Source organism: Mauremys mutica, unplaced genomic scaffold (genome assembly GCF_020497125.1).
Source record: "Mauremys mutica isolate MM-2020 ecotype Southern unplaced genomic scaffold, ASM2049712v1 Super-Scaffold_100434, whole genome shotgun sequence".
Lineage (NCBI taxonomy): Eukaryota > Metazoa > Chordata > Testudines > Geoemydidae > Mauremys > Mauremys mutica.
In genome coordinates this window covers 223,499-293,754 of record NW_025423340.1, presented here as the reverse complement: position 1 = coordinate 293,754, position 70,256 = coordinate 223,499, and the positions used below count along the sequence as shown (strand labels likewise).

General features: G+C 51.4%; 10 non-coding genes across 10 annotated transcripts; 3 read left to right on the top strand and 7 right to left on the bottom strand.

Moving 5' to 3' along the window:
* Positions 1–647: 647 nt before the first annotated feature.
* TRNAF-GAA lies at positions 648–720 on the bottom strand. Its single transcript has one exon. It is a non-coding gene; the product is annotated as a tRNA-Phe (tRNA).
* Positions 721–6,955: 6,235 nt separating this feature from the next.
* On the bottom strand, positions 6,956–7,028 carry TRNAF-GAA. The gene has a single exon. It is a non-coding gene; the product is annotated as a tRNA-Phe (tRNA).
* Positions 7,029–8,235: 1,207 nt separating this feature from the next.
* Positions 8,236–8,317, bottom strand: TRNAL-UAA. The gene has a single exon. It is a non-coding gene; the product is annotated as a tRNA-Leu (tRNA).
* A 13,791-nt stretch (positions 8,318–22,108) lies between these two features.
* Positions 22,109–22,181, bottom strand: TRNAK-UUU. Its single transcript has one exon. It is a non-coding gene; the product is annotated as a tRNA-Lys (tRNA).
* Positions 22,182–26,571: 4,390 nt separating this feature from the next.
* TRNAA-UGC lies at positions 26,572–26,643 on the bottom strand. The gene has a single exon. It is a non-coding gene; the product is annotated as a tRNA-Ala (tRNA).
* A 2,438-nt stretch (positions 26,644–29,081) lies between these two features.
* TRNAT-CGU lies at positions 29,082–29,155 on the bottom strand. The gene has a single exon. It is a non-coding gene; the product is annotated as a tRNA-Thr (tRNA).
* A 4,775-nt stretch (positions 29,156–33,930) lies between these two features.
* TRNAT-AGU lies at positions 33,931–34,004 on the top strand. Its single transcript has one exon. It is a non-coding gene; the product is annotated as a tRNA-Thr (tRNA).
* Positions 34,005–52,506: 18,502 nt separating this feature from the next.
* Positions 52,507–52,578, top strand: TRNAC-GCA. Its single transcript has one exon. It is a non-coding gene; the product is annotated as a tRNA-Cys (tRNA).
* An 8,730-nt stretch (positions 52,579–61,308) lies between these two features.
* TRNAS-GCU lies at positions 61,309–61,390 on the bottom strand. Its single transcript has one exon. It is a non-coding gene; the product is annotated as a tRNA-Ser (tRNA).
* Positions 61,391–69,264: 7,874 nt separating this feature from the next.
* On the top strand, positions 69,265–69,337 carry TRNAR-CCG. The gene has a single exon. It is a non-coding gene; the product is annotated as a tRNA-Arg (tRNA).
* Positions 69,338–70,256: the final 919 nt, after the last annotated feature.

The window sequence follows — 70,256 nt, the reverse complement described above, 5'->3', positions numbered from 1 at the left end:
ACAAGCATTCAAAAGGCGACTGGCCTAATTCCTCGAGCTTCCCCAGGCTGACGCCAAGGTACTTTGTCCACTGATGTCCCCACCCTCCATCGTGCGGGGGTTGGGGTTATCCCAGGGACAGGCCTGTGGCAGAAGGAGGAGCGCCTTGCTGGACAGCATGGGGAGCTGGGAAAAGGAAGCCAGCATGTTGCTGCCCAGTTTTGGGCTGAGGCCCTTCTGCATGTCAGGCAAACGTGAGAACCACTACACTACAGAAACTCCATCACCGTGCGCTGCCCTGCCCCGCCCCGCCCTCAAATTCCCTGCACTTTGGTGGTGCTCACCCTGGCACACACCGAGGGGCGAACCTGGAGAACATGGCCGCAGCTCTTCAATGGGTCAGCTGGAAGAGCAGAGGACTGGAGCCGGGGCTCAGGAAGTCGTCCTTACGTCACCCTTGTGACTCCAGCTTGAGGGAGAGCTTCTTTTTCTTCCCTTGCTGAGAAAGAGCAAGAGAAGAAAGAACAGTCAGGTGGGCCAACTGGGTGCAGAAGCCAATGCTGCCTTTTCCTGCAGCTAAACCTGAAATGAGGGACTTGCATTGGGTAAAGGAACTGCTGTGTTTCCAGGAAACAGCCCACTGCTGCAGAAAGAGGGATGAAAGAGTCCACTAAAGCCTGGAATTGAACCAGGGACCTTTAGATCTTCAGTCTAACGCTCTCCCAACTGAACTACTTCAGCACCTGCAGGGGCCCTTTTTGGGCTGCTGCTTCTCACCTTGAAGCTTATTCTCAATAAACCATCACTCCAGTCAATAATGGCCAATGCAAGACGGACATCGCTTGCTATTTTAGCACTCGGAAATGTCATTAACTAGTCTTTGGATCTCCCGAATGCTGCGCTTCAGTTCATGGGGGAAAGGCGAGAGAAGCGACCTTTGAACAAAAGGCCTGGGGTTAACATCCTAACGCTGTCTCCGACTGTAACACTATTTAATAGCGGCCCACCCTGTGCTGGTGACAGTTCCATTGCTAGGTGTTAGTACATTTCAGTTACTGTTAAAATTAAAAGTTTCTATGTGCTTAAAGGAAATGATTTTTTTTATTTGCTTATATATGGCATGAATAAATACAGGTTTACACATCCTAGCATGAAAATGTATTTTATATGACAGAGAAAATCATGCATCCAAACTGTGCATCAAAATCATGCGATGAGCTACAAATGCAATAAGAAATAAGGTATTCAATGGTTTAACATATGGAGCGGGGGTGGGGGGGCACCGAAGACACTTCTTGCCTGGGACGTCACTTGGTCTAGGGGAGGCCCTGTCAGGGAGAGCAGGAGTTAGTCTCACACGCCTATTTCCAGGCTGTTATCTGTGGGCGCCCTGCTCTGGGGGAGGGATCGCGGCAGCCCAGACTCAGGGCTGGAACAGACCCTGGATTGAGGGGGTGGCTGCAGGGTTTGCAGCGCTCTGATGTCTCAGACAATGTGTCTCCCCAAAGCCTCGGATCTGCGTCCCCAGACGGCTCCTGCGCTGCCTCCGCTCCTCTCACAGTCTATAGCAAGGAGCAGCAGCAAGGGTCAGGGATGAGCCTTAGGGCACTAGGTGGGGGGCAGAGGCTTCAGGACTAAACCCAGCACCCAGAGCAGACGGGGATATGAGGCTTTTTCTCTCTCCTTAGCCATGTGCTATAGCTCCGAGAGCTCTGTGAAATGCCTCCCCGCCCACAGCCTGGGGAAGGGGAAGGAGTCTCAGGTTCTAGCTTGATTTGGATGAGGGTCGCTGGACCCTAGAACCATTCACTGCCCTTTCCCGGAGAAACCTGTGATGCACAGAATGGGGCTGAGATAAATGCTGACAGGAGCCAGGAATTGCTCCCCTGGAATAGCAGCAGGATTGGGCAGCTGGAAATCTCCCCAAAGGAGCTGAAGCCTTGGTGGGTCAGACACAGATGCCCCAGGTGCTGCATGGGAGGTTTAGGTTTGTTTCTGGACAATAGCAGTGAGAGTTTTATTGCCTCAACATTTCAGCAGAAAAATTCAGACCCAAACTGTGTGTGGCGGGGAGGTCGATAGCGGTTTCTTTGGGTTTGATTTAGTTTGTTTTCTCCTTCTCATTGTAAAAGACTTTGATGATTTTGATGGGAACAATGTTGGCACAAGGCCAAGGAAAAATAAGAAAAGTTAAAAATCTGCATTGGGGTGAGGGGGTCTGTGTGTGCCAGGGCAGGGGTGGAGATTTTCATGGGGAGGGGGTTAAGGGATGAATGAGAGGCTTTTGTGGGAACACAGGGGGATGTTTTGCAGTTTAATTTTTCCAAAGGGAAACCTCCCCCCTTTCCCTGTGCTGCTGCCCAGCTCAGACCCCACTGACACCCCTGTGACGAAGTGGGAATTTTCGGAATGTTTTGCATATTGTCTATGCCTCAGTTTCCCCTAGTTGTTGCATGATTATCTAGGTCAGAGGTTCAAAACGCAGGGTGCATCCCACCAGGTGGAATGAAGTAACATTCAGGGGAATGGACCTGGGGCCCAGGCCAGCCCCCAGAATGTGTGGGGAGGGAGCACCCTCCAGCTCCGCTCCTGGCTGTAGCCCCAGCTGCTGGCCCTGGCTGCTGGCCTGGCTCCCAGGGCTCCACTCCCAGCCCTACACCTGTGGCTCTGCTGCTGGTCTCTGCCCCCACCCCCAGCTCTGGCCCCTGCCTCAGCCCCCTGACCCCTGGCTGCGTCCCTTCCCCCACAGCTGTGGCCCCATTCCCAGGTGTGGCTCATGGGGGCACGGAGAAGGGTAAGGGGGGGCGTGACCCTCAAAAAGTTTTGGGACAACTGATCTCGGTGCTGGGACAAGGGTGTTTACTCTGCGGAGACCCCCAAAGGGCAGGTGTGGCTGCTGTCTGGCTGCCTGGGCCCAGACAATGGCCACTAATTCTGTCTCCTAGCAACCGCTGGCCGGGGCGCACCTGCTGCAAGACACCAGCTGGCTGGGACGAGTTGGAGAACAAAGAACGCGGTGGAGGCCAGGTGAGCAAGTTGCCAGGGAAACAGAACAAAGGACAGAAGAGGGGCAAATGGGCCTGGCTGAGCTGGGCTGTTGGGAGCAAGGAGTCTGCTGGGTTGGGGACTCGAGGGGAGAGCCCAGGCTCTGAGTTCGGGGTCTCCCCAAGATGGACGTTGCTGAATCTTCCTGCTTCCTGTGCGAACACAGAACTTTCCCAGGCTGGATCCCAGACCCCTAATAAACCTTCTGTTGTACAGCGCTGGCTGAGAGTCACTGGTGACTGTGGAAGTTGGGGGTGCAGGACTCCCCTTCGGGGGGGGGGGGTTAGGGCTTTCCCAGGTGTCCTATTCAGATGGACTCACGACAGGAAGGTTTTGGGGTGGGACAGGGGGGCTGAAAGGTCCAAGGTCGGTCTGAGGACTTGCTGAAGCCGAGGAGGCTTCCCCCAGTGACAGCATGTGGGAGGAAAGACTTGGACCTGCCAACTTTGTGACCCTGTGAATGTGAAGTGACCAAGTGGTGAGTTAACAATGATACTGTTGCACAGGATCTGACTGGAACTAGGAAACAAAAAGCCCTTACAGTGGAACTCTTGGGTGACTAGAAAGATCTGATTTGTGTTCAACCTTGGAAGGCAATAGATTGTTACATCGGTCAGAACAGCCTGGTTTGGTTTGGTTGGTTGGTTCATGGGTTGGCTGCTTTCCCTGGTAAATTGCAGAGGGTTCAGAGAAGAGCCACGGGAATGATTAAAGGCTTGAGCAGGAAAAGGAGTTTAAAAAAATCCTGCAGCCCAGGAGAACCTCCCACTGCTGGCAATGGGAATTGAGCCTTTTTAACTAGCTGCTGGTACCTGCGGTCTCAGCTATGGATTAAACTGGTGGCAAACACAGCTTCAGCCAAAGAAGTGAAGGATGTAAGTGAAAGAGCAAAGCCGGCCATCCGGGGAGCTGCTGCAGTCCCATCACCACAGCTGGAAGGGAGAAAAGGAAAAACTCCCTGAAGTGCTGGGAGCAGCACCGAGAAAAGGAAGTTTGGCCATGAGATCAGTAGCAATAACTATGAAATGAAGGAGTGCTTTCTCCTCTGTGCCGACAGGTTTGAATTGTGTCACTTTACTACAGGACAAAACTTTAAAATATCCTGCTCTAATTTCAGGATGGGTCTGTAAACATAATCGGTCTCTGTGGGAAGTGGGACATTCAAAATTCCCAAGGAATTTAAGGGGTGGGGTTCACGGTTGGTCACCTGAGGGCAGTGCAGTTCAAACTGATGACCAGAGAGGAGAGAGCAGGGATTGTGGGACACCTACCCGAGGCCAGTTGCAGCGCTGTAATCGACCAGGGTGTCTACACTGGTACCGCGGCGCTGTAGCCCCGGTGCAGAAAGCTGTACACCTCTCGTCAGGGTGTTTTTTTTTACAGCGCTGCAACTGTGCAGTTTCTGTGCATTAAGTGGCTTAGCAGTGTGCACACCTCAGGAGTTACACCGCAGAAAGCTGCTTTACTGTGCAGAAACTTGCCAGTGTAGACAAGGCCGTAGATGGCTTAACTAAGAACCCAAGACTGGTCATACTGGGTCAGACCAATGGTCAATCCAGCCCAGTGTGCTGCTGAGAGTGACCAGTGCCAGATGCTTCAGAGGGAATGAACAGAACAGGCTTGTTGACCAGCAAGATGAGGGTTTTTCACCATTACCTTTAACTTCATTGTTGTTGATTCCTACTTATCCTATCTCACCACACCTCCCCCGAGGCCTCTGGGCAAATCAGGTGTGAACCACTCCTGTGATACAGGCCTGTCCCAATCCAGCTGAATTGAGACAGACTTTCGGCCAATGTCCGTTTGGAAAAGGCCCACTTAACCCAGCGGGTTTCTCAAAGTATCTGTTGCTGTGAACAGCATGTGGTGTGGACGTGTGCAGGGGCAGCAGGTTATATGGGCTCGTGGTGCCCGAGCACCAGGAATATTCAAGGCTGGGGGCTGTGCTCCACCAATATTTGGAGCTGGGTTTCTCCCCTGACCCTGCCTGGAGCGGGCCCTGCCAGCACCCCCCCTTCCCCATCCTGGAGCATCCCCCCCCCGCCTCAGAGCTTCCCTGCCCGAAAAAAAACAGCCGGTGCCTCCATCCCTTGCTTGTGCTGCCGGCTGCCTGCTGCTGCTTCTGCCTAAGGCTATAGAGAGCAGTGACCGGCAGACTGTTGGAGCAGCTCAGGAGGCGAAGGGGAAGGGGGAGAGAGGAGTGGGGAGGAGGCACAGAGGTGCTTGGGAGCCCTCTCTCCCGTCCCCAGCACCCACTGGAGGAGACGCCAAGGGCACTTCCGGCCAGGAGATGGACATCTGGAGTGGACCTCACTCACCGGAGCAGCTGCTGGGGCTTTGGTGAGGCTTGACCCTGTGATCCGCCCCCTCCCCCCGCAGCCCCCACTCCTGTCCAATGCTGGGCAAGGGGCAGCCCCATCCCCAGTGAGGCTATGGTGAGGGGCAGCAGCAGGGGAGGGCACATGTGATGGCAACAACCCCCCCCCCCAGCCCCCGGTACCCACCGTAGGGGAGGCGAGTGAGCTTTCTGGACCTAAGAGAGGCCCTAGGAGCATGTGCAGTGAGAGGGGGGGGGTCCTCTCTGGCCCTAGCCCTGGGGTAGCCTGTCTGCACCCCAAGTTCCTTATCCCCAGCCCTTCCCTACCCCAGAGCCTGCGCCCCAGCACCCCAACCCTGAGCACCCTCCTGCACTGTGAACCCCTCATCCCCAGCCCCATCCCAGAGCCCTCACCTGAGGGGAAAACCGTGCAACTTAAATTTGGTGGTCAGTTTGGTGTATCATTGTGTTTAGCACAATACTTGATTATTTTACACCCTTTAAAGTGTATAACTAGTCGTATACAGGTGTTACTAAGTGAGAATGTTCTTAATGTTTTCTCTGAATCCTGTGTGGGAGCCTCAGTTTCCCCTATGCATTTCTCAAGGATCTAGATGGTGGGATAAGAGGGTGTGACTGTTGTAGAGCCCTAGAGGGCCAGTGTGATGCCGTCTGCACAGAGAATGGCCGATACCGTCTCCGGGCAACTGATGGTCTGGGCCGCTCTCCTGCAAGGTGCCAACTGAAGGTGTTGGAGAACAAAGAGATCAGGTGGCCTCCTAATGCCTGGAAAAGAGACAAAGGCCAGAGGAGGGAGTGTCAGTGCCTGTGCGGACTTCCAAGAAGCGCATGGTGTGGAAGGGGACGCTGGGATGCTTTGGAACAACTCCATACAAAGCCAGTCAGGACTCTGGGGGAGCCTCCTCTCTCTGAGCAGACTGTCTCCAGGGCAAGAAGCTTACACCTTCCTGGGTCTGACCTCGGAGCATTCAGCCTTCCACACCGTGCGCTTTCCGCAGCGAGTCTGCCCAGGCAGGTCCTGGGGCAACCAGAGGTCCCTGCACCCCAACTCTGCAGTCAGACGTGACCCTCAGCCAGCCAGTAAAACAGAAAGTTTATTAGACGACAGGAACACAGTCTAAAACAGAGCATGTAGGTACAGAAAACAGGACCCCTCAGTCAGGTCCATCTTCTGGGGGTGGGGAGCCCAGACCCAAGTTCTGGGCCTCTCCCCATTTCCCTATCCAGCTCCTTGTCTCTTTTGGACAAGGAGGCCACCTGATCTCTTTGTCCCCAACACCTTCAGTTGGCACCTTGCAGGGGAAACTGAGGCACCCACACAGTATTCAGAGAAAACATTAAGAACATTCCCACTTTGTCACAACATGTGCAACAAAATTTAATAACGTATATTGAAGCAGGCAAGTGCTGCTTCTGACTTTCCACTTTTAATTGACCCTTGTAATCTTGTGGTGCCGACGTGTTGTAGCTTCATTTTATATCGGCTTCCAGGGCGGGAGTGCGGGGGCACCACCAAAAGTTACACAAACCTGCTGCCTATGGCTGTGCTCCCAGAGAACAAGCCCCCTCCTGCACAAAGGGGATGAAAGGACCTGCCAAAGCCCGGGATTGAACCAGGGACCTTTAGATTTTCAATCTAATGCTCTCCCAACTGAGCTACTTTGGCAGCTGTATGATAGCACTTTGACCTGTTGCTTCTCTGTCTGGGATGTTTTTGTCAGCAGTTGCACACAAAAAGGACAGGAAAACGAACGGCTGCTCCACACCCCCACCGGAGGCACCCGGCGCCCTTAGCTGTGGGGAGTAAGAAGTGGCTGTTGGCTGACAGGGCCTGTCCCCGAGCAGCTGGAACAGCAGCTGCCACCTCCCCCTCGGCTCCAGGCTGTGGGAAATGCTCATTGCCTGGCTGCATGGGCGGATGCTGCTCCCTGCTCTGGAGAGCGTCTGTATTGCTCTGTCAACCCCCCGTCTTCACTGAGCCAGTCTGGTAAGGTCCCAAGTGCCCCCTCCGGCCTGGCAGCTGAGAGTCTGTGCAGACATCAGCCCCCCTGCCAGCCCCACAGGCAGCAGCAGCGCCAGCCCCCCAGCACCACAGGGGCACTCAATGCACTTCCTGTGGGGAAATGGCTCCTTGGCGTCCAGCTGCTAGAGTGAGAGCCAGGAGAGAGCAGTGTCTGGCTCACCGTGGGGGAGAGAAGAGACCTGGTGAGTGCGGATCTCCCTCAGCCTCCCCCGCAAGGCTGGTCAGTTGTATTGTCACTGTGATAGTCGGTGCTTCCCATCAGGGCCACCAGCAACAACTCCTCCCCTTCCTTCCAAGGCCCTGCCCCCACTCCACCCCTTCCCCCAAGCTCCCACCCTCGTCCCCTCCTGCCCCATTCCTCTCCCTCCCCCACCTCTCCCTGTCTCTTGCTCCTCCCTCTCCCCGCCCAGCGCCTCCTGCACCCCACTGAACAGCTGATCACTGGCAGGTGGGAGGGGCTGAAGGGGAAGAGGAGGAGCTTGTCGGCAAGGCCTGTAGTGGGGGGGGGGGGGAAGCTGGCTGCCAGTGGGCCCTGAGCACCTATTTTTCCTCTGTTGGTTCTGCAGCCCCGTAGCGCCTATGGATTTGCTGACTCAGCTCCTTTCGCACCCTAGAGAGAGGAGCAGAACCAGGGCTGTGGCTCATCTATGGGGCACCAGGTGAGTGGCAGAGGCTTCAGGCGCTAAGAGTTTGCTTGACCCCTCAGGGACACAGTGTGAGGTGGTGTCCCAGGGATCTCTAGGAAAGGAGCAGAACAGGATTTACTTGGGTTGGGGAGAGAATTGAGAGTGTCTCAGGGGGTTGTACAGAGGTATTGCCCTGGGTGAGCGACTGGCTAAAACACAGGCCTCGCTGTGAGCAGGATTTGATCCTGTGCAGGGGAACCCTATTAGATTTTAACTCCAACATCTTAACCACTCGGCCATCACAGCTGTGAGCACAAAGCTGCCCCCATGCAAGAGAAACTGGTAAAGAATCCCACTGTCCAGGCTTGAAGTCATCTGAACTACAGAATTCCCACCACAAACCTGGCTCCCAAAGCACAGGGGGGATTTGGGGTTTGTTCTGTTTGCTTAGCCATGTGCAGTAGCTCATGCTCCAATACGTCTGTTAGTCTATAAGGTGCCACAGGACTCTTTGCTGCTTTTACAGATCCAGACTAACACGGCTACGCCTCTGATACTCCTAGTGACACTCTCCGATGGATCCCCATCCTCCAGTCACCGTGAGGTAGGTAGGAGCGGATCATTATTATCCCTACTTGAAAGAGGGAGAAGCTAAGCCTGAGAAAGGAGAATTGACTTGTCTTAGGTCACACAGCCAGCCAGTGGCAGAGTTGGGAATAGGACCCAAGAGCCCTGATTTTCAAACTAACCATCAGAACATGAATTTCACACATTGAATGATCTGAATAAAGTGCTCTCAGATGAGCTCCACACCAACAACAGTGCACAGTAATTATTCAGCAAGAATTTGAGGAGAACTGCAATGTTAGAGAGAATCATGAATTGCTCAGAGACCATTAATGCAGCGAAGCAGCAAAATTTGTCAAACATATAACAGGTTATGACTTATTTCCTTGGTCTTAAAAGAGAACAACAAGGACCTGAGTCTCCTCCCTGTCAATAACCCCCTGCTCAGCCAATCAGGGTAGAGACTGAGGACGGGAGGCTGAGGGTTCTCACCAGAGAGCCCAAAGGATGGCCCAGGTCACTGATGGGGATCACTGCCCGAGCACTATTTCAGCCCCACATTTTTGGGTGGACCTCCCACAGTGGGAGCTGCAGAGCACTCCCCCGCAACACACACACACACACACACACACACACACACACACACACACACACACACACACACACACACACACACACACACACACACACACACACACACACACACACACACACACACAGCTCCTAATAGCCATTCATGGACTTAACCTCCATTCATTTATCTGGTGTTGCGAGGAGAACAGGTGAAAGGACAAAAGAAGCAAGAGACAAAGAGAAAGGAGGAAGGGATGGATGGAGGAAAAGGTGAAACAAAAAGGACAAACCCTAATGACCCCAGTGATTCTAAGGGACAAAATCCCAGGTGCAGAATAAAATTCTGCCTCTTAAGCTAGTGTTTTCCATGCCTAAAATTCAACTGTCACCAGATGGACCAGACTGAACAGGTTTCAAACCTTGAGGAGGCTCTTACCTTCTAAACAGGGATGGTTGTTTTCTAGTAAAATCAGGAAAAGGGAAGGAGGAAAACTCAAAAGAGGTTCCTCCTGGCGCTCACGTCCGTGAACCCGAATACTCTCTCAGTCCTCAAAGAGAGACCTCGAGAAGGAGACTTGCTGAAGCAAAGCCGCAGGGGTCTCTGAGGTTTCCCTGGCCCCTTGCCCCTGTCCTGGCTGCCTGGCTGATGTCAGCATCTCTCTGTGAGGTCACCACCTCCCCACCACCTTTGACCAATAGTCTGAGGTCCTGCAAAAGGCCTTTGTGATGTCACTGCCACACCCCTCCCTTGCTGTGCTAATGTCCTGCCCCTGGCCAGGCACTTTGGAGGTTTGAGCTACTCCCTGTGGATCACCCCATTCAAGGAGCATTCGTTCTAGGAAGCAAGCCGGCTAGACAGGAAAACATCAGATGCTGCTCCCAATGCTACACTCAGTTTTTCAGAAATTAGTCAACTTTATGGCCAGAAGAGACCATTAGAGCATCTAATCTGACCCCCTGCATATCACAGGCCTCCTGTATGACACAAGATCTACTTTTGGGGCAAACACATTCCAGAAAGTCATCTAGTCTTCATTAAATGACATCAGGAGATGATGAATCCACCACTTTCCTTGGTAGCTTCTTCCTGTGGTGAATCATCCTCGCTGTTGAATATTTGCGTCTTATTTGTAATATGAATTTGTCTTTTTTCACCTTCCAGCCACTGGGTCTTGTTATGCCTTTCTCTGCTAGATTCAAGAGCCCTTTCATACCCAATCTTTTCTCTCCATTAAGGCCCTTCAACACTTCAATGAAGTCACCTTTCAATCTTCTTTTGATAAGCTAAACAGGTTGAGCTTGTTCAATAGCTCACTAGAAGGCATTTTTCTCCAGCCCTCAGAACATTTATTGGCTCTTTGGTTATCAGACTCCTGAACTGCAGCTGGATGTGGTTCTTGTTCTTCTGCACAGCACAGCTCCTGGAGAAGAGGGATCTGCAAATGTACATTCATATGATACCTTTGTTTAATTGATGAAAACATAAATTGACACTTAGAGGATTGGAACTGATTTCAGCTGATGAACAGCTTTGCTAGGTTTTTATGCATTTGGACAGTGAAATGTTGAGTGTTTACATACATATCAAGGACCCCAGTATAGCGGAGCTCCTGAACATAATGGAGAATGGAAATGTACCCTTAGAGTCCATCTCTCCTGGGATAAAGATGGCAGCAGGGCTGGCCTGGGTCATCTGACTTGGCCTCATGGAGTTAAAGCTGAGGGGCTAAAAACTGTGGTGCAGATATTTGTGTTCACACTGAAGCCTGGGTTCAGAAACCCTCATGGGGCCTCAGAGGTTGGGTTCAAGCCCATATGTCTGCACTGTAATTTTATAGAGGTTGGGAGGGAGTTTAGTAAGTGGAAATGGTAAAACCGCATTGAGGGAAGTGGACCACTGACCTATCAGCTCTTAACACCCAAACTTTCAGTAACTCTCTTATCAGTGCCTGTGAGTGTAATTTAAACCATAGGTCCATCTAGCTCTGAATCTTGTCTTCTGACAGTAGCCAATACCAGGTGCCCCAAAAGCCACTAACCACAGCACCACTGGGAGCTGAACCCAGAATCTCCTGTTTACAGGACAGGTGTTTTAATTAGCTAAGCCACAATGCTTGTTGTTACTTAAAGCATCGTGTCTGCCCACACCTGACTCTCTGCCAATCCCCACTGGGCCCTGACAAGTGTTTCTCGTGTTTGGATTCTGTAAAGCAGAGGAGCAGGTGACGTTTTGCTCCCCAGGTGTGTGTGTGATTCTTTGGACAGGTCTGTACTACGAAATTAGATTGGAGTAATTACATTACTTAGGCTGACAATGCAGTTATATGAACCTAATCCTGGTGTACATAGCAACTCAGCTGTCAGAACTTTCTGGAGCTATGAAAGGGGAGGGACCCAACCTCTGTAACAGGAATGCAAAGCAGATGAGTTCATGGCAGGCATGGTGGGATACTGGTGGAGGCCCGTTATGGTGATATAATGACCAGCAGCATTTAAACTGACAATTTGTCACTTTAAGTTTGCTGAACAAAGCTCTAGGCCTCTCGTCAAGGTGGTTTTATTTTGTCACCAAAACAGGGCAGTTTTGTCACCAGACATTGCATTGCAGTGTGTGCACCAGCTACAAGCTGCCGACCGAGGGAGCGTTGTGTGTTTTTCACACACCTGAGCAATATAATGATGCTGAAATAACTTTGCAGTGCAGACCTGGCCAAAGATTCTCTCTCTCACACACACACACACACACACACACACACACACACACACACACACACACACACACACACACACACACACACACACACACACACACACACACACACACACACACACACACACACAGCTTGCAAGGAAAACCTCACCTGCTCCTCTGCTTTGCAGAATCCAAACACAAGCAAAGCTTTTCAGGCCCCAGTGGGGATGGCAGGGAGTCAGGTGTGGGCAGACACTGTATTTCAGCCACCCACAGGCACCCTGGCATAGCTGACTAAAGCACCTGCTTTGTAAACAGGAGATCCTGTGTTCAACTCCTCGTGGTGCCTTGTTGAGTAACTGTTGGGGTACCTGGTATTGGCTAATGTGGGAGGACAAAACACAGAGCTAGATGGGCCTTTGGTTCAGCCCAGTGTGGCTGTTTAAATTATACTCACAAGGCACTGATAACAGAATTACTGAAATGTTGAGAATTAAGAGCTGATAGGTCAGTGGCCCAGCCTGTCACAGACGACTCCCCCTCCTCTGTGACAGGGGCAGGTCTGGGCTCTCACACCAAATGGCTCATTGTGGCTGCCAGAACCTGTGGGCAGCTCATCCAGTTTACACGGAGGGTTGAGTTCTGCTTTGTGCACTGTGTGTGAGAATGAAAATCCTAAACCGCCCTTTGAAATAACGAAAACAGCAGGACGTGTTATTGTCCCTGCCCCAAAGCAGACAGACCAATGGAGAAATGCCATTGAGTCCAGGGTAATACTCCACTGCCATTTTACCTTGTTTGCTTGCTAAACTCCCTCCCAACCTTGTGGGGTCCCAGAGCCCGATATTGAACTTGAGCTGAGATGTCTACACTGCAAATTTACCACCCCACGGCCCTAGCCTGGGAGCCTGCACTGGCACGGGACAGCCGTGGGTGTTTCATTGCAGTGTGGACACAGCCTAGCATTATGTCTACACTGCCATTAACACACCCAAGCCACTATTCTCAAACCCTGGGTCAGTTGATTCAGGCTTGTGGGGCTTGTGCTGCAGGGTTATAAAATTACAGTGTAGACACTTGGGCTTGAGCCCAGTCTCCGAGACCCCACGAGGGGTGAGGGGCTCCGAGCCTGGGCTCCAGTCTGAGCCCCAGGAGCCCAAATCAGATCATCCAGGCCAGCCGGGCCACAGGGATTTTGTCACAGTATAGATGCCCCCTCAGGATATGTCTACACTGCAATGTAAGCCCAGGGTTAGCAGAAGTCATGTCAGCAGCCCCAACACATAAACCTAAACCACGAGAGAAAGACCCACCCCCAAATAAGCTGGGCAGTGTCCTTCTCCCTACGGTTCGTAAGTCCAGCAACCAAACGTCCTTTAACATGAGCCATCCCCGCTCTGCACCCCACTCACAGCTGTTGTTCTTAGTCAGTGCAAGCCCAGAGGTGCCTCTGTAGAGTTCACCTGCCAGCTTGGGTGGAAAAGGGGGAAAATAAGAAGGCACCGTACTCACTATGCTGTCTAGGGACTCATTCATCCCTCCACAGCCCCCCTGTCCTAACGTTGGTCTGACACCTAAATTTTAGTGTTGAGACCCAAACCCCAGCCCAGTTGGCTTTGGAACCCCTGTCCCCTGCCTAGCAAGTGCTATTGAATTGAGGGTGAGTCCCTCCATCGGGGTCTGCCAAGCACAGTTGTGCTGCCCTCGATTCACACAGCAAGGATAACAACCCTTTATTTCTCCTGCCCCTATAACATGGAGACTGGGAATCCAACACCAGCCACAAGTGATCACTTCGGCCAGCAACCCAACATATTTCCAACATACTGTAAAATCCACATGCAGACTAACTGTCTTGCCCAGGCTACGCTGCAGGGGCTATTCATAGGCGCGACCCCACTACTGATCAGCACGGGAGTTTTGACCTGCTCCGTTTCCAACCTGGGCTGGTTCACCCCTCCTTAGGCAACCTGGGGACCCCAAGCTTCCCCGGGATCACCATATTGATGCTGAACTTAGTGCAGACACCTGATCAGCACAGCCCCCTGCAGCCCAGAACTCCTGAGCTCAAACGATCTGCCGGCCTCAGCCTCCCCAGGAGCTGGGATCACAGGCTCAGCCATGGGGCCTGGCTGGTTACAGGGTCTCCCGCTTCCAATTTCAGGCTCAGCCTGGGAGCTCTGCGCTCTCATAGAATCATAGAATCATAGAATCTCAGGGTTGGAAGGGACCTCAGGAGGTATCTAGTCCAACCCCCTGCTCTGAGCAGGTAGAAGTGGAGCCTGGAACTGAGCTGATGCACTGAGGGTTATTTGCACTGCGCGCTTCACATGGAGGTGAAAACACGGGGCACAGATCTTTGAGCACAACCCTCGTCCTGAGGAATGGGGGGGGGCTGCATAAAGAGAGACCGGCTCTCCCTGGCGGGGCTGCAGCGGCTCTTCACAGGGGCAGTCCCACTGCCAATTGGTACCAAAGTTTTGCCATCCTCCCTTCCTGGGCTGACCTGGTTCCCCTCTCCCTAGGGGGAACTGGCGACCCCAAACTTCCCAGAAACCATCACTGCGAGGCCATCCTGAGCACAGGCTCCTGCTCAGCACCCCGGGGTGCAGCCCTGAACTCCGGCAATCAGCTACGCTCAGCTGCCACCCAACAAGCGTTACACGCAGGAGCCTTCGTGCCCCGCATGTTCAGGTCCCTCCCAGCGCCAGCTTTAAACTCCGCTGCTCAGTTCTAAGCTTTGGCCACACGGGGGCAGCCTGGAGCTCAGCCAACGCCTCCTGTTGCTGGTTGCGTTTCCCGCTCCTCATGGCAGGTTCACACCTCGCAGGCAGATCTCTGAATCCGAGCCGAACCGTTCCCCAAATCCAGCGCTTTAGCAGCAGCTTTGCTAGGAAAGCGCTGACGTCCCCAAGTAACGTAAGAGCCAGAGCGCTGTGTCCAGGAGCTTCTCTTGGGCCCCTCACCGTGGTGTCTGTCAGGCGCAAGGAGAAACCAGGGAAATGTTTTCATGGCGTTTAAGGGCAGAAGGGGCCATTAGCTCAGCTAGTCTGACCCCCGAATAACACAGAATTACACCATGACACACATTGATCCCACAGACCTTAGACAGATCATAGTGTTTCAGCCCTCAGGAAGGAGGCTAAACTGGGTGCCAGAGGCAGCGAACAAGGGGCCCCCAAGGCAATGGCAGGGAGCTGACGAGGTGAAATATGCCCAGATGATCCCAGCAGGCGACCCACCCCCATGCTGCAGAGGTGGGAGTCCCTGTTCCTCCTGCCCTTAACAATCCCTGGTGGTAAGTGGGTCCCCCCAGTTCCCCAGATAAGAATCCTCCATGTGGTTTCCCTGGCTTCACCTCCAGATAAGAACATTGTGTGGAGTGGGTGGGAGGAAGGTTCTCTGGCAGAGATGTAAAGGGGGACTGTGTCTCCCTGTCTGGCCCAGGCTCCTTGGAGGAAGTGATCTCAGTGTGTCTGACTGTCTCCATTCCTCCCACCCATAAGAATCCCTGGTGTGTGGGTGCACCCTAGACCATTAAGGATCTCTGGTGGGCGGGTGTCTCTCTCCCCTAGTCAGGATCTCTGGGGCGTGCCTATATAAAAAGAGACTTTGACTCACCCAGGCTGGGCTGCCATCATGGAACAGACTGGGTCCTTCTGTGGAGGGTTTGCGTTCCTCCAAGGACGTGATCTCAGTGTGTGTGGGTGTCCCTGTTCCTTCAACCCTTAACAATCCCTGGTGCGTGGGTGCGCTGGGCCCCATTACAATCCCCTCTGTCTTACCCCCCATGAGGGATCCGGTGGCTATGGGGGTTCTCCACACTACTGGGGGTGTCTGGTGCCCCTGTCCCTGCTGGTTAATAGTGGAGTGTGCGGGTGTCCCCCCGCCCGTTAAGGATCCGTGTTGTGCGGATGCCCCCATTCTTCTCATTAAGAATGGTGCAATGGAGCATACGGGTGTGTCTCCCACCCCATGAACTAGCTCCCGTGTGTGGTTCCCCTGCCCCCATCCAGGCTGTGTGGTGTGTGGGTGTCTCTGTTCCTCTTTTCAAGATCCGTGTTGCAGGGGGGGGTCCCTCCCCCCACGTCAGAATCCCCAGTGTGTGGGTGCTCCCATCCCCCCAGCCAGGCTCTGCGGGGGGGGGTGTCTGTATAAAAAGAGACCGTGTCTCACTGTCTTGCCCAGGCTACGCTGCAGGGGCTATTCACAGGTGTGATCCCACTACTGATCGGCACGGGAGATTTGACCTGCTCCGTTTCCGACCTGGGCCGGTTCACCCCTCCTTAGGCAACCTGGGGACCCCAAGCTTCCCCGGGATCACCATATTGATGCCGAGCCCGCCCCCCGAGTATATAGCCTCATTCAAAGATCCAGGGTCACTATATTACTGCACATAGCAGTCAATCAATGCAGTTGTCGATAAATCTCTGCATTATGCATTTTTGTATAACGTTTACATGACTTTGTATTGAACCTTGGTAATATGTTATAGCAGGCCCCTAAGGTAGTATAATTAAGGTAAAAGAAAAATGTCTTTTTGCTAGAAGTAGAATAAGATTTCCCCCCCACTTTGTAATCTGTTGCCCTGTTGAATGAATGAGGTGTGACTGAGGAAGGTGTGGAAGGCAGCACCTCCAGACACCTGCAACCCTTGGAGAGGGGCTGGGAGCCAGACCAAGGAGCTTTGCCCAGGGCTGAGTGGGACGGAGTTTGGGTGCTGGGTGCAGGCTCCGGACTGGGGTGCAGGATAGGTGGAGGGGTGCAGGCTCTGGGAGGGAGTGCGGAGGGCTGGGTGCAGGCTCTGGGACAGAGTTTGGGGGCTGGAGGGTGGTGCTGGGGGGAAGGGACTGCCATGTGGCTTCCTTCCTCCCTTGCTGCCCCTCACCATAGCCTCAGTGGGGGATGGAGCTGCCCCTTGCCCAGTGTTTGCAGGAGTGGTGGCTGGGGGGAAACCCAGTCAAACTCTGGTTTTACTCTTTCGCTGATGGCTCACTTAAACCCCTTACAAACTCCTTCCTGCCTCTCTCACTCCCCTTTTCTATTGGGCTTGTTTGATCTTTTCGGTGAAGCCAGATGAAAACCACAAACCCCAGTGAGAGCATCAGGCTGGAAGACTAGACTGAACCCACCACCCAGCCTAGTCCATCCCAGAGCCCAGGACTGAGGGCAAATGTCCCCCCACCCCCAGGGCACCTGTTTCCACTCCTGGCCTCTCCCAGCACTGCCAGCGATTCTGTGTGGCTGCATCGGGTGGGATTTCAAGTGGACCCCTCAACCGCCCGCTAAATTCACCCCTGTTTTGCAACCACTCTGCACCAAGAGCACCTTCCTTCCCTGCCCTAGAGCTGCTGGATGGCTAGAAAGCTGAGCTGGGCATTTGATTGATCTGGAATATTATCATGCCCCCCCTCAAAAAAACCTTAATATCCACAAAGCTCTGGGGGGGGGGCTATTCCCCCCCCCAAGCCGGTCTATTTCATTCTTGCAGGGCAAATGAAGGAGCCATGGTTTAATGGAAATATTCAGCCCCTACAGCGGTCTTGCAGCAGGGAAAGCAGAGTTGATGGGACGGGAACTGGTTTGGATAGGAGCCCCCATCCTCCTCCTTTGCAAATAATTTGGAGAAGGGAATCTGATCACTCAGTGCCTCAGTTTCCCCTCCTGCCGGGGGGGGGGGGGAGATAAAAGTCTCAGCCTGCCGTGTTGCAGACCTTTTGCATTCTCCCCTCTTGATGTATTTGATTTCCTCCTCCAAACCTCCCTCTCTCTCACCTGGAGTTCACAGCACTAAGTACCAGCTCGGGGCTTTTTTCCTGGGTTACATGATCCCGACTTTAGTTTTGAACCAGACACAGGCAGCCACAAACTCACCCTCAAACAGCAACACCACGAAAACCACAAACCAACCCAATATTACAAACCTGCAGGGAATCACGGGGTCAAACACTCACGGCTGGAAGCCCCAGCAGCTGTCTGAGATTCCTGTCTCCCACCAGACCAGAAGCTCCCTCGGTGTCTCCTCCAGGTGAGTGGGGGGGAGGGGAAGGAAGGCTTCTCCCTCTCCCCACTTCCCCCTCATGACCTGCAAGTACAGCCAGGGCTGCCTCAGCCAGCCAGCGTCTCTCGTTGCCTAGCAACAACAGATGCTGCTTCCGGGATAGGTAGAGTTTGCTTCCAGGAGAGACGCTGCCGGTGCAGGGCCCCATTCCGGGAAATCTGGCAAATCGGCCTAAGGCAGGCCCTGATCAGGGACAGGCCAGTAGGAGCTGGGGAAAGAAAGCCAGCATGTTTCTGTCTGGTTTCAAACCAGGGACCTTTTGCGCGTTAGGCAAACGTGATAACCACTACACTACAGAAACTCTGTTGCAGGGCTGTGCCCCTCCCTTCATAAGAACATAAGAATGGCCATACTGGGTCAGACCAAAGGTCCATCCAACCCCGCATCCTATTTACCATCAGTGGCCAATGCCAGGTGCCCCAGAGGGACTGAACCTAGCAGGTAATGATCAAATGATCTCTCTCCTGCCATCCATCTCCACCCTCTGACAAACAGAGGCTAGGGACACCATTCCTTACCCATCCTGGCTAATAGCCATTAATGGACTTAACCTCCATTCATTTATCTGCAAAAAGAAAGAGGAGTACTTGTGGCACCTTAGAAACTAACAAATTTATTTAAGCATAAGCTTTTGTGGGCTAAAACCCACTTCATTGGATGCACGCAGTGGAAAAAGCAGCAGGAAGATATATATATATACACACAGAGAACATGAAAAAATGGGTGTTGTCATACACACTATAACGAGAGTGAGCAGTTAAGGTGAGCTATTATCAGCAGGAGAAAAAACCTTTTGTAGTGATAATCAGGATGGCCCATTTCCAACAGTTGACAGGAAGGTGTGAGTAACAGTAGGGGGACAAATAAACATGAGGAAATAGTTTGACTTTGTGTAATGACCCATCCACTCCCAGTCTTTATTCAAGCCTAATTTAATGGTGTCCACTTTGCAAATTAATTCCAATTCAGCAGTCTCTTGTGGGAGTCTGTTTTTGAAGGTTATTTGTTGTAATATTGCAACTTTTAGGTCTGTAAATGAGTGACCAGAGAAACTGAAGTGTTCTCCACTGGTTTTTGAATGTTATAATTCTTGACATGTGATTTGTGTCCATTTATTATTTTACATAGAGACTGTCTGGTTTGGCCAATGTACATGGCAGAGGGACATTGATGGCACATAATAGCATATATCACATTGGTAGATATGCAGGTGAATGAGCCTCTGATGGCGTGGCTGATGTGATTAGGTCCTATGATGGTGTCCCCTGAATAGATATGTGGACAGAGTTGGCAATGGGCTTTGTTGCAAGGACAGGTTCCTGGGTTAGTGTTTTTGTTGTGTGGTTGCTGGTAAATATTTGCTTCAGGTTGGGGGGCTGTCTGTAAGCAAGGACTGGCCTGTCTCCCAAGATCTGTGAGAGTGAGGGATAGGTTGTAGATCCTTGATGATGCACTGGAGAGGTTTCATTTGGGGGCTGAAGGTGATGGCTAGTGGGGTTCTGTTACTTTCTTTGTTGGGCTTGTCCTGTAGTAGGTGACTTCTGGGTACTTTTCTGGCTCTGTCAATCTGTTTCTTCACTTCAGCAGGTGGGTATTGTAGTTGTAAGAACACTTGATAGAGATCTTGTAGGTGTTTGTCTCTGTCTGAGCGGTTGGAGCAAATGCAGTTGTATCTTAGAGCTTGGCTGTAGACAATGGATTGTGTGGTGTGCTCTGGTGAAAGCTGGAGGCATGTAGGTAAGTATAATGGTCAGTAGGTTTACGGTATAGGGTGGTGTTTATGTGACCATCGCTTATTAGCACTGTAGTGTCCAGAAAGTGGATTTCTTGTGTGGACTCGTCCAGGCTGAGATTGATGGTGGGATGGAAATTGTTGAAATCATGGTGGAATTCCTCAAGGGCTTCTTTTCCATGGGTCCAGATGATGAAGATGTCATCAGTGTAGCGCAAGTAGAGTAGGGGCATTAGGGGATGAGAGCTGGGGAAGCGTTGTTCTAAGTCAGCCATAAAAATGTTGGCATACTGTGGGGCCATGCGGGTACCCATAGCACTGCCACTGACTTGAAGGTATACATTGTCCCCAAATCTGAAATAGTTATGGGTGAGGACAAAGTCACAAAGTTCAGCCACCAGGTTTGCCGTGACATTATCGGGGATACTGTTCCTGATGGCTTGTAGTCCATCTTTGTGTGGAAAGCTGGTGTAGAGGGCTTTTTTGGCCTGCTGCTTCTCTGTCTGGGAGGTTTTTGTCAGCCCTGGCACACAAAAAGGGCATCATTGCGAGCGCTCAAGAAGGTGAGATTAATTTTTGCCTGCCTTGCTCAGCTTCACTTGCTTCCTCACCCCATTCCTGCCTTAGATCCTGGGTCGCCTGGTGGCTGAAGATGGTCCATTGTCTCAAGTAGTGCCAGAGCCTGACACAGTGCCCTGGGCCGCCTTTGCTCTGCACATGCCGGCCGTGCACATTTGCAAATACTTTAAAACTCCTGTCAGTAGGTTCTGGGGACAGTTGCTCACCTTCAGAGGAAGCTCCCTAAAATTGGCCTGTCTCACCCAGTGGTACATTGACCTCTGTTCAGACTGAGCCAAAGGGGGGGCCTCGCTGCTGTGGCCGCTGCTGCTGTGAGGGTGGCCACTGTTGCGGATGAAGCCATCCTGCAAGCACCTTCCGCCTAGCCACCCACTGAAAATCGTGTAGGGTGTAAGGTGGGGGTAGAAGAACACTAGAGGGGGGGGGGGCTCCCCCTTCTGCCACCATTGGCCATCCCATACCCGGTGCTGCACCCAGTGGGGTAAAAAGAAAATACGGCCATATCGGAAGAGTCTGTTGTGTTCTTTGCGGTTGCCCCACCATTCCCCTCAGGCCTGACCTGCCCTCCAGCTCAGCCACCCTCTGAAAATTGAAACACAAAACAGTAGAGCTGTACAAGGCTTCAAAGCCCACCAGGCCCAACCCCCCTTCTAACACGGCAGAAAAGCCGCACTTCTCCTGACTAGGTAGGGACAGCCTATTGCCCCACAAAAAGTGGAAGGTCATCGTGTTTGGTCTCAGCAGGACTCATGCAGCAGGGGGAAATACATAGAATCATAGAATCATAGAATCTCAGGGTTGGAAGGGACCTCAGGAGATATCTAGTCCAACCCCCTGCTCAAAGCAGGACCAAACCCAACTAAATCATCCCAGCCAGGGCTTTGTCAAGCCTGACCGTAAAAACCTCTAAGGAAGGAGATTCCACCACCTCCCTAGGTAACCCATTCCAGTTCTTCACCACCCTACTAGTGAAAAAGTTTTTCCTAATATCCAGCCTAAACCTCCCCCATGGCTGAGGAAATTCCCCACAGATGGGTCTTGAGCATCACAACCTTGTAGGTAATGACAAGGTCCACTTACGCCACCGGCTGAGCCATTCCTCACAGGCCAGCAACCATTTCTCCCAGTTCGCGTTCCCCACCTCGTCCCCAACCGAACGCTAGAAGGCCCAGCCATCAACCTGCCCACTCTTGGAGCCCTCCTCTTCCGCCCTGACTGATGGGGGGAGTATTGAGCCTCCCTCCCTTAGGCCCTTCAGCATCCGTGGGGAACACCAACACCGCCCAAGTGACTTTGGGCCAGTAGGTCAACCAATAGGGCTGCCTCCTAGGCCACGCTGCAGCCCAGCTTCAGGACTCAGAGAAAATGGAGCTCGCATCCCTGCCTACAGGCCTCCAGGCACGGCCAGGCTTCTGGATCAAACGTCCCCTCTTGTGCTCAAGTCACAACAGCTAGCGGGCGAAAGACAGGCTTTCATGGCCTTTGAGAAAGCAAGATAGAGCCTTGGAAGACCCAGCAGGGTTTGTGGCACAGGAATTGTCCTCAGATCCCACCAAGACTTCAGCTCAGATTGCAGGATTCAAAGTCCCGAGTGCTGCCCTTAGACCCTGGGACCAATAGGGAACCCCCAGACCTCTGCTGAGCTCTGGTGTGGATGACCCCGTGGGGGCAGCCCTACCTTTGCTCACCAAGTTGTCATGCAGCAGTTTGCTGCAGCTCCCAGAGGCCTTTCTTACTCCAGACTGAGAGGCCAGTGGGCATGTGAGGAAGTTGCCCCTTCAGTCCCAGGCAGTACATGGCCCTTCCTAGTGAAAAGCCAAGTCCTGGGGAAAAAGGTCAAATAACACCCTGGAGAGATGCCTTCTTCCATTTTGAGGGGAATGGTTCCTGCTTTACCTGACCAGGGACTTGAACCCTAGACCCTCAGATTAAAAGTCTGATGCTCGACCAACTGAGCTAGCCAGGCTCACATATAAGCAAAGCAAATTTCATGCAGAAGAGAAACTAGTCATGAAAATGAAGGCAGGAAACAATACAGAAAACCTGCTACTCTCGCTCTCTTAGCAGTCCTAGCCCCAGCCTGCTCCTCCATCCGGCGCCCTGAGGCCTTATTCTTTTTTTAGTTAACTATCAAATCCAGGAGAAAACACAGTTATACGAAGCAAAACGAAATCACAAACAGAAATGTCATTGGAAATACAAAACTAAAAAAGGAAAATGCAATTCCCATCGCTTTATCGTGTCTGGGCCATTCCTGTATCGAGAGCACCCGCCAAGGTCCCTGTGTGCTTACGAGAAACCTGGAGGAACTCATACCACAGCCTGAACATGAAACTCAACTGCTCCCAGGTGCTGCAGTAAAACCCTTTCCCTGCTGTGACCTTGCACTCCATAGGGTTTTATGAAAATATGCTAATTAGTGTGAATATAATAGTAGTACTTCTGGCATCTGAAGAAGTGAGCTGTTACCCACGAAAGCTCATGCTGAAATAAATTTGTTAGTCTCTAAGGTGTCACAAGTTCTCCTGTTCTTTTTGCGGATACAGACTAACACAGCTGCTACTCTGAAACCTGTGAATATAATGTAACTGGAACATGCTTCATGCAAAAGGTCTCTTGTACAGTATCATTACAAAGCTTATTATCTATTGTGTGTGTTCATCCTATTTGTATGACTCATTCTTGTATCTGAAACTAGAAATATGAACTATAACTCTGAGGTCCTGTTGTAATGATGCAAAGTGTGGGCCATTAGTAGTGGTTTGGACTCTTGATGGCTCCCATTAACCAGGACAATTGACTGGAGATGGCTCTGTCCTGCACCATCCGTGAGTCAGGCCAGGAAGAATGAAGGCTTGGGGGTCTCACAGGACTATGTCACCTGGTATAGGAATCCATCTTAAACCTGGGGCTCTTCCCCAGGTGAGAGAGAAAAGATTCCTGCCTTGTACCAAAGCTATATAAGGGGGTGGAACAGAAGAAAGGTGGCTGCAGTCATGAGAAATCCCCTAGCTACCACGTGAGCTGGAACAAGGACTGTACTAGGTGAAAAGATTGGGCCCAGACAAGAAATAAGTCTAGTCTGCAAAAGAAGCTTATTGGAAGATCTCTGAGGGTGAGTTTTGATCTGTATTGAGTTTTGTACTGTATTAGGCTTAGACTTGCATGTTTTTGGTTTATTTTGCTCTATGGAGAATACAAACTGCACAGAGAAGGAAAAGTTAATTCCTTGGAAAAGTCTCTGTGTGTTAGATGGGTGGGAGGGTGTCTAAAAACCACTTTCCTCTACTTTCTTTTCTCTGAATTCCTTCAGAAAATCCAAAGCAGGAAACAGAACCATTTCCTTCTCTGAGGCTTGAGCTCCGAGACCTTCAAATTATGAAACTGACATGCTGTCAACTGTGCTAAGAAGGCCCAGTGAAATGTTTAGGCTCAGTACATATAGGACCCTCCTACAGCAGTGACTGGGGCAGGGAAGGAGCCAGGGGTGTGCTGGAAAAATCAGGGAGATCTGGTGCCCACAGACCTGTCCTGGCGACTTTCACAGGAGCAAATAAATCAATTCTCCCTGCCAGTGAATAATGTACTGGAGCAAATGGCAGCACAGGGTGGATGTTTCCAAGCTGTGCACCCACTGCCACATGTTAGAACTTAATCTCCTTTCCCTAGCAGGGCACTTTCCCTGTGCATTGGGCAAAGCAAGTTGGGGAAGCTACATGGGTAACAAAAACCAGTGCTTCAGGCCAGGCTTGAACTCGTAACCCCCACAGTAGACCCTTTTAGACCAACCAGTTGCACCACTGCAGGTGTTTTTCAGAGGAAGCTTGGGAGCAGGCAGTTATCAGTCTCTGGGGTTCACACCTTTGCCTGGTAATTGAAAGGCTGATGCATCAAACCTAACTCAAGATGCGGCTTTTCAGCCATGAGACTCCAGGACATTTTAACAGGAAGAAAATCTCCTCGATTCTGGTTTAGTCCCATTTGACTCTTGCCCATCTTCTCCCCCCGCCTCCCCGCCCCGCCCCACCCCGTCTCTTTCCTTCCCCACTGGGGCCATGCAGAGAGAAGCCCCAGTCAGTCTCTGTCACAGAGAGTCTGTATCCCATAAAGGGAGGGAGGGGTCGCTCTAAAACACTGATAATGGGGAGGGGAGTGGTGTGTGTGGTTAGGGGGAGAATGGATGGAGAACTAACAGTGGGACCCAGAGAGATTCCCCCAGATTGGGGAGATCCCCTGCTGCCCCCATCACCCAGCTGTGGGAAGAACAACTTGGGATTGCTTGGGGAAGCCACCTTTAAAAACACACGTGTAACATGCTAGTTACATTTTAATAAGACCAAAGCCTCCTCAAACCCAGGGTCACAATCACTGGAATGGCTTTGCCTTGATATTTTAAACCAGCCGTAGACACAAAGCGAGTCAAATTACAGTTTCCGTTCGGAGTCAGTGGACACATAAGAATCCGGAGGCTTTTAATTCCTTAGGTTCTGCCGCCATTTCGTTTAATTCCTGTTCCGAGATTTATCGTTGTGCAAAGCAACGTTAGGCCCTTGGGAGTGTCCCCCTGGTCCTGCCTGCTGCCCCGGTCAAGTTAAAAGAGCCCGAGGACCCCTGCCACCTCCACCACCAGCACAAGGGGGCTAAGGCGGTTTCCTGCCCACCCTCGCTCCATGTGGCACGTCACTCCCGGGAGCGGCTGGCACGTCCCTGCAGCCCCTGGGGTGGGGGATGGGGTCTCCACGTGCTGCCCCCGCCCTGAGAGCCAACTCTGTCAACTGTGGCAATGGGAGCTGCAGGGGTGGAGTCTGCGGGCAGCCGTGCTCAAAGACGCCCCCTGCCTTCCCACTTAGGGGCTGCTGCCAGAGGGGGGTGCGGGTTGCTTTCGGGAGATGCCTGAGGTAAATGCTGCACCCCTCACCCTCTCCTGCACCCCCAACCCAGACCCTACACCAGCACCCAAACTCTCTCCAAGACCCTGCCCCCCACACACCCTGCTGCAGCACAACCCTCTGACTGAGCTCAGACCCTGCACCCAAACTCTCTCCTAGAGCCCAATCCCTCTCCCTCCCTCACCCAAACTCGCCCCCAGAGCCTTACACAGCTGTGGGGTGGGGCAGGACTTGGTCCCATTCTGGGAACAACCAAAAATTATACAAACCTGCCGCCCCTGTCCAGCCCAACCTTCTGCTGATGCACCTCAGCCCACACCTGTGCAGGGTTTGAAGCTTCCACTGCTTAAATTCCAGGACACTGAGGGATCTCAGCTCCCCTTTGCCCAGAGGGAACCTTCACCCCACTCCCAACCAGGTTCTTGTCCATGGGATCACTGTAGGGGGGCTGGGTCCCTCGGTGTCTTTTCTCTCTCTACGACAGGCCAGGGTGCAATAACTGGGGCATCTGATCACCCAGGACCTTCTGTGGGGCTGTCATTCCCCTTCCCCTTCTGTGGTCTCCTCTGTCATTGACTCCAGCCTTTTTTCTACCCATCGTCAGCACCATCCCAAGCAAGCTGCACTCGCCTCAAAAAGACAGAGAGTCCTGTGGCACCTTACAGACTAACAGACGTATTGGAGCATGAGCTTTCGTGGGTGAATCCCCACTTCGTCAGATGAATGTCGTGGAAATTTGCAGGGGTAGGTATCAATATGCAGGCAAGAATCAGTCTAGAGATAAGGAGGTTAGTTCAATCAGGGAGGATGAGGCCCTTTTCTAGCAGCTGAGGTGTGAACACCAAGGGAGAAGAAACTGCTTTTGTAGTTGGCTAGCCAGGCACAGAATTCCCACTTAATTCATCTGACGAAGTGGGGATTCACCCACGAAAGCTTATGCTCCTATACGTCCGTTAGTCTATAAGGTGCCACAGGACTCTGTCGCTTTTTACAGATCCAGACTAACACAGCTGCCCCTGTGATACTCAAAAAGACAGTGTCCCCTGGTGGGTGTAAATCACTGACCTCTCTCCTCTCTGAGCACTGAGTGCCCCTGTGTTTCCTTGCCTCTCAGTCTGAGCAGATGGGACCTTTCCCTCCAGTGCTGGAGGATTCGCCCTTCTCATCTACCCTTGTCCCAAGCAGCACAGCGGGTGGGAATCTTACATGTACCAATGGCTTGCATCCGATGAAGTGGGTATTCACCCACGAAAGCTCATGCTGCAAAACATCTGTTAGTCTATAAGATGCCACAGGATTCTTTGCTGCTTTTAAATGTACCAAGGTGACTTAGGAACAGAACCCCCCCCCGACCTTCCATGCAATTGGCACTTGCCCCTCACTGAGCAGGATTGAAACTGGGGCAGGGAGACTGCTGGGCCACATCCCCTCTGGGCATGAGCAAAGAGCAGCGTGAAAAAATGAATTTGGAGATGCTGGGGATTGAACCCAGGGCCTCATACATGCAAAGCATGTGCTCTACCACTGAGCTACATCCCCAGATGGTTTGGGTTTGCTATGGGTCACTCTTTCCATGGCTGAACAGCAAAGACTCACTCCCAGTTTCCCTTCTATCTGTGTCAGTGGTTAATGAGGTGGATCTAGTTGTAGATTGTTATTCATTCCCCACCTTGACATTCCACACAGTCCCTTTCCCAGGCAGATTCCCAGAACCTCGGTGATCCTGGTAGCAGGAGTTGGGTCCTGAGATTTTCAGGGTCCTTTTTCCCCTCCACCTGGAGTGAACTCAGCTTTTCCCCCATCCCAGACAATCCATGAAATAACAACAGGGGCATAAAGAAAGAGAGGAGGGAACATCTCACTGCCAGGGCTGGATGTGCCCAGGGCCCCCGGCTTCTCCATTGTTTCCATGGAATTTGGCCCCCTGCTTTGCACAAGGGACAGAGAAAGATCTTGCTGTTCCTGTGTCTGTGCAAAGAAAATTGTGTTTCCCTAGGAAAGAGAGGCGGGAAATGGCCCCATGATGGGACAATATCCTCAGGATTAAGACCTAAGGACTCAGGCTGAGAACTGATAGAACTGCACTCATCTGGGATTTAACAAATTGTCTTCCATGGAGCAGGGCCAGATCCAGCGTTTTTGCCACCCCAAGTGGAAAAAAAAATAAAGAAGCTGCAATCAACTGCAGCTCTACCTCTGCCGCTTTTGGCAGCAAGTCCCTCCCTCTGCTGCTGAAGCCTCCCCTTTCCATTGATAGCTGGCCCTAGGGACCTGCTTGCTGTGCTGGTGCCTGGAGCCAGCCCTGCCATGGAGACACTGGGAAGATGAGGGAATCAGGAAAATACCAGGGATTTGTTTATGTGGTAAGTGAAGAATAACTGAAGCAGTTTTGGTTTAAAGTCATTTTTCCCAGACTGGGAATCGAACCCAGGCCGTGGCAGTAAAAGTGCCAAATCCTAACCACTAGACCACTAAGGAGATAATGAGACTGTTTTTTTCCCTTACTTATGTATACTTTCTTAGGCTACTTTCTATCCAATTTCTGAAGCTGACCCATTGTCCATTCCCTGAGGGGCTAGGAGCAGAGTCCAGGAACCCCTGTACTCAGGGTCACAACCTCAGCCCAACCCAAGCCACTGAAACAAACTCAAATCATGCTTCCTCCAGCAGGATCACAGAGCAACACAATGGAAAACCCATCAGGAACAATCCTCCTCTGCCTTCATTTACCCCATCGCAACCCTCTCAGCAGCCGACTCTTGTGGGAAGGACACTGAGCTGATAGGAGCTCTGGCACAGAGACCAAAGGAGGGGTGTTGCTCCCCCTCAGTGGGAGCTGATCACATTCTGACTCTGGAGGAGGAGGGAAAGGCCATGGCCACATGATGGGGCCAGTATGTACCACAACATGGTTCTTTTATGTGGGATGACTCTGAACATTGACTGATCTCCACTTCCTTGGATTTGAAGAGATGTTTAGTTGTGCACTTAGGAGGCTGAAGCAATGTTATGGATGGTGACACTACGATTAAAGGGTTATTTAATGTTGTAGAAATTGTTAAAAACACTGAGCTTAAACTGGAACTGCCTGTTAGTAAAGGCTGGTTTCCCCACATCAGTTCCATAAGCTCTGCTAGAAACACCCTGGGTTCTCTCCTGCCTCAATGGGAACTGCAGGGAATCGTCCCCTGCTGCCCTTGGCTCCAGGCTGGTTTTTCTGGGGAGGGGACGTGAAATTGATTTGTTTGCTGTTGAGAAGGGAGCCAGGCCAGTTCTCAGGGAACGAGAACTCCCAGCATCTTCCCAGCCCAGCCCAGGCTGCTGCCCTGTCCCAGCCTCTGTTCCCCTGGGGCCCCTGCGTGTTTGACTCTAGAGCCGGCCGGGAGCAGCAGCTGAGGCAGAGGACAGCCTGGGCCAGGCAGATAAGAAGGAGTTTAGCCAGCAAAAAAGGTAAAATGGCAGTGGAGTATTACCTTGGACTCAACGGCATTTCTCCATTGGTCTGTCTGCTTTGGGGCAGGGACAATAACACGCCCTGCTGCATTCGTTATTTCAAAGGTCAGCTTAGGATTTTCATTCTCACACACGGTGCACAAAGCAGGACTCAACCTTTGGCGTAAACTAAACAAGCTGCTCCGAAGAAGTGGGGATTCACCCACGAAAGCTCATGCTGCAAAATGTCAGTTAGTCCAGACTAACACAGCTACCCCTCACAGATTCTGGCAGCCACAATGAACATTTGGTGTGAGAGCTCAGACATGCCCCTGTCCCAGAGGGACGGGGTCATCTGTGTGGGGACTGGACCACTGACCTACCCGCTCCTAACTCCCAAACTTTCAGTAACTCTATTATCAGTGCCTGTGACTGTTATTTAAACCACAAGAAAAACCACACTGGGCCAGACAAAAGGCCCATTTAGCTCTGAATCTTGTCTTCTGACAGTAGCCAATGCCAGGTGCCCCAACAACCAGTCAATAAGGCACCACTGGGAGTTGAACCCAGGATCTCCTGTTTACGAAACAGATGCTTTAGCCAGCTAAGCCATGGTGCCTGTGGGTAGCTGTAACACAGTGTCTGCCCACACCTGACTCCCTGCCATCGTCGCCGGGGCCTGACAAGCTTTGCTTGTGTTTGGATTCTGCAAAGCAGAGGAGAAGGTGACATTTCCCTTACAAGTTGTGTGTGAGTAAATCTTTGGCCAGGTCTGCACTACAAAGTTGTTTCAGCAGAATTATATTGCTCAGGTGTGTGAAAAACACACAACGCTACCTTGGTGCACACACTGCAATGCCACATCTGGCGACAAAACTGCCCTGTTTTGCTGACAAAATAAAACGACTTCGATGAGAGGGCTAGAGCTTTTTGCAGCAAACTTAAAGTGACAGAGGAGACGCTGCTGTTCATTATATCACCATAACTGGCCTCCTCCAGTATCCCACAATGCCCGCCGTGAACTCGCCTGCCCTGCATTCCTGCTACAGAGCCATGGGCCCCTCCCATTTCATCGCTCTGGGAAGTTCTGACAGCTGAGCCTGCTGCTCTGCTCCGGCAGCCAGGAGCAAATCACTGCCGTGGATGCTGCTCTCTTCCGCCCTGCGAACACAGAGCAGGCGGCAGGGGCTTCCTTACAGTGTAGGGGGGCCACTGGCATCCGAACTGTGACACGCCCATGACACCCCTTCCCTCGAGGAGGCTCTTACCTTCTAAACAGGGACGGCTGTTTTCTAGTAAAATCACTAAAAGTGAAGGAGAAAACTCGAAAGAGGTTCCCCCTGGCGCTCACGTACCTGAACCGCAATACTCTCTCAGTCCTCAAAGAGAGACCTGGAGAAGGAGACTTGCTGAAGCAAAGCCACAGGGGTCTCTGAGGTTTCCCTGGCCCCTCACCCCTGTCCTGCCTGGCTGATGTCAGCATCTCTCTGTGAGGTCACCACCTCCCCACCGCCTTTGACCAATAGACTCTGGTCCTGCAAAAGGCCTTTGTGATGTCACTGCCACACCCCTCCCTTGCTGTGCTAATGTCCTGCCCCTGGCCAGCACTTTGGAGGTTTGAGCTACTCCCTGTGGATCACCCCACTCAAGGAGCGTTCGTTCTAGGAAGCAAGCCGGCTAGACAGGAAAACATCAGATGCTGCTCCCAATGCTACACTCAGTTTTTCAGAAATTAGTCGACTTTATGGCCAGAAGAGACCATTAGAGCATCTAATCTGACCCCCTGCATATCACAGGCCTCCTGTATGACACAAGAGCTACTTTTGGGGCAAACACATTCCAGAAAGGCATCTAGTCTTCATTGAATGACATCAGGAGATGGAGAATCCACCACTTTCCTTGGTAGCTTGTTCCTGAGGTGACTCATCCTCGCTGTTGAATTTTTGTGCCTTAGTTGTAATATGAATTTGTCTCTTTTCACCTTTCAGCCATTGGGTCTTGTTATGCCTTTCTCTGCTCGATTAAAGAGCCCTTTAATTCCCAATCTTTTCTCTCCATTAAGGCCTTTCAACACTTCAATGAAGTCACCTTTCAATCTTCTTTTGATAAGCTAAACAGGTTGAATTCTTTCAATAGCTCACTAGAAGGCATTTTTCTCCAGCCCTCAGAACATTTGGTAGCTCTTTGCTGCCCCAGCTCCAATTTCACACCATCTTTTTCAAATGAGGACACCAAAACTGGAGGCTATTCCAATATCAGTCTCACTGATGCCGTGTCACCTCCTGTGATGTTATTGACATAATCTGTAACTGTATAGATCACCGTTGGGACCACTGTTCTATATTTGCAGCCAATATTGTAGAAAGGTTGTCGTGTAAGGGGTCTATGGAGAGGTTATGATTGGGTGATTATAATGATGCTATCTCTAGATGTGTATCTTTTTTGTAGTTGACGTTATGAATATTGGCTCTATGCTGCCTGTATTTCAAACTTGTGCTCTGCTTCCGGGGAACACCCCAGCCAGACAAGTTGGTGTCACTTCTGCCTAGACTGCTTGAAGGCCCATTAAGGACCATCAGCTATACAATCAACCCATTGAGAGGAGGCAGATATGCCTTGTGCCTCAGCAAGGTATGCAGGGACCTGCCTGTGGACAGAACTCTAAGGTTTTGCTATGCCACGTGCTGGATAGAGTGTCCTTGGGACAAAGAAAGCAAAGACCACATGGCAAGAGACTATAAAACGCTGATGCCTCGTCTCCATCTTGTTTTCAATCCTGCTTCATACCTCTGGAGGGACTTTGCTACAAACTGAAGCTCTCTATAAGGACTGAATGGCCTATCCCAGCTGTGGATGGACTCCAGAGACTTGATTTGAACCTGCAGTTTATTCCATCACTGCTACAAGCCTGAACCAAGAACTTTGCCATTACTGAATGTGAAGGGTTCAAATCCATGTGCATTTTATATAACAACCTGGTCTATGGATTGTGCCAGCTCTTTTCCAGACCCAAATTCCAGAATATGGTCAAGGGACCAGAAGCCTAGCAAATAGTGATCAGCTAAGAGAAAGCTGGGGAAACAGAAAGCCTTGCTTGCTAAGATAGGCCTGGTCAGCAAATTGCCAGGTGTTGGAGCTAAGAACTAAATAATTGTGTCTTATTCAGAGTTGCAGATTGAACAAAGAATCCCTGTTCCTATTGTGTCAGTCCCTTCTGTAGGGAGACGTTCTTCCCACAGATCCAACTTTGAGTTTATGAGAAGTTGGCACATGTCAATATAAGATATGGCATCCTTCCACCTCCCTTCCCAGAGACCAATGCCTGCCTTTAGACACACAGAAAACAATCTTTATTGCCATATACTTTCACTGTTTCTTTGCTTTAACCCCTAAGAATATACCTGTTGGACAATCAAAAGAGTTGCTCCATTCCTGTGGACCCCAAATCAGAATTCAACATAGATATTTTATACTACTAACATTTTATCTAAGTATTCATTAAATGTTAACTTTCTAACTTGAGACCATAAGTGGAGACATTATGTAACCTGTTAACCATTGGCTACTGTGCTATCTTGTCTTGCTGCAAAACCTATCCCAGGGTGTGGAACTGCCTTCCCCATCACTTTCCCCCGCCCATGGAAAACCTATATATTCTATTGTAATCAATTGATTGGCAGTGTCTCTGAGCTTAATAAGCCAGGTGACACTCTGCCAGCGCTGTGTGTAATAAACTCCTCTGCTTGACCTCTACACGGTGTAGATTTATGTCCTTCACAGACACCTGCTGAATAAAGAGGAGATTCAGCATCCAGCACCCAGTGGTGCCTGGCTGAATGTGTCTCCTCTCCCCCCAGCTTGGTGATCTTTTGAGGAAATGGAGAAGACTGCCTTTGCCTAGCTTTACATTACTTGCAAAAGAAGCAGGTCTTTTTGGTGACACGTGTTGAAAGGAGCCACTAGATGAATGCGGAGACAAGAAAACATCCCCTAACTGAACTTGCATCTGTGGATGCTGAAGCCACAACACAGAGCACTAAATGCTATATGACCACGGCTGGTGTCAGAAGAGTCTCTGCCAAAGCCTTTTCCCACCAGCAGGGGCCTCTCTGTGCACAGAACTCCTGGTAGCGTGATGGCTGCAGGCAGTGGAGAACTCTATTTCGGCATCTCTTTGTCTCTTTTTTGATGAACATCTGCAGTGACTGTTAAAAGGCCTCTGGATAGTGGTCTTTGGGAAGAGCTGTCTGAAGAGCCTTCCTAGTAACCAGGAAATCCTGGCTTGGCCTGACAGTTCTTCCTTGCTGAACCTAGTGTCTCTGTTGGCTCCTTTTTTGTATCTCTTTTCTTAAAAAGAAGAGACTTGTCAGCAGAATCCTTCTAAGTGGTGGTTCAAGACAGAGAGAGCCTTCCTTGCGGCTGAGTCTTGGTGCCATGGGGCATGTCTCACCACTGCAGTGCCTCCTGTTGGCCGTCCTGGCAATTAGCTCTGGTCCCCCGGTGCGCCTTCATCTAGTGGCATCTGGCTGCCATCTGTTCTATCATTAGGACCCATGTCGCTCTCAGGACTTCAATGTCCTCTTATGGACACAGCCCTCTGGCTGTGCCCCACTCAGGTCTCTCCCCCCTTCCAGGGGGCAACTGTCCTCTACCCAGATGCTTGCCTTAGTGGCCAGCTGCAGTCCAGGGTGTAGCCACCTGTGTCAGCGGTGACTGAGGCAAAAGGGGTGCACCTCCAACCCCACCATCTGTTTCCCTGGACCACTTCCCCACAGACCTAGCACCTTCCTCCGCCTTTTTATCAGGGCCTCAGTCTGGCAGCAGTCGGCCAGGAGGTCACTCATGCACCCCTTACCCCAGCACTACTCTGATCATGGTGCCCTCCCTTCAGGGCAGCCAATCCTCCCTCCTCAAACTCCAAGGAGTGACTGACTCTTGCTGTGCTGAGCAGCCCTTTATATATGGGCTGCTTCAGCAAGCCTTCTCCTGATTGGCTCTCCCAATAAGCCCTTTACTGACTGGCTGAGTTCTGCGCAGCCTCTGCAAGGTTGCCTTAATCTTTCTCCTGTTTGTTTGGGGCAGCCACCCCACCACACTTGGAAAGCGGCAAATGAGAAGTCTAGAGCTGAAGGAAAGGTGACCATGACTCAGAACTGAGCTGAGGTTGCTGCGACTGAAACACAGATCACTAACCACTATATGATCACAGTGGCTGGTGGGAGAAGCACATGTTAGAAGCCCTCTGTCAACTCAGCTGTGGCTTTCTGTGCACGGAGAGCCAGGCACCTCAAGGTCTGCAAGTCTTGAGGGAAATGGGGAACGTCTGTACTTTGGAATGTGCAGGCGTTGTCCTGGACCATCAAATGGAACAGTTGTAAACACCTCTTTGAGGCGGGTGCCATGGCTTAGTTGGCTAAAGCGCCTGTCTAGTAAACAGGAGATCCTGGGTTCAACTCCCAGTGGTGCCTTGTTGCATGGCTTTTGTCTCCTCTGCTCACATTTTCCTGTGTCGTCTTAGGAAACAGAAGAGACCTCCCTTGGTATGCAAGTAATTGCTTGCTAAGGAAAAGGCTTCTTTGGAGAGAAGCATTGGAAAGAATCAAATCACAAGCCTGGAGTTGATGAAAAGGCTGCTGTGACTGGCATTGGCATGGCGGTTGCTTCAACTGCAATTGCTGCAACACGAGAGCCTGCGCCACACGTCCTTGTGATTCGCTGGGGATGTCCACACACAGAGGCCATGTCACCTTCCTTTTGATTGTCAGTGATGAGAAATGGAGCAGCTGGGAGAAAAGTCCCAGAGAGCGGCACCGTGGCTAAGCAGGCCAAGGCACCTGCCAGTTAAAGTGGAGGTTAGGGATGCAGCACCCAGTGGTGCCTTGCCAAATGTGTCTGCTCCTCCCACTTTTTGGTCAATCTTTCGAGGAAGCAGAGAAGATGCCTCTGCCTTGCAGTGCAAATGCTTCCAAAAGAAACGAGTCATTTTTTCTGACAAGTGTCGGAAGGAGGCACCTAAGAAACGTAACTCAACTTGCATCCATGGCTATTGAGGCTATTGAGGCCACAACGCAGAGCACTGAGCACTGTACGATCACAGCTGGTGACAGAAGGGGCTTTTCCAAAGGCATTTTCCACTAGCAGGGTCCTCTCTGTGCGCAGAATTCCTCATCGTTCGATGTCTGCAGGCCCTGGAGATCACTATTTGGCATCTCTCTCTGTGTCTCTGTGAACATCCGCTTTGGCTGTTGAAAGTCTGTGATGGGATCTGTGGGATGCAACCTGAACAGTGGGACCCCTGAGCCCTGTGTCCCACCGCCTGGATTCCCTCTCACACTGTGATGCTTTGACAGGCTGTGAATCTCTGGCACATATTGCACTTACACAGACATCCACAGGTAGGGGCACATCTAACTGAGTTACATGAATGCTTCTCCCAGCCACTCACAAAACTAACAATAGATAGAGAGCCTCCCGCCAATTCCCCCCAGCTCTGCAGCCTGGCACCCCTGGATCATACCGCAGGAAGGGCGAACCACAGTGGCTGCCTCCCCCACATGCGGGAAAGCGGCTTGACCTGCTGGCCCCGCAGACTAAGTCACCAGGCCTCCAACTTGCCCCATTCGACCCAAGGGGCTGGTCTTGCGGCCAGAATTATTTGCAGTTGTGATTTCCCCCAGCAGCACCCCACAGGGGTCCAGGGTCAGCTCCAGCACAGGCCCCACAGAAAGGCTTAATTCTTGAGCTGCAGCACGTGCTGGGCAGGCTTAAGGCTGGGCTCCCCATGGCAGGAGAGAAGAAGAAGACTCGGCTCCTGGTGACAGGGCCGGCCTTAAGCCGATTTGGCCGATTCCCCTGAATCGGGCCCCGCCCCCGAGAGGGCCCCGCGGTGCAGCGTCTCTCCCGGAAGCAAAACTCTGCGTCTCCCGGAAGCAGCAGCTGTTGCTAGGCAACTAGAGACGCTGGCCGGCTGAGGCAGAGGGGGCCCCTGGCTGTACTTGCAGGTCGGGAGGGGGGAGGGGGGAGAGGGGAGAAGGCACATGTGCTTTGCAGCCTTCCTTCCCCTTCCCCTCCCCCTCCCCCTCGCCCTCGCCCAGCCCCAGCACTCACCTGGAGGAGACGCCGAGGGAGCTTCTGGTCTGTGGCAGACAGGAATCTCTGCAGTGCACCCTTCCAGCAGTGAGTGTCTGACCCTGCGATTCCCCAAGGGTTGTAATATTGGGCTGGTTTTGTGGTTTACGTGGTGTTGCTGTTTGAGGGTGAGTCTGTGCCTGCCTGTGTCTGTTTCAAAACTAAAGTTGGGATCATGTAACCCAGGAAAAAAGCCCCGAGCCGGTACTTAGTGCTGTGAGCTCCAGGTGAGAGAGAGAGGGAGGTTTGGAGGAGGAAATCAAATACATCAAGAGGGGAGAATGCGAAAGGTCTGCAACAGGGCAGGCTGAGACTTTTATCTCCCTCCCCCCCCCGCAGGAGGGGAAACTGAGGCACTGAGTGATCAGATTCCCCTCTCCACATTATTTGCAAAGGAGGAGGACGGGGGCTCCTGTCCAAACCAGTTCCCTTCCCATCAACTCTGCTTTCCCTGCTGCAAGACCGCTGTAGGGGATGAATATTTCCATTAAACTATGGCTCCTTCGTTTGCCCTGCAACAATGAAATAGACCGGCTTGGTGGGGGGGAATAGCCCCCCCTAAAGCTTTGTGGATATTAAGGGTTTGGGGGGGGGCATGATAATATTCTAGATCAATCAAATGCCCAGCTCAGCTTTCTAGCCATCCAGCAGCTTTAGGGCAGGGAAGGTAGGTGCTCTTGGTGCAGAGTGGTCGCAAAACAGGGGTGAATTTAGCGGGGGTTCGTGGGGTCTGCTTGAAATCCCACCCGATGCAGCCACACAGAATCATTGGCAGCGCTGGGAGAGGCCAGGAGTGGAAGCAGGTGCCCTGGGGGTGGGGGGACATTTGCCCTCAGTCCTGGGCTCTGGGATGGACTAGGCTGGGTGGTGGGTTCAGTCTAGTCTTCCAGCCTGTTGCTCTCACTGGGGTTTGTGGTTTTCATCTGGCTCCACCAAAAAGATCAAACAACCCCAGTAGAAAAGGGGAGTGAGAGAGGCGGGAAGGAGTTTGTAAGGGGTTTAAGTGACCCATCAGCGAAAGAGTAAAAACAGAGTTTGACTGGGTTGCCCCCCAGCCACCACTCCTGCAAACACTGGGAAAGGGTCAGCTCCATCCCCCACTGAGGCTATGGTGAGGGACAACAGGGGAGGAAGGAAGCCACATGGCAGTCCCTTCCCCCCAACACCACCCTCCAGCCCCCAAACTCTGTCCCAAAGCCTGCACCCACCCCTCCGCATGCCCTCCCAGAGCCTGCACCCCTCCACCCTTCCTGCACCCAGCACCCAAACTCCGTCCCACTCAGCCCTGGGCAAAGCTCCTTGGTCTGGCTCCCAGTCCCTCTCCAAGGGTTGCAGCTGTCTGGAGGTGCTGCCTTCCACACCTTCCTCATTCACACCTCATTCATTCATTCAATAGGGCAATTGATTACAAAGTGGAGAGAAGATCTTATTCTACTTCTAGCAAAAAGACATTTTAAGGTGCCACAAGTACTCCTGTTTTTTTTACACTACCTTAGGGGCCTGCTATAACATATTACTAAGGTTCAATACAAAGTCATGTAAAAGTTATACAAAAATGCATAATGCAGAGATTTATCTACAACTGCATTGATTGACTGCTGTGTGCAGTAATATAGTGACCCCTGGGTCTTTGAATAAGGCTATATACTGCGGGGGGGGGGGGTGTGCAGCAGCGAGTCGGGGGCGAGCGGGTGAGCAAGTGGCAGGTGGGCACAGAGGTGAGCAATGAGCCAGCAGGGGGTTTAGGGGCGGGTATGGGGGTTTCTGGCAGGGGAGGGAGAAAGTGAAAGGAGGCGAGTGGTGGGTGGGGGACTGACTAGGAGGGACGCAGCAAGTCAGTGGGGGACTAAGGGGTGAGGAGGGGTGTGATGGTGGGGCCGAGCGGGGAGGGGGCGGGTCCTATTTTACTGCTGTGATCTGGTCACCCTATGTGTGCCAGGTTTCAGAGTAGCAGCCATGTTAGTCTATATCTACAAAAAGAACAGGAGTAATTGTGGCACCTTAGAGACTAACAAATTTATTTCAGCATGAGCTTTCTTCGGATGCATAGAATGGAATACTTCTTTTTGCCTATGGGTGCCGTTTCTCCCCCGTCCCCCTCAAACCTTCCTCTTTGGCCCACAGCTGTTTTGATGGGGTGGCGCTGAGGAAGGAGGGTTTGTTTCTGCGAGGCGAGCGGCACTGGTGGGGGCAGTGTTTCCACGGGGCTGGGCAGTGCTGGGGGGAAGGAGGGGGCATAAAATAAACATTATTGAAAAAAATCAGTTGTACAACTATCAAAACAAATTATTTTCCTAATATGAAAGTGAAAATCTATAATTAATATTCTTTTAGAATGTGGTGACTTCTATCAATATGGGCAAGAGATCAAGAGATATTGGTAGAAAGTACCCAAGTGGGAGTAAGAAAAGAGCCATATACAATATTATGTAGTAATATATAATTTTGTTATTATGTATCTAGTCATGGAAAGTAAATAATACATGTAAGAAATGAAAGGTGGGGTTTTTTAAGTTTTTTTTTTTTTTAAGTCATCCCTGCCGGGGCCCCGTCAAAACTGTTCGAATTGGGCCCCGCACTTCCTAAAGCCGGCCCTGCCTGGTGAGGCAGGCTGGGGCATCCTGGATCCCATTTGCTCACAGCCAGCCCCCCGCCCCCCACCCCCAAGTTGTCAGTGGTGCCCCCAGGTCGGCCAGAAAGGAGCAGCGGTTTTCACTACACCAAGTCCACTTATGGCTTACAGGCAACTCCAGACCCCCCACAGCCCACCATCTCGGCCAGAAAGGAGCCCACTCCGCCCCCCCATTGCTTCTTTTCCTTCCCCCCAGGACTCCGCTTCTCCTGGCCTGCAAGTAGCCATCCCTGGGATGCCAACAGGCAGGCACCAGGGTCTATCTCCCAGAAGCCAACTGCATCTCCATGGGTTCAGCCCTCTGAAGGGCAGGTGGGAGCTTCGTGGATCCCAGTTGCTCACAGCCAGCCCAACCCCTGCCTCTAAAGCCATCAATCTATAGGCCAACCTCCAAGGGCAGAGGAGGCCAAGCCACAAGTCTCCAAAAGGTGACATGACGCACTCCTCTAGGTTCTCCAAACTGATGCCAAGGTGCTTTCTCCACTGACGTCAGCACCCTTTGAGACTGAGAGTTGGAGTTATCCCAGGGACAGGCCAATAGCAGAACGAGGAACGCCTTCCTGAACAGCAAGGGGATCTGAGAAAAGGAAGCCAGCATATTTCTGCATGGTTTTGAACCAGCAATCTTTGGCATGTTAGGCAAATGTGATAACCACTACACTACAGAAACTCTTTTTATTTGGCTGGTGCTTGCACTGACACACACCAATGGGGAAACAGAGGGAGTGGTGGCAGCCCTTCGATAGGTCAGCTGGCAGAGCAGAGGACTGGAGCCAGTGCTCAGGAAGTCATCCTTACGTCCCCCTTCTGAACCTTGCTTGAAGGGGAGCTTCTTTTTCTTCCCCTTGCTGACAAAGAGCAAGAGAAGAATGAAAGGTCAGGTGGGCCAACTCGGTACAGAAGCCCATGCTGCCTTTTCTTGCTGCATAGCCTGAAATGAGGGATTTGTGGCAGTCAAAGGAACAGCCCACCCTTGCACAAAGGGGGAAAGAAAAGCCCCCCCCCAAGCTTGGGATTGAACCACAGACCTTTAGTCTCGCCCAGCTCAACTACTTCAACAGCTGCTAGGTTTCTTTTTAGCCTATTGCTTTTCTGTCTGGGATGCTTTTGTCAGCGGCCCATTAAGGCAAGACTCACTTTTGCTTTTCTTAGCTGGCTAAAGCCCTGGTTTAATAAACCAGGAGATCCTGGGTTCAACTCCCAGTGGTACCTTGTTGAGATGCTTTTGGGGCACCTGGCATTGGCTACTGTCAGAAAACAAGATTCAGAGTGAGATGGACCTTTGGTCTAGTCTAGTGTGTTTTTTCTTATGGTTTAAATTACACTCACAGGCACTGATAATAGATCTACTGAAAGTTTGGGTGTTAGGAGCTGATAGGTCAGTGGTCCAGTCCCCTCACAGATAACCCCCTCCCTCTGGGACAGGGGCAGGTCTGAGCTCTCCCACCAATTGGCTCATTGCAGCTGCCAGAATCTGTGGGCAGCTCATTTAGTTTATGCCGAGGGTTGGGTCCTTCTTTGTGCCCAGTGTCTGAGAATGAAAATCCTAAACCACCCTATGAAATAACAAATGCAGCAGGACGTGTTATTGTTCCTGCCCCAAAGCAGACAGACCAATGGAGAAATGCCATTGAGTCCAGGGTAATACTTCCCTGCGGTTTTACCATTTCCACTCGCTAAACTCCCTCCCAACCTTCTGGGCTCCTAGAGCAGGGGACTGAGCCTGAGCCAAGACATGTACACTGCAACTTTACTCCAGACCAAGCCACATGGCCCTGATTAATGTGACCTAGGCCAGTCGTGGGTGTTTCATTGCACTGGAGACGTAGCCTAACATTATGTCTACACTGCGATTAACACACCCAGGGCACCTGTCTCAAAGCCCAGGTCTGCTGACTCAGGGTAATGGGGCTTGGACTGCAAGACTATAAAATTACAATGCAGACATATGGGCTTGAGCCCAACTTCTGAGGCCCCATGAGGAGTGAGGGTTTCTGAACCCAGGCTTCAGTGTGAACACAAATATCTGCACCACAGTTTTTAGCCCCTCAGCTTTAGCTCCATGAGCCCACGTCAGATGACCCAGGCCAGCCCTGCTGCCATCTTTATCCCAGGAGAGATGGACTCTAAGGTATGTCTCCATTGCAGTGTAAACCCAGGTGTGGCACGCTGTGCTCAAAGCAGCACCTGGAAGCCCCATATTCACCACTCTCATATAATGATGACATGGTTTGTACAAAGTCTGCCTGGTGAGGTGTCATTTCAAAAGTCTTGATCTGTTGAACATTAATATCTTGTTGGATGGTGTGCGCTAGCATTGGTTGGGAAGTTATGAAGTTTTGCTCTGTGTGCGTTACTGAAATATGAGGTTTTGAAATGCCCACAACCAGCCTTTCAGGTGTGACAAGGGAGGACCCAGACTCACTGCTGGCCCATTAAAGGTATCCAGACTCCCAAGGACTATCCCAGGAACCGTGTACAATGCAGACTTCTCCGAGATAGCACAGAGACAATGGACACTGCTTGACTCACATGGTAGCAAAGGAGCTTCCTAACAAGTTGGAAGAAACTATGAAAGAGAGGTAGAGACATCATGACTTGGACTCTCTCCCCCACAACTCAACATCTGGAAACACACCTGGAGGACAAAGACTGAACTGAACTGATTCAGAAATCAGAAGAGAATAATAACAATAATACTTGCAAACCAAAGTCCCCAAACAGACTAGTATTGGTTTCTCAGCAGAAAATTTTCAGTTTGGGGAATTTTGTTTTCTCAGTCAGACTTTGTCAAGGAAAGCAGGGAGAAAATGTTGGAGTTGCCTCCTTCAGAACAGCTTGGCCTAGACACTAGCTGTGGTTCACTGTTGTGGCCTTGCTCAGGATGGGAGTATTTTAATTATTTGGGGGAGGTCCCAGGGTGTTTGGGGGAGATGATGAGGATGCTACCTTTTGAGATAAAAACTAAGAAATACGGGACTAGAGAATTTTTTTAAAAATCTGGGATTTAGACATTTTATTTAAAGCAAGAGGGGGGTCTGAGTTTCTGAGAAGGTTTTTGTTTGCAAGAAGCAATGTTATTTGATCTGTCATTGTACCAAAGGGAGAGATGGTTGTCTATGGCCTGGTCTACACTAGGAGTTTATGTCGAATTTAGCAGCGTTAATTCGACTTAACCGTGCACCTGTCCACACGAGGAAGCTAATTATTTCGACCTAGAGGGCTCTTTAGTTCGAATTCTGTACTCCTCCCCGACGAGGGGAGTAGCGCTAAATTCGACATGGCTATGTCGAATTAGGCTATGTGTGGACAGAAATCGACCTTAGTAGCTCCGGGAGCTATCCCACAGTGCACGACTCTGTTGACGCTCTGGACAGCAGTCCGAGCTTGGATGTTCTGACCAGCCACACAGGAAATGCCCAGGGAAAATTTGACACGCTCCGGCGCCTTGTGGATGTTCTGCAGGACCGCAGGCAGGAGGACAGAGCACCCCTGCACTGTATCTGCAACCGCCCTCCCCCGCCACAAAGTCCCAAACCCCCCTCACCCAAAGTAACAAGAAGGAGGGGCGACAGGGGCCGTGAAAACTGTCACTGCACCCCTGCAGAGTGCACAAATACAAGAAGGCTCTCATTCCCTAAATGTTGAGAAGTCCTTCCCTTCCTGGCTCACCGAAGCCCCAGTTTCATCCCAGTTTCATCCCCTAACTGTGTAGTTGATTATTAAAAGTAGTTTGCTGTTAATTACTATTTCCGTCAAGTTTTTCTACAGAAGACTGTCTGTGAAGGGGGGGAGGGGTTTTTTAATTGCATAGGACAGTCACCTTTACCAGGGTACAGACACGGGGGCAGGATCTACAGCAGGTCACACACACAGTGCAGTCAGTAGGCACTCTGGTCGGTCTGGGAGGTGTTTTCCATGTTCTGTGTGGGTGGGGGGTACGTGACTTTGTGGCATGGGAGGACGGTTACAGAACTTATGCAGCGGTCCTTGTCTCGGACCACAGAGCCACGCAGCAGGGGAATCTGTAACCGTCCTCCCCCGCCACAAGGTCACATAGCCCCTGCACACAGAGTCCCAAAAAGGAGGGATGGCAGGCTCTGTTGAAACAACCAGTCTGGCACTGCAGACCGCTCTAGGAGCAGGAGCCTGTCATTCCTCGAGTGTAGAAGCGGTGTTAACATCACTGCACACCCTACCCACCACAGTCTGCGTCCCTGTTTCAACCCTATAACGCGAATTCATTAATAAAGAAAATGTTGTTAATTAACAATGTTCCATTAACTTTATTTTTAAATGTGTGTTGGAAGGGGGGAAACGTGGTGAACGGGGTATGTAACCGCAGAAGAAAGTCAACAGTAACTGAAGCAGGGGCAGGTTCAGCTTCTCTGTAAAGAAACTGAACAGTCACAGGTTACCCTGCTCCCTGAGGAACCTAGCTTTCAAAGCCTCCCGGATGCACAGCGCTTCCTGCTGGGCTCTTCTAATTGCACGGCTGTCTGGCTGAGCGTAATCAGCAGCCAGGCAATTTGCCTCAACCTCCCACCCCGCCATAAAGGTCTCCCCCTTGCTCTCACAGAGATTGTGGAGCATACAGCAAGCTGCAATAACTAGGGGGATATTGGTTTCGCTGAGATCCGAGCGAGTCAGTAAGCTCCTCCATCTACCCTTGAGACGTCCGAAAGCACGTTGAATGATGACAGTTACCCAAGACCACCCTCGACACATTTTTCCCCCCAGCATGCATTATGGGGAAATCCCAGAATTCAAATGGGCAGCGGGGACTGCGGGAACTGTGGGATAGCTTGCCACAGTGCACCGCTTCCAATGTCGACGCTTGCCCCGTTAGTGTGAACTCACAAAGTCGAATTAGTGTCCGTAGTGTGGACACACAAATTTGACTTCGTAAGGTCGATTCCACAAATTCGAATTAAGTTAAATCTAACTAATCTGGTAGTGTAGACATACCCTATAAAGAAAGTGTGAAGACTAAATACATCCGACGAGGATAGGATTCAAACCCATGCATGCAAAGCACAATGGATTAACAGTCAATCATCTTAACCACTCGTCCACCTCATCTAACCGACCAAAAAGCAGACAGGAGGAGAAATCTAAGGCCGGCAGTGATAGGGCCAATATGGAATTTTTAAATGCTAAGCGGAAGCAGGGGCTGAATGAGCTCCCCCCTCACATCTAGTGAGGAGCTGGGGGAAAGACTTCAGGAACAGACTGTGTTTGCATAGACACACCTAGTCTGCCTAGGTATGCAGCATAATGGGGCTGCTTCCCCAAAATGAGCAGTTTTGGCTGGTGGTGAGTTACAAATCACTTTAGGATTGAGTGGAATGAAATGTTATTATCCTTCCTGCATGAGTGAAGGGCAGCAGAACATACCTAGTCCGTCCTGATGGAGGGGTAGGTGGGTGAGGAATAGCTTTTATTGGACTTCATAGAAGTGATTGAGGACATCCATGGCTGTGGCCCCTTGGAAGCCACGGTCGAACACCGGGGCTGGGAGTGGGGCTGTTGCTTGCTGGGGAGAGGAGTGCAGACAGGGGTAAGGGGGTCGAGGCTGGTCTGGGAGCCAGGGGCCCAGGCTGAGGGTGGGGTTGGGGAAGAGCTGGGACAGAGTGGGGCTGAGTGCTGCTCCCTCCATGGGGGCTGGCTCAGGCCCTGAGGTGCCCCCATGAATGTTCCTCTGTGTCCCCCTAGGAGTCATGCCCCACATTTTGGGGACCACTGACCCCTACTCGCTAAGCAGGGGCTAGTGATGCCAAAGCCCAGGGAAAGGGAGAACAAGGGCAGGGGCCCCAGCACCGGACCCATGGCCCCCCACTTCTGTCTGTGGCTCTGCCCCCTTCCACACCTTCCACCCCCGGCCCCACCCACTGTCACCTCTGTCCCACCCCTTCCCCCACTGGCCCCGCCCACTGTCACCTCTGTCCCACCCCTTCCCCCACTGGCCCCGCCCTATCACTCCTTTGCCCCGGCCCTGCTGCGGCCCCCAGACCAGAGAAGCTCTGTGCCCTGCTGCAGCCCCCGGGCCGTAGCAGGGAGTGGGAGCTCCTCCAGCCCTGGGGCCGACATGGGGGAGACTTTTCCAGGGGGGGGCAATTTGGCCAGGGCCCCTAGTCATGGGCCCCACTGCCCCCTTGGTGACGCAAGGTTTGGGGAGGCTGAGCCCCCCGAGCCTCCATTACGAGCCGCCCAGGCTACCACTGCTCAGTGGGTGGCCAGTCTCCCTGTGTCTCTGCTGTTCATGCTGGGGAGCCTGGCCGGCCTTAGGGGTGGGGCCCCCGGCAGCCGCCCAGGGCTCCAGGGGTCAAAGGGCACCGCGTGCCGGTGCAAAGGTGCTCACTGCTCTCCCCTGCCCCAATGCTCCTCCGTGGCCCCAGAGAGGGTTGTGGGGAGCGAGGAGCAACACTACGTGCTCCCTGCGTCCTGGTCACTTTCCCCACCTGGGCCGGGCTGTGAGGGGAGCATCAGAAGCTGCTGCTCTCTGCCCTCCCCTGATGCAGCCCAGCTGAGGAAAGTGACCTGGATGCAGGGAGCTCGGATGATGTCGCTTCTCTCCCCTCCCCATGCCCCGCAGCCCCTCGGGGTGCCTGGAGGAGCAGCATCCCAGGGAGGAGCAGGCAGCAATGCCAGCTGCTCCATGCACACAGGTCAGTGTCCCCACGTGGGTGCAGCAGGGGGTGCAGGGGTTCGGGGTGAAGGGGGTGCAGGAGAGGGGCAGTGGCTGGTGGCACAGGAGGGGAGTGTGGGAGTTAAGGGCAAAGGGGACACAGTGTAGGGGTTAGGGCACAGGAGGGGGCAGGAGTTAGGGGTGAAGGAGGCACAAGGGTCGGCAGTGCAGGAGCTAGCACTAAAGGGGGAGGGGGATCGTCCAGGGGCGATGGGGAAGTGCCAAAGTACAAGTTTTGCCCCAGGCACCATTTCCCCTAACGCTGGTCCTTGGTCACATTTCTTGCTGGGAGGGGGAGGGGAGAGACGAGGCGTTTTCTCTCTGTTTCTTTCGTCTCCGTTTTCTGCTCCTTCCTTCAATTCCAGAAACCTCCCTTGTGTTTCAGACTGTGCAGTGACGCCCTCCCCACCCCAGGACTATGGAGCCTTTGGAGCAGAAAGATCCTAGGAGCTAAGCATGAATCCAGGGGTGAGTAGCTGGCAGGAAGGAGTCCTAGCAACTGTTCCGGGAGTGCAGGGGAGGAATGACTCCCCCTTCTCTAGATTCTCCCCGTGGGGCTCAGGGGAGCAGGGAGGGTTGTATGATAAATTCCATCCAACTCCCCCTTTGTTCCAAGCCGAGGGACGTCTCAGCTCTGCACGATCCCCTTGGCAGCACCAAACAAGGGATGTTTTCCACTGCCCAGGAGACCCAGCCAGGGACTGATGTGCTGGAGATATGTTGGGAAAGGGACTGTCTGAATTGCCAAGGCAGGAAACGAACCATCTACAGCAACATCATTAACCACAAACACACTCTAGCCATGCTCCAGCCAGTAGGGAAATGGGCAGGAATTCTTGCTGTTCAGCCATGGCCACACATACAGAGCTGAACAGCAGTGAGTGTGCTGGGGAAGCTGGTCTGAGCAAACAATTGGAAATGATCCTTCAGTGTGTGGAGGCCAAGAATTAATTAATAAAGGTTTGAAGGGATCTTAATGTATGTTAGCTAATTTAGCAGGAGTTAGGCTGTGGTATGCTGTAAGAGAATGTGGTACAGAGTGAATTGTGTGAAAAGTCATTACGACCTTGTGAAATGCAGTCTTGTTTTTGTTCTAGTATTGAAGACAAATAAGATAGCGAATAGGCTTATGTATAAACAAATGCAAATGTTTTCTTTTTACTGTCTCCAGGTTTGCTAGCCATTGTCTGTAACAAAGGTATAAATGATTGCTATGATTGTTTACTAATTGAGAGAGATTCGTCCGGGACAAGGGGCAACCCAGCTTCCTATGACACTCTCTCCCTCTTGTGATCACTAGAGAAAGTAATAAAGTATTTGATTTTGCTGTACCCAAACAAAAAGCGAGAACTTAGTTTTTCTTCGACAAGTGAGAACAGAACCAGAGTGTAGAAAGGTCCCTGTGTTAAGTGCTTGTGGCTGAGGGAGCTGGGCTGACACCATGGGGATCTTTCTGTGGAGCTTTGATTCTTGCCAGCTAGGGAAGGCTGGTGTGTGGTGTCTTTGTGGCTGTACTTTCAGTGATGCAGGTTTCTCTCTCCCATTGTTCCATGGGCATCCTACTAGATTGCCAGCTGCCGTTCAACTGCAGTGTGGAGACTGTTTGTGTGTGGGGAGAGACAGTGAGTGTGTTGAGGTAGGTAGGAGCGGATCATTATTATCCCTACTTGAAAGAGGGAGAAGCTAAGCCTGAGAAAGGAGAATTGACTTGTCTTAGGTCACACAGCCAGTCAGTGGCAGAGTTGGGAATAGGACCCAAGAGCCCTGATTTTCAAACTAACCATCGGATCTTGAATTTCAGACATTGAATGACCTGAATAAAGTGCTCTCAGATGAGCTCCAGACCAACAACAGTGCACAGGAATTATTCATCAAGTATTTCAGAAGAACTGCAATGTTAGAGAGAATCATGAACTGCTCAGAGACCATTATTGCAGAGAAGCAGCAAAATTCATCAAACATATGACTGGTTATGACTTATTTCCTTGGTCTTCAAAGAGAACAACAAGGACCTGAGTCTCCTCCGTGTCAATAACCCCCTGCTCAGCCAATAAGGGTAGAGACTGAGGACGGGAGGCTGAGGGTTCTCACCAGAGAGCCCAAAGGATGGCCCAGGTCACCGGTGGGGATCACTGCCCGAGCACTATTTCAGCCTCACATTTTTGGGTGGACCTCCCACAGTGGGAGCTGCAGAGCACTCCCCCGCAACACACACACACACACACACACACACACACACACACACACACACACACAGGGGTGAGCTGCAGCGGGTTTGCACAGGTTCGTGCGAACCCGTTGTTAAATTTAGCAGCCATTTTAGAACCGCTTGTTAAGGGCTGCTAAATTTAACAAAAGTTCCCGCCCACTCCTCTCCTGCTCCGCCCCCTTCTCCTCCCCCTCCCCTGCTTCCCGCGAATCAGATGTTCGCGGGAAGCCTGAACAAGCAGCATGGAGGCAGCCAGCAGGTAAGCTGGGGCGCGGAGGGGGAGGGGAGGTGCGGCTGGCTCAGCAGCTCCCGGTCCCAGACCGCGGCTCCCTCCAGCCCAGCGCCGGCCCGGGGAGTCGGGCCCCGCGGCTACCGCCGAGCAGCCGGGCTCCCGTGCCGGCCCGGGGAGTCGGGCCGAGCGGGCGGGCCCCGGTGCCGGCCCGGCCCGGGGAGTCAGGCCGAGCGGGCGGGCCCCGGTGCCGAGCGACCCGGCGAGTCGGGCCCCGGTGCCGGCCCGGCCCGGGGAGTCGGGCCCCGCGGCGCCGGTTGTGGTCCTGGTGGAGTGGACCCGGTCCGGCTCCAGGCAGTGTGGTAAGGGGGCAGGGAGGGGGTGGGTTGTGGGGGGGTGGATAGGGGTCAGGGCAGTCAGAGGGCAGGGAACAGGGGGATTGAATGGGGGCAAGGGTCCCGGGGAGCAGTCAGGAAAGAGCAGGGTTGGATGAGGTGGTGGGGGCATTCAGGGACAGAGAGAAGGGGTAGTTGTATGGGGTAGGGGTTCTGGGGGGCCATCGAGAATGAGAGGAGGGGTTGGGTGGGGCGGCAAGGGGCAGTCAGGGGACAGGGGAGGGGGGGATGGGTCAGGGGTCTCGGAGTGTGTGTGTTAAGGAACATGAGGGGTTGGATGGGGCACGACCCCCCCCCCATGGAGGGGGGGGGGAAGGAGGGAACCCGTTGTTAAAATTTTGGAGGGAGGAGGGAACCCGTTGTTAAAAATTTGGCAGCTCATCACTGCACCCACCCACCCACCTCGCTCCTGGTGTTGGGAGGGGAACAAGAGAAAGGACAAAAGAAGCAAGAGAAGATGAGAAAGGAGTAAAGGATGGATGGAGGAAAAGGTGAAAAAAAAAGGACAAACCCTAATGTCCCCAGTGATTCTAAGGGACAAAATCCCAGGTGCGGAATAAAATTCTGCCTCCTTAAGCTTGTGTTTTCCATGCCTATGTAACCCTTCTGCCCCTCTGAGTTGGCAGCAACAAAGGCCGGGTTCAGTATCCAGGGGTTCCGTTTCAATAACACAATGCAAAACCGGCTCGAACCCCCACCCAGTGACCTGGGACAATTACCTACCACCCCCCCGGGCGCCTCTAGGAGGCAATACTTCCCCACTCGCAAGCACAGAGTCCGAGTGTAGCAAAATCCTTTTAATAAAGGAGGGAAACAATGCGGCATCAAGTTGGAGAGACACCACAAACAGGATTATAACACAAACCATAAGCAAAAAAAAACCCACCCCCAAGTACATTTGGCACTGTCCTTTCCCCCTTAGGGTCTTAAGTCCAATCACCCCAAAGTCCAACAACCCAAGAGTCTCTGTCTCTGGTCAGTGCCACCCCAGAGTTCAAAAGTTTATCTGCAGAGTTTTACCCCCCCAGCCCGGGTGGACATGCGGGGGGGGGGGCACATGCAGGGTGTTAAGGGGCACCTTACGGGGGCCAGGGCCGACTGCCCTGCTTCTCCGTGGAGTTCTGCTGTAGCCTTCACCACGACTGGCTCCACTCCACCAGCTGTGCCGCCCCTCCAGCCAACCCGTGAACCGCATCAGCCGTCCACGCGAACCGCTCCACACGCTGCACCAACGTGCTGCAGACTGCTCCGCTCTGCCAGCTGCTTAGCGATCAACCTTCAGGCTCCCCCACTTAGTGATCTCAGCTCAGTAAGCTTAGCTCTTTTAGTGATTTCAGCTCTTGTAGTAAAGAAGCCCCAGTGCCACCTTGGCCCAATGTGAATTCAGGTCAGCAGCCTCCAGATGGACTCCTAAAGGATTCAAAATTAGCTCTGCTCTTTAACAGTGGAGAGAGGAGGATGTGCAATTGGTGTTCCAGGCCCTCAAAAGGGGCCCATTCCATCAGGTACACACACCAGTCCCCAGCCTCTCTCCCTTCACTGGGTTTTGGAACCCATGTCCCTTGTCTAGCAAGTACTATTTAATGTAGGTTGAGTCATTTCTGTCATAAAGCAGTCTCATAGTTCCTCATTCACATAATTAAGGTAACAGCCCCATTTTTTTCTTCCTGCCCCAATTACAAAGAAATTGGGGATTCCACAGTGTGAAAATAACCATCCCATGCTGCTGTGTGTTATGCTAAGTGGTGTGGATTTACCAATGCAAATGCACATTCCTAAAATTCCTTTGCCCACTCCTCATAATGTACCACCAGATGTCAGGGTAGATCTCATCCTGATTCTGCTTACACCTATAATTCAACTCCCACCAGATGGATCAGACTGAACAGGTTTCAAACCTCGAGGAGGCTCTTACCTTCTAAACAGGGACGGCTGTTTTCTAGTAAAATCAGGCAAAGGGAAGGAGAAAACTCGAAAGAGGTTCCTCCTGGCACTTACGTACGTGAACCCGAATACTCTCTCAGTCCTCAAAGAGAGACCTGGAGAAGGAGACTTGCTGAAGCAAAGCCACAGGGGTCTCTGAGGTTTCCCTGGCCCCTCGCCCCTGTCCTGCCTGGCTGATGTCAGCATCTCTCTGTGAGGTCACCACCTCCCCACCACCTTTGACCAATAGTCTGAGGTCCTGCAAAAGGCCTTTGTGATGTCACTGCCACACCCCTCCCTTGCTGTGCTAATGTCCTGCCCCTGGCCAGGCACTTTGGAGGTTTGAGCTACTTCCTGTGGATCACCCCACTCAAGGAGCGTTCGTTCTAGGAAGCAAGCCGGTAGTTTTGGATCATCGGCACATTTTGTCAGCTCACTGTTTAGCAGATCGTTTATGAATATGTTGACTAGTCCTGGTCCCAGTACAGACACCACTAGTTACCTGTTTCCATCCTGAAAACTGACCATTTATTCCTACCCTTTGTTTCCTATCTTTTAACCAGTTATTGATCCACGTGAGGACCTTCCGGAGGTGAAAGTAAGCCGGTATGTTCCGGTATGGGGTACCGGCAAGAGCCGTTACACTGTGCCAGTCCGGCCCGGCTTCCCCAGGCTGGTGATTTAAGGGGCCAGGGCTCCCTGCAGCGGCCGGAGCCCTGAGCCCTTTAAATCGCCTCCCGAGCCCCCCTGCCGGAGCCCCAGGGAGCAAATCACTGCCGTGGATGCTGCTCTCTCCCGCTCTGCCAACACAGAGCAGGGGCGGCAGAAGCTTCCTTACAGTGGGGGGGGCACCATTGTCTGAACTGTGGCACCCCCATGACACCCCTTCTCTAAGGACCCCCACCACGTCTCCCCCCGAGGCCACACCCACAGACGCCTCTTCCCCAAGACTGCACCCTCCCCCCCATCATTTGTCCTAACAGCCAGTAAAGTGTGGTGGGGCCATGGCCTCTAAACCCCCTGTTCCAGCACCCCTGACACAGCGCTAAGCAGGCAGCAGTGTGTGTGCGTGTGACAGAGAGTGCTGTGCTGAGCTGAGCCAGGGAGAGAAGGGGGCTGATGTCGGGGCTGTCCCCTGCCTCAGGACTGGTTGCTTCCAGCAGCTGTCTGAACTTAGAGACAGTGTGCGACACACTCACTCTTCTGCAACGCACACACTGTCTCTCCCCCCCCCACACACACATGCTCTCTACCCCACCACACACACTGCAGTTGAAAAGCAGCTGGCAATCTAGTAGGATGCCCATGGAACAATGGGATAGAAACCTGCATCATGTGATGCTGTACCAGCCCGTGAGGCATTGCAAACCCTTCCCAAAGCACTCTGCAGCCAGCTCCACAGTGGGATGGCTACCCACAGTGCACTGCTCTCTGTGCAATCCAAGAGATGCTAGCATGGATGTGCTCTGGTGACACAGGGGCATAGGGTGGACATGCAACAGCTGTTCAATTAGAACACTTTAACTAAAGCCATGTTACTCTTTCATGTAGACATAGCTTTAGAGTAAGACAAGACCCAGCTGCATTGAAACTAAAGAACCACAACTTTCTCTGTAGTTGGCAGGATTTGAACCTGTGCAGGGAAACCCCAATGGATGTCTAGTTCATTGCCTTAAACACTTGGCCACAACTCCTTGCTGGGTGGGTGGTTCTCACTGCACTCTAGTTCTGTTCTCACTGAGTGATCAATTCCAGTTGTTTCCTGAAGCCAGCCTCCACAACACACACACACTGCTGTGCCCTTGTGTAAGTGTGTCCGTGGCTGAACAGCAAGAATTCCTGCTCTTTTCGCTTCTGGCTGGAGCATGAGGAGAGTGAGTTTGTGGCTAACGACGTTGCTGTAGCTTGTTGTCCATTTCCTGCCTTGATCATTCAGACAGTCCCTTTCCCGTGATATCCCCAGTACATCAGTGATTGCGATAGCAGGGGGCAGGTTTTCTCTGGGGCACTGAGCTTTGCCAGGGGGTTGGTGGCTCCTTTCTTTCCTCACCCTGGAATAAACTCAGCTTTTTATTCCATCCTTGATGTTTCAAGGAATAACAACAGATGACCAAAGAAAGAGGTGGACAGGGTGGGCCTCAGGGGAGGGGCAGAGAGATGTGGGCGGTGGGCAGGGCAGGTCTCAGGGGAGGGGGCAGAGAGGGGCGGCCCTGCCCTCAGCCTCTCCTTGTAAGTCCCCTGCCCCCTAATCATTTTTGTTGCCCTCTCCTAGACTCTCTTCAATTTGTTTCTGTAGTGGGAGGGTGGGGTGAAAACTGGACGCAACGCTCCAGATGTGGCCTCACCAGTGCTGACTAGAGGGGAATAATCACTTCCCTCGATCTGCTGGCAACGCTCCTACTAATCCAGCCCAATATGACCAGTTACCCATATTGAATGCAGACACAGCAATATATGATACATTGGTTCCTGTCCATTCAGAAGGTTATTTCCCACCTATTCATAAATAATGAAGCTGCTCTAAGCGGAGGGGAGAGAGCTGTCCCGTCCGTGTAGTTAACCCATCTCCCCGAGAGGTGGTAGCTATGTCAGTGGGGGAAGCTATGTTGGTGGGTGTGCAAGCTGTCGTGTCTACATGTGTATGTAAAGTTTAATTAACTCCCATTTTTAAAACCCCTGTGACCTCGGAATAGAAAAGGAGCTCTCTGAGGCAGAGCCCGTCCTTCAAAATCCTTAAGATCATGGACTTGCCTATGCAAATGTCATGGGGGTATAGCTCAGTGGTAGAGTGTTTGACTGCAGATCAAGTGGTCCTTGGTTCAACTCCAAGTGCCCCCTTCAAGCCTGTTTATTAAATAAAAATAATTTCTTTTCCAGTATGCTCAGGAGCTCCACTAAATAGGGATCCTTGAAATGAATGGACACACTCAATGTTTTCCTGTGCAAATGCATAAAAACCTAGCAAACATGTCCCCCGGCTGAAATCAGTTCCACTCCTCTAAGTGTTGGTTTGTTTTCATCAACTAAACAAAGGCACATGAAGACACATTTGCAGGTCCTTGGCCTCCATGGGCTACAATGTGCAGAAGAACAAGAACCACATCCACTTGGGAGGCATGGACTAGTCTGTATTACATTTGGTAAGTAAGTTGCCATTGGGACTGAAAACTCTACTGGGGGTGGACAGGAGCCTGTTACAAAACTAAAATAACTAAGATTTACCCAACTCCCTGTTACACATTCAATCCTCTGTGCACACGGCATCAACTGGGGCTCTAATAAATGGCAACCTTCCTTTAACACAGATCGTTGCTCTGTGTAACTTTCAGATACATTCGAATGGCAGCTGTTCAGCGGTCATGTGCTGCTAGCTCATGAGCAGCAGCAGAGTCTCTGTACGTTTACCAACCGTAGAGCTGGGTGTGTCTGCATCCAAGTAACTGCAGAGTCAGTGTAGTCCCAGACAGTTAATTGCACAGTCTCACTTTCTGGTCTCATTGATCATTTGGGTAGAAACAGCAACGGTTTGGTGGGTTTTGGTTTTTTTCCCCTTCGTTTTCTCCCAAGGAATGTGTGATCTTGAGCATGTTATTTTAAGTTCCCTGTGGGTCAGGAAAATTCCATCTCCTTGAAATAGCTGGGGAAGTGACCTGTTTGTATAACCTAGAATAAAGGAGCTTTTAAAGAAGAAACTGCTTTACAAATATGCTGAGATAAAATCAGTAAATTCCACGGCCAGACACCAGGCCAGGATCAATTAATTACAGAAGAAACAAACTCTTGGGAAGTAGCTGTAATTTGTCCCCAAACCGTTCCTTGTTCTCATATGCTATCACGGATTCTCTTCTAGAAGGCAGAGTTAAGGTTATCTGGGCATGTACCCTCACTCTGTATTCCCTGTTTCTCCAGAGTTTGAGTTTTACTGAACTGGATGTTCTGGAAGGTAAGAGATAGTCACAGTCAAAGTTAACTCTCTGTTAAGAAAGGTTTTGTTAGTGGCAAATAATGAGACTAATCCCTCATTGCGGTAATTCTACTGACTTCAATGTGCTCTTTCCCCATTTCTAGTTCCAAAAAAATAAGCAAAATTAAAACAACCTTGAGAACTAAAATGCTGTGAGAAAGTGGAAATTTTAGTAGCTCAAATATTTCAGTTTCTTCTGTGTTTTGTACGTATGTAAATGGCACAACATGTTAATTTATAAGCACATCTTTCTTAACATCTTTAAATATTCTGTAGTACATTGACTAGATCAAGTGGGTTGTTCAATGCAGTGAGGTTTTCATGCATTGCCCAAAACATATTTTTCATATTATGTAAATTAACACAACTCATTGAACACAAAATTGTGTATTTCATGCGGTGAAGTGTGTTGGTAGCACAAATTAATAGCTTTATTTTCTCTCTCTCTCTCTCTGTGAGGCACAACAAAATAATTTAGTGATGCTGAAAACGTTCCCTTCTCCTCCAGAACTGCCTTGGAATCACCTTCCCTTTGTAGATTAATCTGCCCCTGTGTCTCTACAAGGAAAATATAGTTTCTATGAAAAAAACCACAGTTTTTTAATTAAAGGGACTGAGACAGAATAGGTTACTCGACATAGGTTAGGGGTTTGTTACAGGAGTGGGTGGGTGAGATTCTGTGGCCTGCGTTGTGCAGGAGGTTAGACTAGATGATCATAATGGTCCCTTCTGACCTTAAAGTCTATGAGAATAGCCACATGAGGGCGACACATCAGGAATGCAAAGCAACAGGTTCCTGGTTTGCACATTGATGGTGACAAGGGATTGAACTCGACTCCCCTCTTTTCACAGACACATTCGTTTTATTCTCTGAGGTCAAACATAAGTTTAAATGTTGTACTTAGTCCTCTGCCTTGTAGCTTCAACAGCCGCAGATGCAAGATGAGTTACTGCAGCCTAGACCTTGTGTCCGTGTTTAGGTGGTTTTCACCTAAACGTTCAAGCAGCTCACAGCAATGTCCCGCGCTCCCCAAGTCCCACTGACAGCTGAGCTCTTCCTGCCCACTGAGCCCAGCCCAGACAGTGGGTGGGGGGTGAGTTTGTACCCAAATAACTGACAGAGCCAAGCAAGGAGCAAAGAAATGTTTGCTCCGGTCACTAGGTCTGTGTTTCTATTGCTCGTTTGCTCTCTCCCCTTTCCTGATAAGGAGCAACGGTAAGAGAAGAAGGGGTTAAAACATGTGCGAGGTGGTGGCTGGGTTTGGATGACAAATTTAAAACCATCTCAGCGCCCTCTAGTGGGACACTGACACCATCAGATTCTCACCTTTCACTCACACTTCATTAATAACAGTTTCCCTGAACTACTTTGCTGTGATTATTTCAATAGCTCCTACACCGATACCTGCTGCCCCTTCTGGCTGGTTAATTGCACTATTTGGAACCTGCTCCTAAAATTTCACCCTTCCTGGGAGCAAGATTCAGAACTGCCCAAGGAAACCCCATTGGGTTTCAAGGGCAGCCCAGGCAGGGTGGCAAGGGGACAGCACAGGGGTCCCAGAGCTTCTTCTTCTTCCTCACAGAGAGAAGGTTAAGGGGGGCCACTAGTTATGACTCCTGGGTTTTAGTCCTGGCTGTGGGAGGAAAGGGGTGTTTAGTGGATTAGAGTTGGGGGCTTAGGAATCAAAGAGGAAACATCTCCCTTTTCAGCTTCAATGCACATTGAACAAGAACATGGCTTCTCATCTCTTCGGTTTCAGAGGAGCAGCCATGTTAGTCTGTATCCTCAAAAAGAACAGGAGTACGTGTGGCACCTTAGAGTCTAACAAATTTCTTAGGTTCTGTTGCCATCATGTGGCCATTTCATTTCACTTCTTATTGTTAAAAGGTCTGGGTACTTCAATGAGGCTAATTATCTAGTGGAACAAGCTCTGCAAGGGACGTGGTTAAATCCCCATCACTGCCATGTGTAAATGAAGACCGCAGCTCTTGCTGCAAGACACCTGGTGTGTGGGTGTCCCTGTTCCCCCTTCAGAACCTCTGGGACATGGTGCTTTCCTCCTCCCAGTTCAAGATCCCATCATGTGGGTGCTCCCATCCAGGATCTCTGGTGGGTGTCTCTGTCCCCCACCCCATGAACTAGCTCCCGTGTGTGGTTTCCCCTGCCTGCCCCCAGCCGGGATCTGTGGGTGTCTCTGTTCCCCTTTTCAAGATCCGTGTTGCTTGGGTGCGCCCCTCCCCCCAAGTCAGAATCCCCAGCATGTGGGTGATCCCATCCCCCCTCCAGGCTCTGCGGGGGTGGGGGGTGTCTAAAAAGAGACCATGTCTCACTGTCTTGCCCAGGCTACACTGCAGGGGCTATTCACAGGTGCGATCCCACTACTGATCAGCACAGGAGTTCTGACCTGCTCCATTTCTGACCTGGGCCGGTTCACCCCTCCTTAGGCAACCTGGGGACCCCAATCTTCCCCGGGAATCACCATATTGATGCTGAACTTAGTGCGGACACCCGATCGGCACAGCCCCCTGCAGCCCAGAACTCCTGAGCTTGAGTGATCCAGCAGCCTCAGCCTCCCCAGGAGCTAAAATCACAGGCACCAGCCACAGGACCCAGCTTGTTTTGTGACTTGGCAGCTGGAGCTTTAAACTCTGCTTGTGAGCTCTGTGCCTTGGCCAGACGGGGACAGCCTGGAACTGGGAAATGCTCCTGCTCCCCCCGCCCCCGTCTCATGTTGTGATGCAGGCGCCGCTGTCCTGCCAGGTAAGATCCCGGATGTTTTGGTGCCCCCTTCCCCCACCCAGGTGTCCGGGTACCTCTGCCCCCCATACAGAATCCTGGGTGTTTGGGTGTCCGGCCCTCTACAGAGGATCCCGGAGTGTGGATGCCCTTGTCCCCCCCCTACACAGTCCTGGGTGTGTGGGTGCCACTCTCCCCCCTGTAGATCTCTGGTGGGTGGGTCCCCAGGGTGTGAGTGCTCCCATCCCCCGATACAGGCTGGGGGGGGGTATAACTGGCTCTCCCTGTCCTGCCCAGGCGGTGCTACAGCAGCTGTTCACAGGGGCAGCAACCCCACTGTCACCCTGCAGCTTTAACCTGCTCCAGGGGTGACCTGCTTCACCCTCCTGTGGGAGCCTGGGGACCCCGAACTTCCCAGAATCACCTGATTGATGCCGAGCTTAGCACAGACACCGGCTCGGCCTGGCAGGGAGCTGCCCTGAGCCCTGACAATCAGCTTCCCTCCGCCTCCTGCTGCACAGCGAGGATCCCACGCGAGAAGCTTTGGGCCCAGTTTGTTCAGGAGCGTCCCAGGCTCCAGCTGTAAACTCTGCTGGTCAGTTCTAATCTTTGGCCACATGGGGCGGCACTAACGGTCCCATCTAAACGCTGTTTGCGTTCGACCCTTCGTATCGCAGATTGTAACCGCGGGCAGATCTCTGAGTGCAGCCAAATCCCTCCCCAAACTGAACATTGAAGCAGCAGCTCCCATTGGAAAGTTCAGGATTTTTGCCTTTAAAAACAAGGAAAATGTCTCCAGCGAGAGACTGAAGAAGCTCAATTGATTTCATTGACTGGAGGTTAAGAGGCGATTTAATCACTGTTTTAAATACGTTTTACAAATTCCCAGAGGGGGGGACTATGTGATTTGAAGGGTTCTTTAATTCACCGGACAAAGACTGAACAAGACCCCATTGGCTTGCAGTCGATGTCAGAAAATCCCAACTGGAAATGACCATTTTTTAACCGTGAGGCTAATTATCTAGTGGAACAAGCTCCGCAAGGGAGGTGGTAAATTCCCCATCACTTGCAGTTTGTAAATCAAGACCGCAGCTCTTGCTGCAAAACACCTGGTGTGTGGGTGTCCCTGTTCTGCGTTTCGGGATCCCTGGTACATGGTGCCTCCCTCCCACCAGTTCAGGATCCCCACAATGGGAGCTCCCATCCCCCCACCCAGGCTCTGCGGGGGTGGGGAGTGTATAAAAAGAGACCGTGTCTCACTGCCTTGCCCAGGCTACGCTGCAGGGGCTATTCACAGGTGCGATCCCACTACTGATCGGCACGGGAGTTTTGACCTGCTCTGTTTCCGACCTGGGCCGGTTCACCCCTCCTTAGGCAACCTGGGGACCCCCAGCTTCCCAGGGATCACCATATTGATGCCGAGCTTAGTGCGGACACCCGATCGGCACAGCCCCCTGACCAGGCCAGAGAGAGCAGCAGGTTTCCCTTATTGTTTCCTGCTCTTGTTTTCTTGACTAGTTTCTCCTCTGCACCAACTTCCATTTTTCCTTTGTGAGCCTGACTAGCTCAGTTGGCAGAGCATCTGACTTTTAATCTGAGGGTCCATGGTTCAAGTCCTTGGTCAGATGAGAAACTACTCACCCAGATCTTACACTGTCTTGCTGTAGTTCTCTTTGATGTTACTTTTTCTCTGCAGGATTTTCCCTTTCCTCAGAAGGGCATTTTTTGTGTGTGGCTTTGAAGGGGCAACTTCCTGACAGCCCCTCTGTCTTTGCAGCCTGGAGGAATAAAGGCCTCTGGGCATAGAGCATGTTTCTCCCCTGCACGCGCACACACACACACACACACACACACACACAGACAGAATATCCCTAAGGAATTAGAATCACCTGCTGCCTTCCCCTGTCCTGCTGGATCCCCAAATGAAGATGCTCTTCAGCCTAAACCCATGTCCCCTCTTTTCCCAGTGCCCCTCAATCCCAACCCACGTCTCCCTCCTTCCCTCCAGCAGCAGGTGCTTCACACCCCCTCAGGAAGATTTTCTTGCAAGGGTTCATGTATGAGACTGCATGTGGATTTTACAGTATGTTGGAAGTAGGTTGGGTTGCTTGCCGAAGTGATCACTTGTGGCTGGTGTTGGATTCCCAGTCTCCATGTTATAGGGGCAGGAGAAATAAAGGGTTGTTATCCTTGTTGTGTGAATCGAGGGCAGCACAACTGTGCTTGGCAGACCCCAACTGAGGGACTCACCCTCAATTCAATAGCACTTGCTAGGCAGGAGACAGGGGTTCCAAAGCCAAGTGGGCCAGGGTCTGGGTCCCAATACTAAAATGTAGGTGTCAGACCAACGTTAGGACAGGGGGGCTGTGGAGGGATGAGTGAGTCCCTAGACACCATAGTGAGTACGGTGCCTTCTTATTTTCCCCCTTTTCCACCCAGGCTGGCAGGTGAACTCTACAGAGGCACCTCTGGGCTTGCACTGACTAAGGACAACAGCTGTGAGTGGGGTGCAGAGTGGGGATGGCTCATGTTAAAGGACGTTTGGTTGCTGGACTTATGAACCGTAGAGAGAAGGACACTGCCCAGCTTATTTGGGGGAGGTGGGTCTTTCCCTCGTGGTTTAGGTTTATGTGTTGGGGCTGCTGACATGACTTCTGCTAACCCTGGGCTTACATTGCAGTGTAGACATACCCTGAGAGGGCATCTATACTGTGACAAAATCCCTGTGGCCCGGCTGGCCTGGATGATCTGATTTGGGCTCCTGGGACTCAGACTGGAGCCCAGGCTCGGAGACCCTCACCCCTCGTGGGGTCTCGGAGGCTGGGCTCAAGCCCAAGTGTCTACACCGTAATTTTATAACCCTGCAGCACAAGCCCCACAAGCCTGAAACAACTGACCCAGGGTTTGAGAATAGTGACTTGGGTGTGTTAATGGCAGTGTAGACATAATGCTAGGCTGTGTCCACACTGCAATGAAACACCCAGGGCTGTCCCGTGCCAGTGCAGGCTCCCAGGCTAGGGCCGTGGGGTGGTAAATTTGCAGTGTAGATATCTCAGCTCAGGCTCAATACCGGGCTCTGGACCCCACAAGGTTGGGAGGGAGTTTAGCAAGCAAACAAGGTAAAATGGCAGTGGAGTATTACCCTGGACTCAACGGCATTTCTCCATTGGTCTTTCTGCTCTGGGGCAGGGACAATAACACGTCCTGCTGCTTTCGTTATTTCAAAGGGAGGTTTAGGATTTTCATTCTCACACACAGTGCACGAAGCAGGACTCAACTCTCGATGGAAACTAGATGAGCTGCCCACAGATTCTGGCAGCCACAATGAACCATTTGGTGTGAGAGCCCAGACCTGCCCTTGTCCCAGAGGAAGAGGGTCATCTGTGATGGGCTAGAACACTGACCTATCAGCTCTTAACTCCTAACCTTTCAGTAACTCTATTATCAGTGCTTGTGAGTGTAATTTAAACCATAAAAACAGCCACCCTGGGCTGGACCAAAGGCCCATCTCGCTCTGTGTTTTGTCCTCCAACAGCAGCCAATACCAGGTGCCCCAAAAGCCAATCCTCAAGGCATCACTGGAAGTTGAACCCAGGATCTCGTGTTTACAAAACAGGTGCTTTAGCCAGATAAGCCATGACACCTACCTGTAGCATAAACGCACTGTCTGCCCACACCTGACTCCCTGCCATCCCCACCGGGGGCCTGACAAGCTTTGCTTGTGTTTGGATCCTGCAAAGCAGAGGAGCAGGTGACAGTTTCCTTGCAAGGTGTGTGTGTGTGTGTGTGTGTGTGTGTGTGTGTGTGTGTGTGTGTGTGTGTGTGTGTGTGTGTGTGTGTGTGTGTGTGTGTGTGTGTGTGTGTATCTTTGGCCAGGTCTGCACTACAAAGTTATTTCAGCATCATTATATTGCTCAGGTGTGTGAAAAACACACAATGCTCCCTCGGTCAGCAGCTTTTGGGTGGTGCAGACACTGCAACGCCACGTCTGGCGACAAAACTGCCCTGTTTTGGTGACAAAATAAAACCACCTCGATGAGAGGCGTAGAGCTTTGTTCAGCAAACTTAAAGCGACAAATTGTCAGTGTAAATGCTGCTGATCATTATATCACCATAACTGAGGACTCACTGCTGGCCCATTGAAGGTATCTACACTCCCAAGGACTATCCCAGGAACTGTGTACAATGCAGGCTTCTCCGAGATAGCACAGCGACAATGGACACTGCCGGACTCACATGGTAGCAAAGGAGCTTCCTAGCAAGTTGGAAGAAACTATGAAAGAGGGGAAGAGACATCATGACTTGGCCTCTCTCCCCCACAACTCAGCAGCTGGAAACACACCTGGAGGACAAAGACTGAACTCAACTGATTCAGAAATCAGAAGAGAATAAGAACAATAATACTTTCAAACCAAAGTCCCCAAACAGACTAGTATTGGTTTTTCAGCAGAAAATTTTGAGTTTGGAGAATTTTGTTTTCTCAGTCAAACCTTGCCAAGGGAAGCAGGGAGAAAATGTTGGAGTTGCCTCCTTCAAAACAGCTTGGTCTAGACACTAGCTCTGGTTCACTGCTCTGGCCTTGCTCGGGGTGAGGGTATTTTAATAATTTGGGCAGGTCCCAGGGTGTTTGGGGGAGATGATGAGGATGTTACCTTTGGAGATAAAAACTAAGAAATACAGCACTAGAGGGTTTTTTTTTTTTTTTTTAGAAATCTGGGATTTAGACATTTTATTTAAAGCAAGGGGGGTTGGAGATTCTGAGAAGGTTTTTGTTTGCAAGAAGCAACACTGTTTGATCTGTCATTGTACCAAAGGGGGAGATGGTTATGTATAAAGGAGGGGTAAAGATGTAAAGACTAAATGCATCCGATGATGATGGGATTTGAACCCATGCATGCAGAGCACAATGGATTAGCAGTCCATCACCTTAACCACTCGGCCACCTCATCTGAGCTGGTAGCAAAGGTGCAGGAGGCAAAATCTAAGGTCAGCAGACATAGGGACACTAAGGAGTTTTAAATACTAAGTGTAAGCAGGGGCTGAATGAGCTCCCCCCTCACATCTAGTGAGGAGCTGGGGGAAAGACTTCAGGAACAGACCGTGTTTGCACAGACACACCTACTCTGCCTAGCTATGCAGCATGATGGGGCCGCTTCCCCAAAATGACCAGTTTTGGCTGGTGGTGGGTTACAAATCACTTTAGGATTGAGTGGAATGAAATGTTATTATCCTTCCTGCATGAGTGAAGGGCAGCAGAACATACCTAGTCCGTCCTGATGGAGGGGTAGGTGGGTGAGGAATTGCTTTTATTGGACTTCATAGAAGTGATTGAGAACGTCACCCTAAACCAGTGGTCCCCAAACATTTCACACTGTGCCCTCTTATCCATGGCTGTGGCCCCTCGGAAGCCGCAGTCAAGTACCGAGGCTGGGAGTGGGGCTGTTGCTTGCTGGGGAGAGGGGTGCAGACAGGGGTAAGGGGGTCGAGGCCGAGCTGGGAGCCAGAGCCCCAGGCTGAGGGTGGAGTTGGGGAAGAGCTGGGACAGAGTGGGGCTGAGCGCTGCTCCCTCCATGGGGGCTGGCTCAGGCCCTGAGGTGCCCCCATGAATGTTCCTCTGTGTCCCCCTAGGAGTCATGCCCCACATTTTGGGAACCACTGAACCCTACTCGCTAAACAGGGGTTAGTGATGCCAAAGCCCAGGGAAAGGGAGAACAAGTGCGGGGCCCCCAGCATTGGAGCCATGTGAAGGGGCTGCAGGAGAGGGGCAATGGCTGGTGGCCCAGGGAGTCAAGGGCAAAGGGGGCACAGGAGGGGGCAGGAGTTAGGGGTGAAGGAGGTGCAAGGGTTGGGAGTGCAGGAGCTAGCGGTAAAGGGGGAGTGGGGATCGTCCAGGGGCAATGGGGAAGTGCCAAAGTACAAGCTTTGCCCAGGGCACCATTTTCCCTAATGCTGGTCTGAGCAAACAACTGGAAATGACCCTTCAGTGAGACCAGAACCATAGTGTAGAAAAGCCCCTTTGTTAAGTGGTGGTGGCTGAGTGCTTAGGAAGATGGGTGGGTGTAGTTGGTCTGCTTCCCCAGGAGGTGGCAGCTATGTCAGTGGGAGAAGCTATATCAGTGGGTTTGCAAGCTGTGGTGTTTACCACATTTAAGAAGTTTAATCAAACCACCTGTGGTCTGGGAATGGCAAAGGAGCTCGATGAATCAGGGTTTGTCCTTCAAAGTCCTGGAGATCACAATTCCATACTCCTCTTGTCATGGGGGTATAGCTTAATGGTAGAGTGCTTGATTGCAGATCAAGTGATCCTTGATTCAAGCGCCAGTGTTCTCTTATAACCTTCTTTCTTTTTTTAAAAAAAGGAAAACATTTTCATTTCCATTCTCCATTATGTTCAGGAGCTCCACTATACGGGGGTGCTTGATATGAATGTAAACACTCAACATTTCACTGTCCAAATGCATAAAAACCTAGAAAAGCTGTTCATCAGCTGAAATCAGTTCCAGTCCTCTAAGTGTCTAGTTTATGTTTTCATCAATTAAACAAACGTATCATACGAATGTACATTTGCAGAACCCTCTTCTCCAGGAGCTGTGCTGTGCAGAAGAATAAGAACCACATCCAGTTGAAGTTCAGGAGTCTGATGACAAATGTTCTGAGGGCTGGAAAAAATGCCTTCTAGTGAGCTGTTGAACAAGCTCAACCTTTTTAGCTTATCAAAAGAAGATTGAAAGGTGACTTCATTGAAGTATTGAAAGGCCTTAATGGAGAGAAAAGGTCGTGTATTAAAGGGCTCTTTAATCTAGCAGAGAAAGGAATAACAAGACCCAGTGGCTGGAAGGTGAAAAGAGACAAATTCATATTACAGATAAGACACAAATATTCAACAGTGAGGAAGATTCACCGCAGGAACAAGCTACCAAGGAAAGTGGTGGATTCTCCATCTCCTGATGTTATTTAATGAAGACTAGATGCCTTTCTGGAATGTGTTTGCCCCAAAAGTAGCTCTTGTGTCATACAGGAGGCCTGTGATATGCAGGCGGTCAGATTAGATGCTCTAATGGTCTCTTCTGGCCATAAAGTTGACTAATTTCTGAAAAACTGAGTGTAGCATTGGGAGCAGCATCTGATGTTTTCCTGTCTAGCCGGCTTGCTGCCTAGAACGAACGCTTCTTGAGTGGGGTGATCCCCAGGGAGTAGCTCAAACCTCCAAAGTGCCTGGCCGGGGGCAGGACATAGCCCAGCAAGGGAGGGGTGTGGCCGTGACATCACAAAGGCTTTTTGCAGGACCTCAGATTATTGGTCAAAGGTGGTGGGGAGGTGGTGACCTCACAGAGAGATGCTGACATCAGCCAGGCAGGACAGGGGCGAGGGGCCAGGGAAACCTCAGAGACCCCTGTGGCTTTGCTCCAGCAAGTCTCCTTCTCCAGGTCTCTCTTTGAGGACTGAGAGAGTATTCGGGTTCACGGACGTGAGTGCCAGGAGGAACCTCTTTCGAGTTTTCTCCTTCCCTTTTAGTGATTTTACTAGAAAACAGCCGTCCCTGTTTAGAAGGTAAGAGCCTCTTCAAGGTTTGAAACCTGTTCAGTCTGGTCCATCTGGTGACAGTTGAATTCTAGGCATGGAAAACACGAGCTTAAGGAGGCAGAATTTTATTCCACACTTGGGATTTTGTCCCATAGAATCAGTGGGGACATTAGGGTTTGTCCTTTTGGTTTCACTTTTTCCTCCATCCACCCCTCCCTCCTTTCTCTTCGTCTCTTGCTTTGTTTGTCTTTTCACCTGTTCCCCTCCCAACAGCAGGAGTGGTGCGTGTGTGTGTGTATTGCAGGGGAATGCTCGGCAGCTCCCACTGTGGGAGGTCCACCCAAAAATGTGGGGCTGAAATAGTGCTCAGGGCAGTGATCCCCAACAGTGACCTGGACCATCCTTTGGGCTCTCTGGTGAGAACCCTCAGCCTCCCGTCCTCAGTCTCTACCCTGATTGGCTGAGCAGGGGGTTATTGACAGGGAGGAGACTCAGGTCCTTGTTGTTCTCTTTTAAGACCAAGTAAATAAGTCATAACCAGTCATATGTTTGATGAATTTTGCTGCTTCTCTGCATTAATGGTCTCTGAGCAGTTCATGATTTTCTCTAACCTTGCAGTTCTCCTCAAATACTTGCTGAATAGTTACTGTGCACTGTTGTTGGTCTGTAGCTCATTTGAGAGCACTTTACTCAAGTCATTCAATGTCTGAAATTCAAGATCCGATGGTTAGTTTGAAAATCAGGGTTCTTGGGTCCTAGTCCCAACTCTGCCACTGACTGACTGGCTGTGTGACCTCAGACAAGTCAATTCTCCTTTCTCAGCCTTAGCCTCTCCCTCTTTCAAGTAGGGATAATAATGATCCGCTCCTACCTACCTCATGGTGGGTGGGGATCCATTGGAGAGTGTCACTAGGAGTAGTGCATAATATGAGGTGTCCTATCACGTTTACTCAGAGCAGATTATGACATAATAGAATAGCTGAAATAGTCTATTTCATTTGTATTTTTTTATTTTGAAATTGTTAAGAGCAGCAATTACTTAGCTCAGACTGAAGCATCTTATCTAATGTTTGTGTTCTAAGTGTCTCCTCTTTGTGTGTGATGAGACAATTTAACACACTCTGACAAACAGGAGATGCTTTTGTTTTGCAACAAAATATTTTTGCAAAAAACTTTCATCCCAATTGTTTTGATTTTGAGAAACAATCTGGTTTAGTCTGAAGGGGATTTTCTGGCATTGAGCAGGCGCAGTGTGTCCCGTGACACCCGCCCGCTATACGGCGGCCCCTGCTGAGGGCGCCCTGGCTGCAGCTGCAGCTGGTTCTGCTAGCACCCTGTGGTTGCCCTCGTTCATCCAGGAACAAGCCTCAGGTGAGCTGAAAAGAATCCTGTCCAACCGAGTCTGGCAGCCGCCATCATGTAGCCAGAAGTCCCCACACCTGTCGAGGAAACAAACCAGCCACCAGAAAGTGGTCCATTGTCTCACGCGGTGCCAGAGCCTGACACGGCACCCGTGAGCAACCTTTGCTCTGCACACGCCGGCCGTTCACACGCCGGCCGGTTCCCATGAAAGATGTGTCACTGCACGTCTCGGTACTTAAAAGGTACCTGTGCCACTGGCAGATACTTTAAGGCTCCCGGCAGTGAGTTCTGGGGACAGTTGCTCACTTTCACTGAATGTAACTGTATGTGCAGCTCTGTGCAGTCACATTTGATAGAAATTTGGTAATTAAATTATACAAGAGGGTCAGGTAGAGAGTCTACTACCACCACTATGTTTTGTCCCGAGAAGCCTTTACAGCCATTCTGAGGGGAAATGGGCCCTTGCCCACAGAAATGGTCTATAGGGGATGGCTGCAGGCAGCAGGCGAAGAGATAATCTCATCAAAATGATTTGACTCCTGGGTAATGTAAGCAAAATCACTAAAGGAATGTCCGGGGTTTCTACTGGCACTTAACTTGCCTGCCCCTGGCTGGCTCTGGTTGTACAAGATGGACGTGCAATCGGGGTACAGTTGAGTAAAAAAGATTAATCGCAGTGCAAGGGATGTTAGGCAAAGGAGAACTTTGTGTGTGATGATGTAAGGTTTTAAGGAGCTAAACTGACACTCATGGTTTGTAAAACTCTTGTTTTGTAGGTTGAAGATGAATTGGTTTGGTTCTGGTTTGTTGGGTTTTTTTTATAATGCCACTGAAAATCCATTTGAATCATTCAAAGTGACAAAACTGCCAGACACCTTTTGCCAGACACAGGTAACTAGTGTTGTTTGGGTTTGGGATTTAGCATTTAACCCTTAAGGTGCCTCACTACTCTATAAAGTTCAAGACCAAAGTTATGGCTGTAGTAAGGGGCAGCCAGAACCAGAAGGATGGAGAAAGAAACATTGGTTGGACAGACGGACGGATGGACAAACCGAATAATTAAGCCTCTGTTTAAAAAAACCCACAAAAACGCTTAAAAACATTAAAAGGAAAAAAGGGGCAAAATGTTTCCCCATTTACCAAAATACCTCAGCCTAGCTCTGCCCTTGGGGTTTGGGGGTGGGGGGCGCCGACTGTGGGGTTCGCCTGGGGCGCCAGGTGCTGGCAGCTAGTCTAGGGCTGCCCCTGCCCAGAGGCCTTTATTCCTCCAGCCTGCGAGGACAGAGGGGGTGTCAGGAAATTCAAACCCACACACAAAAGGTCCTTCTGAGGAAAGGCAAAATCCTGAAGAGAAAAAGTAACATCAAGAAGGACTCCAGTGACAGGGATTTTTAAGACTTTGAGGAATAGTTGAGTGCCTGACCCGGGCCTTGAATCCTGGACCCTCAGATTAAAAGTCTGACACGCTGCCCACTGAGCTAGCCAGGCTCACAGAGAGAGTGGGCCAGTTCACGCAGAGGAGAAACTACGAGAGAAAGAGAGCAGGAAACACTAGAGGAAACCTGCTGGTCTCTCTCTCTCTCTTCCCAGCCCTGGCCCTGGCCTGCTCCTCCCGCCAGCGCCCTGAGGCATTTTGCCAGCACCATGCCCCAGTCAGCTCCACCCTCCCCAAACACTGGAAGGCCCAGCTCAGGAACCTGGCCGCTCTTACAGCTGCCTCTTCCGCCCTGACCAAGAGGGAGGGGGATTGAGTCTCCCTCCCTCAGGCCTGTGCTTCAGCTTTCCTGGGGAAAGACCAACACCGCCAAAGTGACTTTGGGCCAGTAGGTCAACCAATAGGGCGGCCTCCTGTGCCTGGCTGCAGGACAAGTCCAGCCTGCTGGATCCGGCATCCCCTCTGGTGTGCAAGTCACAACAGCCAGCAGGCAAAACACCGGCTCCCACATCATTTGAAAGAGCAAGACAAAGCCTTGAAACTCCACCTATGCTTAGGTCTGAAGCAACAGGTCCCAGAGTCCCCCTGAGATCTGAGTTCAGCTTGCACTAGTCAGTGTCCTGACAGCTGAACTGGCCTGCACAGCAGCTTAAAAGCCAGCTGCTAAAACTAGGGCTCAAACACTGGACCCCCCAGTTAAAAGCCTCATGTTCTTCCCACCAGCGGCTTCCTCTCGCAGGACTCTCTCTCCTCCTCCATCAACTATAATCCTGATCTACCACGTCCGTGGGGCCTGCCCTGAGGTCCCGCATCCCCCTACTTTGTCTTTGTTCCCTGCAGGCTGCAAAAATGTCAGGGGAGGCCGCCCCTCCCTTCACTCGATGCTCCCGCTCACATCAGCCAGCTGCAGCCTCATCTCCTGGAACTCGGGCAGCTGTCACTTGATCCGGTCGTACAGTCACACGGTGACTGGCTTCCCTGCCTGGATGCTCTTGTGGAAATCCCACAGGCGATGCTGCAGGACTTGGCACTGTTGGTTTCTTTAATGTTGTGGTGTTTGCCCGACCACTAGAACAAAGCTGCCAACTCCTCCCTCACCGACTCCCATCAATCCCCCTGGTTACTGTAGGACCCTCTGATGCTTTCCTGTTCTGCCAACACCACCAGGCCTCGCCCCCCTGCACCTTTATCTTGCAAGCTCTGGATGTTCAGCTTCCAATATCCTCTGCCGTGGGTCAGGGAATTGCCCACATTGAGCACACGGTGAGAGCTGAGTGATCCAAACAGTCCATTGGCACCACCCTTCACTGGGCTGTCGACGTGCTCTCCTTCACGGAAATCCGGTCAATGCGACTCCTGGCCTGTCCCCGCAGAAAGGTGTATCCCCTCTGCGGCTGGGGTGAGCTCGGGTCAGAGGACTAGGAGGCTACCGCCCGCCCTCCACTGGTTCCATTACAGAGAAACACGTCCTCCAAGCCGACCTCACTACAGACCTGCGCCAGGTAGTGCTCATTGTAAAAACATTTCCTCTCACGGTCAAGAAAACAGGACCAGTGGTTCTCAGGCCGGCTGACACAATTAAAATCCGCCCCAACACCAAACAGTCCAGAGGAAGGGAGCCAGTTCCCACCATAGATCTTTCCTTTCACACCTTAACATCAAGTGCCTCCTCTTGGGCCTCTGAATCCCTGCCACATTCCAGGTGCCAGATGCCCCTTCCCCAGTACTGTCGTCACTCAGCTTTGCAGAGGAGCTTTTCTCCCAAGTCCCTGCCCCATCTCCCCTCACTCTGTTCTTGCCATTTTGGGTTGACAAAGAAGTCATCTGGGAAAGACAGCTCCCACATCCTTATAGGTCAGGTGGGCCAACTAGAGGAAGAAACCCATGCTCAGGAGCAAGCATTTGCCTTAGGTCAAAGGTGCTTTTGCTCTCCCTGGGAACAAGCCAGCCCTGCACAAAGAGGATGAAAGAACCTGCCAAAGCCTGGGATTGAACCAGGGACCTTTAGATTTTCATTTTAATGCTCTTCCAGCTGAGCTACTTTGACAGCTGTTTGGTAGCATTTTGGCCTGTTGCTTCTCTGCCCAGGAGGTTTTTGCAGCAGTTGCACACACAAAGGACGTCATTGTGAGCGGCCCATGAAGACAAGACTCGCTTTTGCCTGCCTTGCTCAGCTTGACTTGCTGCCTCACCCCGTTCCTGCCCTAGTGCCCGGGTTGACCTGGTGGTGGAAGGGGACTGGGGGCCAGTGGCGCGGGGAGGAGGTTGAGCTGGACCCTGAGCTAGACTAGACCCTGGCAGTGAGAGTCTGGCCACCACTCGCCGCCCCACTCTGTTGTCCTGGCTTCCCCCACTGGGCGTCGTTTCGGGAGGGAAGTGGGGCTTCTCTTAGGTTGGTCATTTCTGTAAGGCCATTAAATGGGGTATTTGGCTTCTGAGTGAATGTGAGGAATGTGCAATTATGAGAGGGAATTTCCATCCCTCTTTCATGCATGGTTAAGAGCCCCAGTGGCCTAATGGATAAGGCATTGGCTTCCGAAGTCAGAGATTGTGGGTTCAAGTCCCATCTGGGGTGAAAAACTCCTTTCTTCTTGTATATTGCAAAGAAACCTGGTCTTATTTTCACCAAGGAAGCTGGGAGATGTTTGAACACACAGTACTGCATCTTGGGAGCAATCCCCCAGAAATGGCATCTTCCACTTGGCAATTGCTTTCTAAACCCATCAGTAGCAAACAGTTAATACTAGTGCTTGTCTGAGAATAGAGTGAAGGGGAGTGTTTACTCTGACACCTCAATGAAAGAGCAAGGCTGTTCTGAAAGAGAATGGATCTGTCTGGAGGCAAAGCAGAACCTGAGAATGAGCAACAGTGTGAAAAAAAGAGGTTCAAATGTGTGTTAGGTGTCAGTTAGGTTGGTCTGACAAATTTCAAGAAAATACCAATGCTCGTAGACTGCTGCAGACCCTGGCTGCTTCTGATCTTTTAGTGAGAGTTCATTGAGAAATATTTTCCTTAACTCTGTTATGGAATATTGGGTGGGCTATGAAGGCACCATTCCTCCTGCTTTCGCCCTTGGAGACAACACGGCTACATGGCGTGCGGCCAGTGCTCACCTTCCAGTCAACTGCTAGAGAAGACAACACAGACAGGGACGGCAGCAGGGCAGACTGGAGCTCCACGGAGATGGTGGGACCAGGTCTCATCAATGGGGAGGTGGCCACCCCAGCATGCACCAGGCTGAGCCAGCAAGTGCGGCGTGTGCTCCACGGTGCCCCTACTCCCTGCACGTGGGGGGGGCAGTTACTGAGTTCGGTTGGTCTGGCAAATTTAGGGCTTGGCTACACTTGCAGAGGTAGAGCGCTGGGAGTGAAACCACAGCAGGGAAACCGCTGCCGTGTGTTCACACTGACAGCTGCAAGCGCACTGGAGTGGCCACATTAGCAGCTCTGGCAATGCCACAGAGAGCAGTGCAGTGTGGTAACTATCCCAGCGTG